Raw genomic sequence first — 72089 nt, forward strand, 5'->3', positions numbered from 1 at the left:
ATGGGGTATCGGACGTCATTATGGGGTATCGTGTGACGTCATTATGGGGTATCGTGACGTCATTATGGGGTATCGTGATTGTCATTATGGGGTATCGTGATGTCATTATGGGGTATCGTGATGTCATTATGGTGATGTCATTATGGGGTATCGTGATGTCATTATGGGGTATCGTGATGTCAATATGGGGTATCGTGATGGCATTATGGGGTATCGTGATGGCATTATGGGGTATCGTGATGGCATTATGGGGTATCGTGATGTCATTATGGGGTATCGTGATGTCATTATGGGGTATCGTGATGGCATTATGGGGTATCGTGATGGCATTATGGGGTATCGTGATGTCATTATGGGGTATCGTGATGTCATTATGGGGTATCGCGATGTCATTATGGGGGGGTATCGTCATTATGGGGTATCGTGACGTCATTATGGGGTATCGTGATGGCATTATGGGGTATCGTGATGGCATTATGGGGTATCGTGATGTCATTATGGGGTATCGTGATGTCATTATGGGGTATCGTGATGTCATTATGGGGTATCGTGATGTCAATATGGGGTATCGTGATGGCATTATGGGGTATCGTGATGTCATTATGGGGTATCGTGATGTCATTATGGGGTATCGTGATGTCATTATGGGGTATTGTGATGTCATTATGGGGTATCGTGATGTCATTATGGGGTATTGTGATGTCATTATGGGGTATCGTGATGTCATTATGGGGTATCGTGTGTAAATTGAGGAGGAACATTTTCGAGTACGTCTGTGATGTAGCAAAAGGGAAGGGGTCTGAAAACGGGTTAGGGTTAGGGTTTCCCTGTACATACTGTGTCCCTCCCTCCTCAGAGCTGTCCTTCAGGGTGTGGATGTGTGGTGGGAGCCTGGAGATTCTGCCCTGCAGCAGGGTGGGACACGTCTTCAGGAAACGACACCCCTACGACTTCCCAGAGGGCAATGCTCTCACATACATCAAGTAAGTGGGCTGGGCTACGCTCTGCTATGAACTTTTCAGAGTCCAGACAGAGCAGCCCTTTTCAAATTTCTCCTCGGGGTCCCCCAGCCGTTCTCCAACCTCTCCTCGGGGACCCCCAGCAGTTCTCCAACCTCACCTCGGGGAGCCCCAGCTGTTCCATGTATTTCAACTATTCCACAGCTAGAAGACTTGATTCAATTTGTCAACTAATCTTCAAGCCCTGGACTACGTGAATCAGGTGAGTAAGTTCAGGGCTACAAGAAACTATGAAATGTCTTGGGGTCCAAGAGGAGATGTTTGAAATGTATCCCAGTCCCAGAGGAGAGGTTTGGAATGTTTCCCAGTCCCAGAGGAGAGGTTTGGAATGTTTCCCAGTCCCAGAGGAGAGGTTTGGAATGTTTCCCAGTCCCAGAGGAGAGGTTTGGAATGTTTCCCAGTCCCAGAGGAGAGGTTTGGAATGTTTCCCAGTCCCAGAGGAGAGGTTTGGAATGTTTCCCAGTCCCAGAGGAGAGGTTTGGAATGTTTCCCAGTCCCAGAGGAGAGGTTTGGAATGTTTCCCAGTCCCAGAGGAGAGGTTTGGAATGTTTCCCAGTCCCAGAGGAGAGGTTTGGAATGTTTCCCAGTCCCAGAGGAGAGGTTTGGAATGTTTCCCAGTCCCAGAGGAGAGGTTTGGAATGTTTCCCAGTCCCAGAGGAGAGGTTTGGAATGTTTCCCAGTCCCAGAGGAGAGGTTTGGAATGTTTCCCAGTCCCAGAGGAGAGGTTTGGAATGTTTCCCAGTCCCAGAGGAGAGGTTTGGAATGTTTCCCAGTCCCAGAGGAGAGGTTTGGAATGTTTCCCAGTCCCAGAGGAGAGGTTTGAAAAAGGCTGGACTAGAGAGCCAGCCACGAGCCATACCTTCCTCTCTACTGTCTGCCTTCCTCTCTACTGTCTGCCTTCCTCTGTACTGTCTGCCTTCCTCTCTACTGTCTGCCTTCCTCTGTACTGTACTGTCTGCCTTCCTCTGTACTGTCTGTTATTATCCTACCTGACCAGTCGTGTGTGTGTGTGTTGGTGTGTGTTGTCCCAGTCCCAGTGGTGTGTGTTGTGTGTGTGTTTCCCAGTCCCAGTGGTGTGGTTTGTGTGTGTTTGTGTGTGTGGTTTGTGTGTGTGTGTCCCAGTGTGTGATGTCAGGAATGTTTCCCAGTCCCAGAGCAGAGGTGTGGATGGATGAGTATAAACAGCACTACTACTCAGCGAGGCCCTCAGCGCAGGGCAAGGCCTTCGGCAGCATTGCAGAGCGCCTGACTCTGAGACGCAAGCTGAACTGCAAGTCCTTCCGTTGGTATATGGAGAACGTTTACCCTGAACTAAGGTAAGAGGAGACAGTCTCTCTACTTGGTAACCAGACAGTCTCTCTACTGGGTAACCATACAGTCTCTCTACTGGGTAACCAGACAGTCTCTCTCTACTGGGTAACCAGACAGTCTCTCTCTCTGGGTAACCAGACAGTCTCTCTCTCTGGGTAACCAGACAGTCTCTCTCTCTGGGTAACCAGACAGTCTCTCTCTACTGGGTAACCAGACAGTCTCTCTCTCTGGGTAACCAGACAGTCTCTCTCTCTGGGTAACCAGACAGTCTCTCTCTACTGGGTAACCAGACAGCCTCTCTCTACTGGGTAACCAGACAGTCTCTCTCTACTGGGTAACCAGACATTCTCTCTCTGGGTAACCAGACAGTCTCTCTCTACTGGGTAACCAGACAGTCTCTCTCTCTGGGTAACCAGACAGTCTCTCTCTCTGGGTAACCAGACAGTCTCTCTCTACGGGCTAACCAGACAGTCTCTCTCTACTGGGTAACCAGACAGTCTCTCTCTACTGGGTAACCAGACAGTCTCTCTCTACTGGGTAACCAGACAGTCACTCTACTGGGTAACCAGACAGTCTCTCTCTCTGGGTAACCAGACAGTCTCTCTCTCTGGGTAACCAGACAGTCTCTCTCTACTGGGTAACCAGACAGTCTCTCTCTACTGGGTAACCAGACAGTCTCTCTCTACTGGGTAACCAGACAGTCTCTCTCTCTACTGGGTAACCAGACAGTCTCTCTCTCTGGGTAACCAGACAGTCTCTCTCTACTGGGTAACCAGACAGTCTCTCTCTACTGGGTAACCAGACAGTCTCTCTCTCTGGGTAACCAGACAGTCTCTCTCTCTGGCTAACCAGACAGTCTCTCTCTCTCTGGGTAACCAGACAGTCTCTCTCTACTGGGTAACCAGACAGTCTCTCTCTCTGGGTAACCAGACAGTCTCTCTCTCTGGGTAACCAGACAGTCTCTCTACTGGGTAACCAGACAGTCTCTCTCTCTGGGTAACCAGACAGTCTCTCTCTCTGGGTAACCAGACAGTCTCTCTCTACTGGGTAACCAGACAGTCTCTCTCTCTGGGTAACCAGACAGTCTCTCTCTCTGGGTAACCAGACAGTCTCTCTCTCTGGGTAACCAGACAGTCTCTCTCTACTGGGTAACCAGACAGTCTCTCTCTCTGGGTAACCAGACAGTCTCTCTCTACTGGGTAACCAGACAGTCTCTCTCTGGGTAACCAGACAGTCTCTCTCTCTGGGTAACCAGACAGTCTCTCTCTCTGGGTAACCAGACAGTCTCTCTACTGGGTAACCAGACAGTCTCTCTACTGGGTAACCAGACAGTCTCTCTACTGGGTAACCAGACAGTCTCTCTCTCTGGGTAACCAGACAGTCTCTCTCTCTGGGTAACCAGACAGTCTCTCTCTACTGGGTAACCAGACAGTCTCTCTCTCTGGGTAACCAGACAGTCTCTCTCTACTGGGTAACCAGACAGTCTCTCTCTACTGGGTAACCAGACAGTCTCTCTCTGGGTAACCAGACAGTCTCTCTCTGGGTAACCAGACAGTCTCTCTCTCTGGGTAACCAGACAGTCTCTCTCTCTGGGTAACCAGACAGTCTCTCTCTCTGGGTAACCAGACAGTCTCTCTCTCTGGGTAACCAGACAGTCTCTCTCTGGGTAACCAGACAGTCTCTCTCTCTGGGTAACCAGACAGTCTCTCTCTACTGGGTAACCAGACAGTCTCTCTCTGGGTAACCAGACAGTCTCTCTCTCTGGGTAACCAGACAGTCTCTCTACTGGGTAACCAGACAGTCTCTCTACTGGGTAACCAGACAGTCTCTCTACTGGGTAACCAGACAGTCTCTCTCTACTGGGTAACCAGACAGTCTCTCTCTGGGTAACCAGACAGTCTCTCTCTCTGGGTAACCAGACAGTCTCTCTCTACTGGGTAACCAGACAGTCTCTCTCTCTGGGTAACCAGACAGTCTCTCTCTCTGGGTAACCAGACAGTCTCTCTCTACTGGGTAACCAGACAGTCTCTCTCTCTGGGTAACCAGACAGTCTCTCTCTACTGGGTAACCAGACAGTCTCTCTACTGGGTAACCAGACAGTCTCTCTCTCTGGGTAACCAGACAGTCTCTCTCTCTGGGTAACCAGACAGTCTCTCTCTGGGTAACCAGACAGTCTCTCTCTCTCTCTCTGGGTAACCAGACAGTCTCTCTCTACTGGGTAACCAGACAGTCTCTCTCTGGGTAACCAGACAGTCTCTCTCTCTGGGTAACCAGACAGTCTCTCTCTCTGGGTAACCAGACAGTCTCTCTCTACTGGGTAACCAGACAGTCTCTCTCTACTGGGTAACCAGACAGTCTCTCTCTGGGTAACCAGACAGTCTCTCTCTGGGTAACCAGACAGTCTCTCTCTCTGGGTAACCAGACAGTCTCTCTCTCTGGGTAACCAGACAGTCTCTCTCTCTGGGTAACCAGACAGTCTCTTTCTCTGGGTAACCAGACAGTCTCTCTCTCTGGGTAACCAGACAGTCTCTCTCTACTGGGTAGCCAGACAGTCTCTCTCTACTGGGTAGCCAGACAGTCTCTCTCTCTGGGTAACCAGACAGTCTCTCTCTCTGGGTAACCAGACAGTCTCTCTCTCTCTCTGGGTAACCAGACAGTCTCTCTCTCTCTCTGGGTAACCAGACAGTCTCTCTCTCTGGGTAACCAGACAGTCTCTCTCTCTCTCTGGATAACCAGACAGTCTCTCTCTACTGGGTAACCAGACAGTCTCTCTCTACTGGGTAACCAGACAGTCTCTCTCTCTCTGGGTAACCAGACAGTCTCTCTCTCTGGGTAACCAGACAGTCTCTCTCTACTGGGTAACCAGACAGTCTCTCTCTACTGTGTAACCAGACAGTCTCTCTCTACTGGGTAACCAGACAGTCTCTCTCTACTGGGTAACCAGACAGTCTCTCTCTACTGGGTAACCAGACAGTCTCTCTCTCTACTGGCTAACCAGACAGTCTCTCTACTGGCTAAGCAGACAGTCTCTCTCTACTGGCTAACCAGGCAGTCTCTCTCTCTACTGGCTAACCAGGCAGTCTCTCTCTCTACTGGCTAACCAGGCAGTCTCTCTCTACTGGCTAACCAGACAGTCTCTACTGGCTAACCAGACAGTCTCTACTGGCTAACCAGACAGTCTCTCTCTACTGGCTAACCAGACAGTCTCTCTCTACTGGCTAACCAGACAGTCTCTCTCTACTGGCTAACCAGACAGTCTCTCTCTACTGGCTAACCAGACAGTCTCTCTCTACTGGCTAACCAGACAGTCTCTCTCTACTGGCTAACCAGACAGTCTCTCTCTACTGGCTAACCAGACAGTCTCTACCTACTGGCTAACCAGACAGTCTCTCTCTACTGGCTAACCAGACAGTCTCTCTCTACTGGCTAACCAGACAGTCTCTCTCTACTGGCTAACCAGACAGTCTCTCTCTACTGTCTTACTAGACAGTCTTTCTCTACTGGCTAACCAGACAGTCTCTCTCTACTGGCTAACCAGACAGTCTCTCTCTACTGGCTAACCAGACAGTAGACAGTCTCTACCTGCTAGTCTCTCACTACTGCCTAACCAGACTGTTTTCCTGTATAGCACCATTCAGATTCACGTTTATTGCCCTAAAAGAGGAAATCTTTGCACAGCTCACACATTACATACACACAGCATCTAGGAAACACAGCATCTAGGAAACACAGCATCTAGAAACACAACATCTAGGAAACACAGCATCTAGTAAACACAGCATCTAGTAAACACAGCATCTAGGAAACACAGCATCTAGGAAACACAGCATCTAGGAAACACAGCATCTAGTAAACACAGCATCTAGTAAACACAGCATCTAGTAAACACAGCATCTAGTAAACACAGCATCTAGGAAACACAGCATCTAGGAAACACAACATCTAGTAAACACAACATCTAGTAAACACAGCATCTAGGAAACACAGCATCTAGGAAACACAACATCTAGGAAACACAGCATCTAGGAAACACAGCATCTAGGAAACACAGCATCTTGGAAACACAGCATCTAGGAAACACAACATCTAGGAAACACAGCATCTAGGAAACACAACATCTAGGAAACACAGCATCTAGTAAACACAGCATCTAGTAAACACAGCATCTAGGAAACACAGCATCTAGGAAACACAACATCTAGTAAACACAGCATCTAGGAAACACAGCATCTAGTAAACACAGCATCTAGTAAACACAGCATCTAGTAAACACAGCATCTAGTAAACACAGCATCTAGGAAACACAGCATCTAGGAAACACAACATCTAGTAAACACAACATCTAGTAAACACAGCATCTAGGAAACACAGCATCTAGGAAACACAACATCTAGGAAACACAGCATCTAGGAAACACAGCATCTAGGAAACACAGCATCTTGGAAACACAGCATCTAGGAAACACAACATCTAGGAAACACAGCATCTAGGAAACACAACATCTAGGAAACACAGCATCTAGTAAACACAGCATCTAGTAAACACAGCATCTAGGAAACACAGCATCTAGGAAACACAACATCTAGTAAACACAGCATCTAGGAAACACAGCATCTAGGAAACACAGCATCTAGGAAACACGGCATCTAGGAAACACAACATCTAGGAAACACAGCATCTAGTAAACACAGCATCTAGTAAACACAGCATCTAGGAAACACAGCATCTAGGAAACACAACATCTAGGAAACACAGCATCTAGGAAACACAGCATCTAGGAAACACAACACAGCATCTAGGAAACACACCTAATTTCAATACCTCACTATGGTGTCAGCTAGGGTAATGTGTTTCAATGTCTCACTATGGTGTCAGCTAGGGTAATGTGTTTCAATACCTCACTATGGTGTCAGCTAGGGTAATGTGTTTCAATGCCTCACTATGGTGTCAGCTAGGGTAATGTGTTTCAATGCCTCACTATGGTGTCAGCTAGGGTAATGTGTTTCAATGCCTCACTATGGTGTCAGCTAGGGTAATGTGTTTCAATGCCTCACTATGGTGTCAGCTAGGGTAATGTGTTTCAATGCCTCACTATGGTGTCAGCTAGGGTAATGTGTTTCAATGCCTCACTATGGTGTCAGCTAGGGTAATGTGTTTCAATGCCTCACTATGGTGTCAGCTAGGGTAATGTGTTTCAATACCTCACTATGGTGTCAGCTAGAGTAATGTGTTTCAATGCCTCACTATGGTGTCAGCTAGGGTAATGTGTTTCAATGCCTCACTATGGTGTCAGCTAGGGTAATGTGTTTCAATACCTCACTATGGTGTCAGCTAGGGTAATGTGTTTCAATACCTCACTATGGTGTCAGCTAGGGTAATGTGTTTCAATGCCTCACTATGGTGTCAGCTAGGGTAATGTGTTTCAATGCCTCACTATGGTGTCAGCTAGGGTAATGTGTTTCAATGCCTCACTATGGTGTCAGCTAGGGTAATGTGTTTCAATGCCTCACTATGGTGTCAGCTAGGGTAATGTGTTTCAATGCCTCACTATGGTGTCAGCTAGGGTAATGTGTTTCAATGCCTCACTATGGTGTCAGCTAGGGTAATGTGTTTCAATGCCTCACTATGGTGTCAGCTAGGGTAAAGTGTTTCAATACCTCACTATGGTGTCAGCTAGGGTAATGTGTTTCAATGCCTCACTATGGTGTCAGCTAGGGTAATGTGTTTCAATGCCTCACTATGGTGTCAGCTAGGGTAATGTGTTTCAATGCCTCACTATGGTGTCAGCTAGGGTAATGTGTTTCAATGCCTCACTATGGTGTCAGCTAGGGTAACTAGAAACACGTTATCAATGAAGTGGATTAACCTTTGTTTGTTGTAGAATATTGAATCAAATATTTCACAGGTACTGGAACTTGTAAATTCAATTAGGCTTTATTACAAAAGTAACAAAGCCGAGCAATTCCATGGAAGAACCTGGGAGAACAGTCTCGATACTGCTGGGAGAACAGTCTCGATACTGCTGGGAGAACAGTCTCGATACTGCTGGGAGAACAGTCTCGATACTGCTGGGAGAACAGTCTCGTTACTGCTGGGAGAACAGTCTCGTTACTGCTGGGAGAACAGTCTCGATACTGCTGGGAGAACAGTCTCGTTACTGCTGGGAGAACAGTCTCGATACTGCTGGGAGAACAGTCTCGATACTGCTGGGAGAACAGTCTCGTTACTGCTGGGAGAACAGTCTCGATACTGCTGGGAGAACAGTCTCGTTACTGCTAGGAGAACAGTCTCGATACTGCTGGGAGAACAGTCTCGTTACTGCTGGGAGAACAGTCTCGAACAGTACTGCTGGGAGAACAGTCTCGATACTGCTGGGAGAACAGTCTCGTTACTGCTGGGAGAACAGTCTCGATACTGCTGGGAGAACAGTCTCGATACTGCTGGGAGAACAGTCTCGATACTGCTGGGAGAACAGTCTCGATACTGCTGGGAGAACAGTCTCGATACTGCTGGGAGAACAGTCTCGTTACTGATGATTTTTCACCTACATGTTTTGTCTCTCCTGGCTGGCAACTCAACGACTCTGTGTTACACTGTACAATTTGTAATACCATTGACACTTTTCTGAGCCTGTGTTGTTGTTGTTGTGTTGTTTCCCCGGCAACAGATGAAAGGACTTGATGGAGTAGCGTTAACACAGCCCATCTCTTCCATAATTTCTTCTCTCACTCTCTCTTACCCCCTGTTTCTCTGTTCACTTTCAAGTGTTATTCATGAATACATTTGGGATCAAACTCACCCAAGTAAAAACTATTAAAACAGTAAAAAAATATATACAGATATACATTTATTCAGCAATAAAATCATAAAGTTCTCTCCCTCTCCTTCTCTCTTCCTTCCTCCATTTCTCTCTCTCTCTTATTTCTCTCTCTTCCTTCCTTCCTTCCTCTCTCCCTCTCACTGACCCTCTCCCCCAGGATCCCAGAGCAGGATGCAGTGTCCAGTGTGTTGAGGCAGGGAGGACTGTGTCTGGAGAGCCTTGGTGCAGACAGCCTGGGTCTGGCAGAGTGTCGAGGCACTGGAGCGATTAGGCCGCAGTCACAGGTCAGTATCATCACCCACCACTAGGGGCAGGTCAGTATCATCACCCACCACTAGGGACAGGTCAGTATCATCACCCACCACTAGGGACAGGTCATTATCATCACCCACCACTAGGGGCAGGTCAGTATCATCACCCACCACTAGGGACAGGTCAGTATCATCACCCACCACTAGGGACAGGTCAGTATCATCACCCATCACGAGGGACAGGTCAGTATCATCACCCACCACTAGGGGCAGGTCAGTATCATCACCCACCACTAGGGACAGGTCAGTATCATCACCCACCACTAGGGACAGGTCAGTATCATCACCCACCACTAGGGACAAGTCAGTATCATCACCCACCACTAGGGACAGGTCAGTATCATCACCCACCACTAGGGACAGGTCAGTATCATCACCCACCACTAGGGACAGGTCAGTATCATCAACCACCACTAGGGACAGGTCAGTATCATCACCCACCACTAGGGACAGGTCAGTATCATCAACCACCACTAGGGGCAGGTCAGTATCATCACCCACCACTAGGGACAGGTCAGTATCATCACCCACCACTAGGGACAAGTCATTATCATCACCCATCACGAGGGACAGGTCAGTATCATCACCCACCACTAGGGGCAGGTCAGTATCATCACCCACCTCTAGGGGCAGGTCAGTATCATCACCCACCACTAGGGACAGGTCAGTATCATCACCCACCACTAGGGACAGGTCAGTATCATCACCCACCACTAGGGGTAGGTCAGTATCATCACCCACCACTAGGTCAGTATCATCACCCACCACTAGGGACAGGTCAGTATCATCACCCACCACTAGGGGCAGGTCAGTATCATCACCCACCACTAGGGACAGGTCAGTATCATCACCCACCACTAGGGACAGGTCAGTATCATCACCCACCACTAGGGACAAGTCATTATCATCACCCACCACTAGGGACAGGTCAGTATCATCACCCACCACTAGGTCAGTATCATCACCCACCACTAGGGACAGGTCAGTATCATCACCCACCACTAGGGACAGGTCAGTATCATCACCCACCACTAGGGACAAGTCATTATCATCACCCATCACGAGGGACAGGTCAGTATCATCACCCACCACTAGGGACAGGTCAGTATCATCACCCACCACTAGGGACAGGTCAGTATCATCACCCACCTCTAGGGACAGGTCAGTATCATCACCCACCACTAGGGACAGGTCAGTATCATCACCCACCACTAGAGACAGGTCAGTATCATCACCCACCACTAGGGACAGGTCAGTATCATCACCCACCACTAGGGACAGGTCAGTATCATCACCCACCACTAGGGACAGGTCAGTATCATCACCCACCACTAGGGACAGGTCAGTATCATCACCCACCACTAGGGACAGGTCAGTATCATCACCCACCACTAGGGACAGGTCAGTATCATCACCCACCACTAGGGACAGGTCAGTATCATCACCCACCACTAGGGCAGGTCAGTATCATCACCCACCACTAGGGAAGGTCAGTATCATCACCCACCACTAGGGACAGGTCAGTATCATCACACACCACTAGGGACAGGTCAGTATCATCACCCACCACTAGGGACAGGTCAGTATCATCACACACCACTAGGGACAGGTCAGTATCATCACCCACCACTAGGGACAGGTCAGTATCATCACCCACCACTAGGGACAGGTCAGTATCATCACCCACCACTAGGGACAGGTCAGTATCATCACCCACCACTAGGGACAGGTCAGTATCATCACCCACCTCTAGGGACAGGTCAGTATCATCAACCACCACTAGAGGCAGGTCAGTATCATCAACCACCACTAGGGGCAGGTCAGTATCATCACCCACCACTAGGGACAGGTCAGTATCATCACCCACCACTAGGGACAGGTCAGTATCATCACCCACCACTAGGGACAGGTCAGTATCATCACCCACCACTAGGGGCAGGTCAGTATCATCACCCACCACTAGGGACAGGTCAGTATCATCACCCACCACTAGGGACAGGTCATTATCATCACCCACCACTAGGGACAGGTCAGTATCATCACCCACCACTAGGGACAGGTCAGTATCATCACCCACCACTAGGTCAGTATCATCACCCACCACTAGGGGTAGGTCAGTATCATCACCCACCACTAGGGACAGGTCAGTATCATCACCCACCACTAGGGACAGGTCAGTATCATCACCCACCACTAGGGACAGGTCAGTATCATCACCCACCACTAGGGACAGGTCAGTATCATCACCCACCACTAGGGGCAGGTCAGTATCATCACCCACCACTAGGGGCAGGTCAGTATCATCACCCACCACTAGGGGCAGGTCAGTATCATCACCCACCACTAGGGACAGGTCAGTATCATCACCCACCACTAGGGGCAGGTCAGTATCATCACCCACCACTAGGGGCAGGTCAGTATCATCACCCACCACTAGGGACAGGTCAGTATCATCACCCACCACGAGGGACAGGTCAGTATCATCAACCACCACTAGGGACAGGTCAGTATCATCACCCACCACTAGGGACAGGTCAGTATCATCACCCACAACTAGAGGCAGGTCAGTATCATCACCCACCACTAGGGGCAGGTCAGTATCATCACCCACCACTAGGGACAGGTCAGTATCATCACCCACCACTAGGGACAGGTCAGTATCATCACCCACCACTAGGGACAGGTCAGTATCATCACCCACCACTAGGGACAGGTCAGTATCATCACCCACCACTAGAGACAGGTCAGTATCATCACCCACCACTAGAGACAGGTCAGTATCATCACCCACCACTAGGGACAGGTCAGTATCATCACCCACCACTAGGGACAGGTCAGTATCATCACCCACCACTAGGGACAGGTCAGTATCATCACCCACCACTAGGTCAGTATCATCACCCACCACTAGGGACAGGTCAGTATCATCACCCACCACTAGGGACAGGTCAGTATCATCACCCACCACTAGGGACAGGTCAGTATCATCACCCACCACTAGGGACAGGTCAGTATCATCACCCACCACGAGGGACAGGTCAGTATCATCACCCACCACTAGGGACAGGTCAGTATCATCACCCACCACTAGGGACAGGTCAGTATCATCACCCACCACGAGGTCAGTATCATCACCCACCACTAGGGACAGGTCAGTATCATCACCCACCACTAGGGACAGGTCAGTATCATCACCCACCACTAGGGGCAGGTCAGTATCATCACCCACCACTAGGGACAGGTCAGTATCATCACCCACCACTAGGGGCAGGTCAGTATCATCACCCACCACTAGGGGCAGGTCAGTATCATCACCCACCACTAGGGACAGGTCAGTATCATCACCCACCACTAGGTCATTATCATCACCCACCACTAGGGGCAGGTCAGTATCATCACCCACCACTAGGGGCAGGTCAGTATCATCACCCACCACTAGAGACAGGTCAGTATCATCAACCACCACTAGGGGCAGGTCAGTATCATCACCCACCACTAGGGGCAGGTCAGTATCATCACCCACCACTAGGTCATTATCATCACCCACCACTAGGGGCAGGTCAGTATCATCACCCACCACTAGGGACAGGTCAGTATCATCACCCACCACTAGGGGCAGGTCAGTATCATCACCCACCACTAGGGGCAGGTCAGTATCATCACCCACCACTAGGGGCAGGTCAGTATCATCACCCACCACTAGGGACAGGTCAGTATCATCACCCACCACTAGGGACAGGTCAGTATCATCACCCACCACTAGGGACAGGTCAGTATCATCACCCACCACTAGGGACAGGTCAGTATCATCACCCACCACTAGAGACAGGTCAGTATCATCACCCACCACTAGGGACAGGTCAGTATCATCACCCACCACTAGGGACAGGTCAGTATCATCACCCACTACTAGGGACAGGTCAGTATCATCACCCACCACTAGAGACAGGTCAGTATCATCACCCACCACTAGAGACAGGTCAGTATCATCACCCACCACTAGGGGCAGGTCAGTATCATCACCCACCACTAGAGACAGGTCAGTATCATCACCCACCACTAGGGACAGGTCAGTATCATCACCCACCACTAGGGACAGGTCAGTATCATCACCCACCACTAGAGACAGGTCAGTATCATCACCCACCACTAGGGACAGGTCAGTATCATCACCCACCACTAGGGACAGGTCAGTATCATCACCCACCACTAGGGGCAGGTCAATATCATCACCCACTACTAGGGGCAGGTCATTATCATCACCCACCACTAGGTCAGTATCATCACCCACCACTAGGGGCAGGTCAGTATCATCACCCACCACTAGGGGCAGGTCATTATCATCACCCACCACTAGGTCAGTATCATCACCCACCACTAGGGACAGGTCAGTATCATCACCCACCACTAGAGACAGGTCAATATCATCACCCACTACTAGGGACAGGTCAGTATCATCACCCACCACTAGAGACAGGTCATTATCATCACCCACCACTAGGGACAGGTCAGTATCATCACCCACCACTAGGGACAGGTCATTATCATCACCCACCACTAGGGACAGGTCAGTATCATCACCCACCACTAGGGACAGGTCAGTATCATCACCCACCACTAGGGACAGGTCAGTATCATCACCCACCACTAGGGACAGGTCAATATCATCACCCACTACTAGGGACAGGTCAGTATCATCACCCACCACTAGAGACAGGTCAGTATTGTCACCCACCACTAGAGACAGGTCAGTATCATCACCCACCACTAGGGACAGGTCATTATCATCACCCACCACTAGAGACAGGTCAGTATCATCACCCACCACTAGGGACAGGTCAGTATCATCACCCACCACTAGGGACAGGTCAGTATTGTCACCCACCACTAGGGACAGGTCATTATCATCACCCACCACTAGGGGCAGGTCAGTATCATCACCCACCACTAGGGACAGGTCAGTATCATCACCCACCACTAGGGACAGGTCAGTATCATCACCCACCACTAGGGACAGGTCAGTATCATCACCCACCACTAGGGACAGGTCAGTATCATCACCCACCACTAGGGACAGGTCAGTATCATCACCCACCACTAGGGACAGGTCAGTATCATCACCCACCACTAGGGACAGGTCAGTATCATCACCCACCACTAGGGACAGGTCAGTATCATCACCCACCACTAGAGACAGGTCAGTATCATCACCCACCACTAGAGACAGGTCAGTATCATCACCCACCACTAGGGACAGGTCAGTATCATCACCCACCACTAGGGACAGGTCAGTATCATCACCCACCACTAGAGACAGGTCAGTATCATCACCCACCACTAGAGACAGGTCAGTATCATCACCCACCACTAGGGACAGGTCAGTATCATCACCCACCACTAGGTCAGTATCATCACCCACCACTAGGGACAGGTCAGTATCATCACCCACCACTAGGGACAGGTCAGTATCATCACCCACCACTAGGGACAGGTCAGTATCATCAACCACCACTAGGGACAGGTCAGTATCATCACCCACCACTAGGGACAGGTCAGTATCATCACCCACCACTAGGGACAGGTCAGTATCATCACCCACCACTAGGGGCAGGTCAGTATCATCACCCACCACTAGAGACAGGTCAGTATCATCAACCACCACTAGGGGCAGGTCAGTATCATCACCCACTACTAGGGACAGGTCAGTATCATCACCCACCACTAGGGGCAGGTCAGTATCATCACCCACCACTAGGGACAGGTCAGTATCATCAACCACCACTAGGGACAGGTCAGTATCATCACCCACCACTAGGGGCAGGTCAGTATCATCACCCACCACTAGGGACAGGTCATTATCATCACCCACCACTAGAGACAGGTCAGTATCATCACCCACCACTAGGGACAGGTCAGTATCATCACCCACCACTAGAGACAGGTCAGTATCATCACCCACCACTAGGGACAGGTCAGTATCATCACCCACCACTAGGGACAGGTCAGTATCATCACCCACCACTAGGGACAGGTCATTATCATCACCCACCACTAGGTCAGTATCATCACCCACCACTAGGGACAGGTCAGTATCATCACCCACCACTAGAGACAGGTCAGTATCATCACCCACCACTAGGTCAGTATCATCACCCACCACTAGGGACAGGTCAGTATCATCACCCACCACTAGGGACAGGTCAGTATCATCACCCACCACTAGGGACAGGTCAGTATCATCACCCACCACTAGGGACAGGTCAGTATCATCACCCACCACTAGGGACAGGTCAGTATCATCACCCACCACTAGGGACAGGTCAGTATCATCACCCACCACTAGGGACAGGTCAGTATCATCACCCACCACTAGGGGACAGGTCAGTATCATCACCCACCACTAGGGGCAGGTCAGTATCATCACCCACCACTAGGGACAGGTCAGTATCATCACCCACCACTAGGGACAGGTCAGTATCATCACCCACCACTAGAGACAGGTCAGTATCATCACCCACCACTAGGGACAGGTCAGTATCATCACCCACCACTAGGGACAGGTCAGTATCATCACCCACCACTAGGGGCAGGTCAGTATCATCACCCACCACTAGGGACAGGTCAGTATCATCACCCACCACTAGGGACAGGTCAGTATCATCACCCACCACTAGGGACAGGTCAGTATCATCACCCACCACTAGGGACAGGTCATTATCATCACCCACCACTAGGGACAGGTCAGTATCATCACCCACCACTAGGGACAGGTCAGTATCATCACCCACCACTAGAGACAGGTCAGTATCATCACCCACCACTAGGGACAGGTCAGTATCATCACCCACCACTAGGGACAGGTCAGTATCATCACCCACCACTAGAGACAGGTCAGTATCATCACCCACCACTAGGGGCAGGTCAGTATCATCACCCACCACTAGGGACAGGTCAGTATCATCACCCACCACTAGGGGCAGGTCAGTATCATCACCCACCACTAGGGACAGGTCAGTATCATCACCCACCACTAGGGACAGGTCATTATCATCACCCACCACTAGGGACAGGTCAGTATCATCACCCACCACTAGGTCAGTATCATCACCCACCACTAGGGACAGGTCAGTATCATCACCCACAACTAGGGACAGGTCAGTATCATCACCCACCACTAGGTCAGTATCATCACCCACCACTAGAGACAGGTCAGTATCATCACCCACCACTAGGGGCAGGTCAGTATCATCACCCACCACTAGGGACAGGTCAGTATCATCACCCACCACTAGGGACAGGTCATTATCATCACCCACCACTAGGGACAGGTCAGTATCATCACCCACCACTAGGTCAGTATCATCACCCACCACTAGGGACAGGTCAGTATCATCACCCACAACTAGGGGCAGGTCAATATCATCACCCACCACTAGGGACAAGTCATTATCATCACCCACCACTAGAGACAGGTCATTATCATCACCCACCACTAGAGACAGGTCAGTATCATCACCCACCACTAGGGACAGGTCAGTATCATCACCCACCACTAGGGACTGGTCAGTATCATCACCCACCACTAGGGACAGGTCAGTATCATCACCCACCACTAGGGACAGGTCAGTATCATCACCCACCACTAGGGACAGGTCAGTATCATCACCCACCACTAGGGACAGGTCAGTATCATCACCCACCACTAGGGGCAGGTCAGTATCATCACCCACCACTAGGGACAGGTCAGTATCATCACCCACCACTAGGGACAGGTCAGTATCATCACCCACCACTAGGGACAGGTCATTATCATCACCCACCACTAGGGACAGGTCATTATCATCACCCACCACTAGGGACAGGTCAGTATCATCACCCACCACTAGGGACAGGTCAGTATCATCACCCACCACTAGGGACAGGTCAGTATCATCACCCACCACTAGGGACAGGTCAGTATCATCACCCACCACTAGGGACAGGTCAGTATCATCACCCACCACTAGGGACAGGTCAGTATCATCACCCACCACTAGGGACAGGTCAGTATCATCACCCACCACTAGGACAGGTCAGTATCATCACCCACCACTAGGGACAGGTCAGTATCATCACCCACCACTAGGGACAGGTCAGTATCATCACCCACCACTAGGGACAGGTCAGTATCATCACCCACCACTAGGGGCAGGTCAGTATCATCACCCACCACTAGGGACAGGTCAGTATCATCACCCACCACTAGAGACAGGTCAGTATCATCACCCACCACTAGGGACAGGTCAGTATCATCACCCACCACTAGGGACAGGTCAGTATCATCACCCACCACTAGGGACAGGTCAGTATCATCACCCACCACTAGAGACAGGTCAGTATCATCACCCACCACTAGGGACAGGTCAGTATCATCACCCACCACTAGGGACAGGTCAGTATCATCACCCACCACTAGGGACAGGTCAGTATCATCACCCACCACTAGGGACAGGTCAGTATCATCACCCACCACTAGGGACAGGTCAGAATCATCACCCACCACTAGGGGCAGGTCATTATCATCACCCACCACTAGGGGCAGGTCATTATCATCACCCACCACTAGAGACAGGTCATTATCATCACCCACCACTAGGGGCAGGTCATTATCATCACCCACCACTAGGGGCAGGTCAGAATCATCACCCACCACTAGGGGCAGGTCATTATCATCACCCACCACTAGGGGCAGGTCATTATCATCACCCACCACTAGAGACAGGTCATTATCATCACCCACCACTAGGGGTAGGTCAGTATCATCACCCACCACTAGGGGCAGGTCAGTATCATCACCCACCACTAGGGACAGGTCAGTATCATCACCCACCACTAGGGACAGGTCAGTATCATCACCCACCACTAGGGACAGGTCATTATCATCACCCACCACTAGGGACAGGTCAGTATCATCACCCACCACTAGAGACAGGTCAGTATCATCACCCACCACTAGGGACAGGTCAGTATCATCACCCACCACTAGGGGCAGGTCAGTATCATCACCCACCACTAGGGACAGGTCAGTATCATCACCCACCACTAGGGACAGGTCAGTATCATCACCCACCACTAGGGACAGGTCAGTATCATCACCCACCACTAGGGACAGGTCAGTATCATCACCCACCACTAGGGACAGGTCAGTATCATCACCCACCACTAGGGGCAGGTCAGTATCATCACCCACCACTAGGGACAGGTCAGTATCATCACCCACCACTAGGGACAGGTCAGTATCATCACCCACCACTAGGGACAGGTCAGTATCATCACCCACCACTAGGGACAGGTCAGTATCATCACCCACCACTAGGGACAGGTCAGTATCATCACCCACCACTAGGGACAGGTCAGTATCATCACCCACCACTAGGGACAGGTCAGTATCATCACCCACCACTAGGGACAGGTCAGTATCATCACCCACCACTAGGGGCAGGTCAGTATCATCACCCACCACTAGGGACAGGTCAGTATCATCACCCACCACTAGGGACAGGTCAGTATCATCACCCACCACTAGGGACAGGTCAGTATCATCACCACTAGGGGCAGGTCAGTATCATCACCCACCACTAGGGACAGGTCAGTATCATCACCCACCACTAGGGACAGGTCAGTATCATCACCCACCACTAGGGACAGGTCAGTATCATCACCCACCACTAGGGACAGGTCAGTATCATCACCCACCACTAGGGACAGGTCAGTATCATCACCCACCACTAGGGACAGGTCATTATCATCACCCACCACTAGGGGCAGGTCAGTATCATCACCCACCACTAGGGACAGGTCAGTATCATCACCCACCACTAGGGACAGGTCAGTATCATCACCCACCACTAGGGACAGGTCAGTATCATCACCCACCACTAGGGACAGGTCAGTATCATCACCCACCACTAGGGACAGGTCAGTATCATCACCCACCACTAGGGACAGGTCAGTATCATCACCCACCACTAGGGACAGGTCAGTATCATCACCCACCACTAGGGACAGGTCAGTATCATCACCCACCACTAGGGACAGGTCAGTATCACCCACCACTACAGGTCAGTATCATCACCCACCACTAGGTCAGTATCATCACCCACCACTAGGGACAGGTCAGTATCATCACCCACCACTAGGGACAGGTCAGTATCATCACCCACCACTAGGGACAGGTCAGTATCATCACCCACCACTAGGGACAGGTCAGTATCATCACCCACCACTAGGGACAGGTCAGTATCATCACCCACCACTAGGGACAGGTCAGTATCATCACCCACCACTAGGGACAGGTCAGTATCATCACCCACCACTAGGGACAGGTCAGTATCATCACCCACCACTAGAGACAGGTCAGTATCATCACCCACCACTAGGGACAGGTCAGTATCATCACCCACCACTAGGGACAGGTCAGTATCATCACCCACCACTAGGGACAGGTCAGTATCATCACCCACCACTAGGGGCAGGTCAGTATCATCACCCACACACTAGGTCAGTATCATCACCCACCACTAGGGACAGGTCAGTATCATCACCCACCACTAGGGACAGGTCCGTATCATCACCCACCACTAGAGACAGGTCAGTATCATCACCCACCACTAGGGACAGGTCATTATCATCACCCACCACTAGGGACAGGTCAGTATCATCACCCACCACTAGGGACAGGTCAGTATCATCACCCACCACTAGGGACAGGTCAGTATCATCACCCACCACTAGGGGCAGGTCAGTATCATCACCCTGCCCTGCCTCATCCGACGAGCATCCGTGCCGGTGTAGTACAATTGGATCTTAGTCCTGTATTGACACTTTTCCTGTTTGATGGTTCGTCGGAGGGCAGAGCAGGATTTCTTATAAGCTTCCGGGTTAGAATCCTGCACCTTGAAAGCTGGAGCTCTAGCCTTTAGCTCAGTGCTGAAGCAGTGCGGATGTTGCCTGTAATCAATGGCTTCCAGTTGGGGTATGTACGTACTGTCACCTTACTGATCAAATCAAATTTATTTATATAGCCCTTTGTACATCAGCTGATATCTCAAAGTGCTGTACAGAAACCCAGCCTTAAACCCCAAACAGCAAGCAATACAGGTGTAGAAGCACGGTGGCTAGGAAAAACTCCCTAGAAAGGCCAAAACCTAGGAAGAAACCTAGAGAGGAACCAGGCTATGTGGGGTGGCCAGTCCTCTTCTGGCTGTGCCGGGTGGAGATTATAACAGAACATGGCCAAGATGTTCAAATGTTCGTAAATGACCAGCATGGTCTAATAATAAGGCAGAACAGTTGAAACTGGAGCAGCAGCACGGCCAGGTGGACTGGGGACAGCAAGGAGTCATCATGTCAGGTAGTCCTGGAGCATGGTCCTAGGGCTCAGGTCCTCCGAGAGAAAGAAAGACAGAAAGAGAGAATTAGAGAGAGCACACTTAAATTCACACAGGACACCGAATAGGACAGGAGAAGTACTCCAGATATAACAAACTGACCCTAGCCCCCCGACACATAAACTACTGCAGCATAAATACTGGAGGCTGAGACAGGAGGGGTCAGGAGACACTGTAGCCCCATCCGAGGACACCCCCGGACAGGGCCAAACAGGAAGGATATAACCCCACCCACTTTGCCAAAGCACAGCCCCCACACCACTGGAGGGTTACTTCAACCACCAACTTACCATCCTGAGACAAGGCTGAGTATTGCCCACAAAGATCTCCGCCACGGCACAACCCAAGGGGGGGCGCCAACGCAGACAAGATGATCACATCAGTGACTCTCTAGGTAGATAGTGTGGTCTACAGCTTATCATGAGATACTCTACCTCAGGCGAAGAAAACCTCGAGACTTTCTTTGATATCGTGCACCAGCTGTTGTTTACATATATGATGACCTAGAATATGTGGACATTTATAAGTACCTAGGTGTCTGGCTCGACTGTAAATTAGACTGTAAACTCTCCTTCCAGACTCATATCAAACATCTCCAATCTAAAATCAAATCTAGAGTCGGCTTTCTATTCCGCAACAAAGCCTCCTTCACTCACGCCGCCAAACTTACCCTAGTAAAACTGACTATCCTACCGATCCTCAACTTCGGCGATGTCATCTACAAAATAGCTTCCAACACTCTACTCAGCAAACTGGATGCAGTTTATCACAGTGCCATCCGTTTTGTTACTAAAGCACCTTATACCACCCACCACTGCGACCTGTATGCTCTAGTCGGCTGGCCCTCGCTACATATTCATCGCCAGACCCACTGGCTCCAGGTCATCTACAAGTCCATGCTAGGTAAAGCTCCGCCTTATCTCAGTTCACTGGTCACGATGGCAACACCCACATGTAGCACGCGCTCCAGCAGGTGTATCTCACTGATCATCCCTAAAGCCAACACCTCATTTGGCCGCCTTTCCTTCCAGTTCTCTGCTGCCTGTGACTGGAACGAATTGCAAAAATTGCTCAAGTTGGAGACTTTTATCTCCCTCACCAATTTCAAACATGTGCTATCTGAGCAGCTAACCGATCGCTGCAGCTGTACATAGTCTATCGGTAAATAGCCCACCCAATTATACCTACCTCATCTCCATACTGTTTTTATTTATTTACTTTTCTGCTCTTTTGCACACCAGTATCTCTACCTGTACATGACCATCTGATCATTTATCACTCCAGTGTTAATCTGCAAAATTGTAATTATTCGCCTACCTCCTCATGCCTTTTGCACACAATGTATATAGACTCTCTTTCTACTGTGTTATTGACTTGTTAATTGTTTACTCCATGTGTAACTCTGTGTTGTCTGTTCACACTGCTATGCTTTATCTTGGCCAGGTCGCAGTTGCAAATGAGAACTTGTTCTCAACTAGCCTACCTGGTTAAATAAAGGTGAAATAAAATAAAAATAAAATATATGCACAGTCCACCTCCGCTTGTCTTACCAGATGCCCCTGTTCTATCCTACAGCGTATATCGGATAACCAGCCAGCTGTATGTTGATAATGTCGTCGTTCAGCAACGACTCCGTGAAGCACAAGATATTACTGTTTTTAATGTCCCGATGGTAGTTTAATATTCCTCGTAGCTCGTTGATTCTATTTTCCAATGATTGCATGTTAGCTAGTAGAACCGCGGGGGCGGGGGGGTTATTCGATCGCCGACGAATCCTCAGAAGGCAGTCAGACCTCCGTCCTTTTCTTCTCTGTCGTCGTGAAGAGCTGTGTGTGTTGGGTAATATAATGGCTTTGCTCACGGCCTTAATGCTGGGATGCACTGTTATGTGTTGATATTGGTCCAAGAAAACTACCAAACCCATATCTCTCTCTCTCTGTCTCTCTCTCTGCCTCTCCCTCTCCCTGTCTCTCTCTGTCTCTCTCTCCCTGTCTCTCTCTCGCCTGCCTCCCTGCCTCTCCCTGCCTCTCTCTCTCTCTCTCTCTCTCTCCTGCCTCTCCTGCCTCTCCCTGCCTCTCTCTGTCTCTCTCTGTCTCTCTCTCCCTGCCTCTTTCTCTCTCTCTCTCTCTCTCTCTCTCTCTCTCTCTCTCTCTCTCTCTCTCTCTCTCTCTCTCTCTCTCTCTCTCTCTCTCTCTCTCTCTCTCTCTCTCTCAATTCAATTCAATTCAATTCAATTCAAGGGGCTTTATTGGCATGGGTAATGTGTTAACATTGCCAAAGCAAGTAAGGTAGATAATATATAAAGTGAAATAAACAATAAAAATTAACAGTAGACATCACACATATAGAAGTATGTAGCAAGGATATGCTCGCTGAGTCTGTACATAGTCAAAGCTTTCCTTTCTCTCTCTCTCTTCCTCTCTCTCTCTGCCTCTCTCTCTCTGCCTCTCTCTCTCGCTCTCTCAGAGATGGCAGCTGGTGGAGCCTCTCCTACGCCAGCAGGACCTGTGTCTCGCCATCACAGCTTTTACTGCCGGGTCAAAGGTCAAGATGGAACCCTGCAGCAACAAGGAGCCCCGACAGGTGAGACAGTCAGACAGACAGAAAGGCAGGCAGGCAGGCAGGCAGGCAGGGTTAGTTTAAAACAACCTGCCATATAATATAGTCACTGTTGCTCTGAGTGAGTGTTGTCCTCCCCATCTCTCCACCCCTCTATCTCTCCATCTCTCCACCCCTCTATCTCTCCATCTCTCCACCCCCTATCTCTCCATCCCTCCCACCCCTCCATCTCTCCATCTCTCCACCCCTCCATCCCCCCATCTCTCCACCCCTCCATCTCTCCACCCCTCCATCCCCCCATCTCTCCACCCCTCTATCTCTCCATCCCCCCCATCTCTCCACCCCTCCATCCCCCATCTCTCCATCCTCTCCATCCCTCCATCCCCCCATCTCTCCACCCCTCTATCTCTCCACCTCTCCACCCCTCCATCTCCCCCTCTCCAACCCTCCATCCCCCATCCCTCCATCCCCCATCCCCCATCTCTCCATCCCCCCATCTCTCCACCCCTCCATCCCCCCATCTCTCCACCCCTCCATCCTCTATCTCTCACCCCCTCCATCCATCCCCCATCCCCCATCTCTCCACCCCTCTATCTCTCCACCCTCTCCATCCCTCCATCCCCCCATCTCTCCACCCCTCCATCCCCCCATCTTCCATCCCCCCATCTCTCCATCCCTCCATCCCCCATCTCTCCACCCCTCTATCTCTCCATCCCTCCATCCCTCCATCCCCCCATCTCTCCACCCCCATCCTCCCCCCTCCATCCCACCCCTCTATATCTCTCCATCCCTCCATCCCCCTCTCTCCACCCCCTCCATCCCTCTATCCCTCCATCCCTCCACCCCCCATCTCTCCATCCCTCCATCCCCCCATCTCTCCACCCCCCCATCCCCCATCTCTCCACCCCTCTATCTCTCCACCCCTCCACCCCTCCATCCCCCCATCTCTCCACCCCTCCATCCCCCCATCTCTCCACCCCTCTATCTCTCCACCCCTCCATCCCCCCATCTCTCCACCCCTCCATCCCCCCATCTCTCCACCCCTCCACCCTCCATCCCCCATCTCTCCACCCCCTCCATCCCCCCATCTCTCCACCCCCCCATCTCTCCACCCCTCCATCCCTCCACCCCTCTATCCCTCCATCCCTCCACCCCCTATCCCTCCATCCCTCCACCCCTCTATCCCTCCATCCCTCCATCCCCCCCCCTCCATCCCCCCATCTCTCCACCCCTCCATCCCCCCATCTCTCCACCCCTCCATCCCTCCATCCCTCCATCCCCCCATCTCTCCACCCCTCCATCCCTCTATCTCTCCACCCCTCCACCCCTCCATCCCCCATCTCTCCACCCCCTCCATCCCCCCATCTCTCCACCCCTCCATCTCTCCACCCCTCCTATCCCTCCATCCCTCCACCCCTCTATCCCTCCATCCCCCCACCTCTCCATCCCTCCATCCCTCTATCCCTCCATCCCTCTATCCCTCCATCCCTCTATCCCTCCATCCCTCTATCCCTCCATCCCTCTATCCCCCATCCCTCCACCCCTCTATCCCTCCATCCCTCCATCTCTCCATCCCTCTATCCCTCTATCCCTCCATCCCTCCACCCCTCCATCCCTCCATCCCTCCACCCCTCTATCCCTCCATCCCTCCACCCCTCTATCCCTCCATCCCTCCACCCCTCCATCCCTCCATCCCTCCACCCCTCTATCCCTCCATCCCTCCATCCCTCCATCCCTCCACCCCCTATCCCTCCATCCCTCCATCCCTCCACCCCCCATCCCTCCTCCACCCCTCTATCCCTCCATCCCTCCACCCCTCCATCCCTCCATCCCTCCACCCCTCCATCCCTCCATCCCTCCACCCCTCCATCCCTCCATCCCTCCACCCTCTATCCCTCCATCCCTCCATCCCTCCACCCCTCTATCCCTCCATCCCTCCATCCCTCCATCCCTCCACCCCTCTATCCCTCCATCCCTCCATCCCTCCACCCCTCTATCCCTCCATCCCTCTATCCCTCCATCCCTCCACCCCTCCATCCCCCCTCTCCACCCCTCTATCCCTCCATCCCTCCACCCCTCTATCTCTCCATCCCTCCACCCCCCATCTCTCCACCCCTCTATCCCTCCATCCCTCTATCCCTCTACCCCTCCATCCCTCCACCCCTCTATCCCTCCATCCCTCCACCCCCTCCATCCCTCCACCCCCTCCATCCCTCCACCCTCTATCCCTCCATCCCTCCATCCCTCTATCCCTCCATCCCTCCACCCCTGCTGCAGTGAGCCAGCTCCCCTGTTGATCTATAGCATGTAGGCGGGAGCTCTAACCCGAACCATGTGTTAGGAACTGGGCCAGCCTATCCTCTCATCTCCCAGAAGTCCCATCTCTCTAGAGTTCCTCGGGAGTCAGTCGGTGTTCCCATGATTCACTGCTGCTCTGCTCTGGGCCATGAAAGGCCTCTCCAGGCCAAAGCTCAGTCTACGTCCCAAAATGGCACCCTGTTCCCTATATAGTGCACTACTTTTGACCAGAGCCCTATATAGGGAACAGGGTGCCGTTATGGATCTAGCCCTGGTCTGAGGTTAGTCCCCACAGTAACAGAATGGATATAGCCCTGGTCTGAGGTTAGTCCCCACAGTAACAGAATGGATATAGCCCTGGTCTGAGGTTAGTCCATACGGTAACAGAATGGATATAGCCCTGGTCTGAGGTTAGTCCCCACAGTAACAGAATGGATCTAGCCCTGGTCTGAGGTTAGTCCATACAGTAACAGAATGGATATAGCCCTGGTCTGAGGTTAGTCCCCACAGTAACAGAATGGATATAGCCCTGGTCTGAGGTTAGTCCCCACAGTAACAGAATGGATATAGCCCTGGTCTGAGGTTAGTCCCCACAGTAACAGAATGGATATAGCCCTGGTCTGAGGTTAGTCCCCACAGTAACAGAATGGATCTAGCCCTGGTCTGAGGTTAGTCCCCATGGTAACAGAATGGATATAGCCCTGGTCTGAGGTTAGTCCCCACAGTAACAGAATGGATATAGCCCTGGTCTGAGGTTAGTCCATACAGTAACAGAATGGATATAGCCCTGGTCTGAGGTTAGTCCCCACAGTAACAGAATGGATATAGCCCTGGTCTGAGGTTAGTCCCCACAGTAACAGAATGGATATAGCCCTGGTCTGAGGTTAGTCCCCACAGTAACAGAATGGATATAGCCCTGGTCTGAGGTTAGTCCCCACAGTAACAGAATGGATATAGCCCTGGTCTGAGGTTAGTCCCCACAGTAACAGAATGGATATAGCCCTGGTCTGAGGTTAGCCCCACAGTAACAGAATGGATATAGCCCTGGTCTGAGGTTAGTCCCCACAGTAACAGAATGGATATAGCCCTGGTCTGAGGTTAGTCCCCACAGTAACAGAATGGATATAGCCCTGGTCTGAGGTTAGTCCCCACGGTAACAGAATGGATATAGCCCTGGTCTGAGGTTAGTCCCCACGGTAACAGAATGGATATAGCCCTGGTCTGAGGTTAGTCCCCACAGTAACAGAATGGATATAGCCCTGGTCTGAGGTTAGTCCCCACAGTAACAGAATGGATATAGCCCTGGTCTGAGGTTAGTCCCCACGGTAACAGAATGGATATAGCCCTGGTCTGAGGTTAGTCCCCACGGTAACAGAATGGATATAGCCCTGGTCTGAGGTTAGTCCCCACAGTAACAGAATGGATATAGCCCTGGTCTGAGGTTAGTCCATACAGTAACAGAATGGATATAGCCCTGGTCTGAGGTTAGTCCCCACAGTAACAGAATGGATATAGCCCTGGTCTGAGGTTAGTCCATACAGTAACAGAATGGATCTAAGCCCTGGTTTGAGGTTAGTCCATACAGTAACATAGAATGGATTCAGGGACCCTGGTGTACGGTTAGTCCCCCCAGTAACAGAATGGATATAGCCCTGGTCTGAGGTTAGTCCCCACAGTAACAGAATGGATATAGCCCTGGTCTGAGGTTAGTCCCCACGGTAACAGAATGGATATAGCCCTGGTCTGAGGTTAGTCCCCACAGTAACAGAATGGATATAGCCCTGGTCTGAGGTTAGTCCCCACGGTAACAGAATGGATATAGCCCTGGTCTGAGGTTAGTCCCTCACCCCGGTAACAGAATGGATCTAGCCCTGGTCTGAGGTTAGTCCCCACGGTAACAGAATGGATATAGCCCTGGTCTGAGGTTAGTCCCACAGTAACAGAATGGATATAGCCCTGGTCTACATAGTCCCCACGGTAACAGAATGGATATAGCCCTGGTCTGAGGTTAGTCCCCACGGTAACAGAATGGATATAGCCCTGGTCTGAAAGTTAGTCCCCACGGTAACAGAATGGATCTAGCCCTGGTCTGAGTTAAAGTCCCCACGGTAGGGAAATGGGTAGCCCCTGAGGTTAGTCCCCACGGCAGAATGGATATAGCCCTGGTCTGAGGTTAGTCCCCTACAGTAACTAGAATGGATATAGGGTGCCATGGTCTGGTTAAAGTCCATACAGTAACAGAATGGATATAGCCCTGGTCTGAGTAGTGTAGGGAATAGGGTCCCCAGTCTAAAGTAGTGCACAGAATGGATATAGCCCTGGTCTAAAGTTAGTCCCCACGGTAACAGAATGGATATAGCCCTGGTTATCTAATTTGACTGGATAGAGCTTACCCACACTTGTAACAGAATGGTTTGATAGAGTTTACCTCCTCATCCGTGACTTTATTGAGGAATGTTATTCACAAACCTTAGAGTTTCCATAGAAATGTGATTCAGTCTTTGTTGAGCTTGTATCTGGTCAAACGGTATCTACAGCAATATGTAACTAGTGATTCAGGGACGAGTGGTGTGAGATATGGGCCAGGTTGCGTCATCTCTCTTTGTCCAGCTCTCTGGCCTTTCCTCCTGTGTCTTTCCAAAGAGAACAGCTCAATCCACTCTGATTCCCTAATCCCCCCATTACTCAGCTCTAACTCCCTTCTGGTCAGATCCCGATCTGTATAAACACAAGTCAAATATCGTGGGTCTCAACTAGGGGATGTGGCGGTCCAACAGTTCCCATCAGTAGTCCCGAATGTCCAAACAACTGTCCGTCTCGCCTCTAACTGACCTGTTAATTAACATAAACACATTTAGCATCTTCTGGATTCCCCTAGCCTACAAGCCACTGATGCAGAACTTTCCCTCGTTATCCCTAATAAATCCATGTAATATAGTCTACACCTTCACAATAAATCCATGTAATATAGTCTACACCTTCACAATAAATCCATGTAATATAGTCTACACCATCACAATAAATCCATGTAATATAGTCTCCCATCACAATAAATCCATGTAATATAGTCTACCTACACCATCACAATAAATCCACGTAATATAGTCTACCTACACCATCACAATAAATCCATGTAATATAGTCTACCTACACCATCACAACAAATCCATGTAATATAGTCTACACCATCACAATCCCCCATGTAATATAGTCTACACCATCACAATAAATCCATGTAATATAGTCTACCCATCACAATAAATCCCTGTAATATAGTCTACACCATCACAATCCCCCTCGCTAATATAGTCTACACCATCACAATAAATCCATGTCCCCCTAGTCTACACCATCACAATAAATCCATGTAATATCCCTCCCCCTCACAATAAATCCATGTAATATAGCCTACATATTCACAATAAATACATGTAATATAGTCTACATCTTCACAATCTCCCCATGTAATATAGTCTACACCATCCCTGTAATATCTCCCCCTCACTCTCCCCATCCCCCTCTCCCTCACCATCCACAAGGTAATCCTTGCTAACCTCAGGCTGGTTGTAATTATCTGTATTTTGGCCCTGTAATAGAGACTCACAATAAATGATGTTTATGTGTCACCATCACAATAAATCCTTTCTCTACACCCAAGTGATTAATAACCTACACCAACACAATAAATCCAGTAATAGCCACACTGTATCAACTCCCATATGGCACCCTATTCTAAATAGTGCACTTACTTTTGACCATGTTCTATTGGGCCAACAAATCCATGTAATATAGTCTACACCATCACAATAAATCCATGTAATATAGTCTACCTACACCATCACAATATAGGTAATAGGGTGCCATGGGTTCTGGTCATAAAGTAGTGAACTATATAGGGAATATAGTGCCATAGGGCTCTGGTCACAATAAAGTAGTGCACTATATAGGGAATAGGGTGCCATAGGGCTCTGGTCTAAAGTAGTCACAACTATATCCAGGGAATAGGGTGCCATAGGGCTCTAGTCTAAAGTAGTGCACTATATAGGGAATAGGGTCATAGGGCTCTAGTCTAAAGTAGTGCACTATAGGGAATAAAGGGTGCCATTTGGGTCTCCTCTAAATCTGGTCTGTTCTACACCATCCTCGTGTTCCCAGTAGAGTTATCTAACCATCACAATAAATCCATGTAATATAGTCTACACCATCACAATGGGATGTAATATACTTACCTACACCTGGGAGGGAGCACTTGCTTTCGATGGTTTGATAGTCTACACCATCACAATAAATCCATGTAATATAGTGACTTTATTGAGGAATGTTATTACACCATCACAATAAATCCATGTAATATAGTCTACAAAGACCATGAATAACTGTTCCATCAGAAATCATGTTTCAGTCTTCATCAGAATAAATCACAGAGACTTAAAGCTCTCTGGTCAAATGGATTATGCATATACCATCACAATAGGGTGCCATGTTGGACGGTCCATCACAATAAATCCGGTGTTTATTGTGAGATATGGGCCAGGTAGTCTACTGGTCACAATAAATCCATGTAATATAGTCTGCAGCTGGGCTGATGTCTGGCCTTTTCTCCTGTGTCTTTCCAAAGATGTAATATAGTCTACACCACAGCATGTAATATAGTCAATCACTCTGATTACTGTAGCCTACACCATCACAATAAATCCATGTAATATAGTCTACACCATCCCCATTACTCAGCTCTAACTCAAACCTTCTGGTCAGATACCAAAACGATCTGTATAAACACAAGTCAAATATGTGGGTCTCAACTAGGGGATGTGGCGGTCACAACAGTTCCCATCAGTAGTCCGCGAATGTCAAGCAAACAACTGTCCGTCTAACTGACCTGTTAATTAACATAAACACATTTAGCATCTTCTGGATTCACAATAAAGCCATGATGCAGTCTACCTACGTTACCATCACAACAAATCCATGTAATATAGTCTACACCATCACAATAAATCCATGTAATATAGTCTAATAAACCTTCACAATAAATCCATGTAATATAGTCTACACCATCACAATAAATCCATGTAATATAGTCTACACCATCACAATAAATCCATGTAATATAGTCATCACAATAAATCCATGTAATATATCTACACCATCACAATAAATCCATGTAATATAGTCTACACCAACACAATAAATCCATGTAATATAGTCTACACCATCACAATAAATCCATGTAATATAGTCTACACCATCACAATAAATCCATGTAATATAGTCTACCTACACCATCACAATAAATCCATGTAATATAGTCTACATCTTCACAATAAATCCATTATTTATTTTAGACAGGTCTAAAGAAACATGATATGTAGAAAATGCAGTCTATTTCAGAAGAACAGAATAACATAATCCTGAGTTGTATTATGTCAGGGTCCTGGTGTGGCTGTGTCCATTTAACAGACAAGATTTGCTTCCGTGGCATTATGTTATATTATTCTATAGTATGAAGAATATAATTGATCAAAGCTGAATAAAATATATTGTAGTCGGCTCAAGGGTGTGGGGTCTCCACATCACCAAGTTCAATAACCAAAAACGCACAGGGAATACAACCAGAATGCAAATGGATAATTTATTAGGGAGATTTTCACACGGTGGGAAGGGGGGTGGGGGGGACTTAGCAACCACAATCCGTTCTCGTTGTCCGTTCCATTCTCCTAAAACTTGGGTCCTCAGTCATACCGTTTCGGTACACAGTGGAGGTAATCAGACAGCCCAGCTCACAAGTAATTACACAGATAATTGTCTCTCTCCCTCTTCTCACACGCTCCAGAACACACGTTTCCCTCTCGGTCCTCTCCCTCTCTTCTCACACGCTCCAGAACACACGTTTCCCTCTCGGTCCTCCCTCTCTTCTCACACGCTCCATAACACACGTTTCCCTCTCGGTCCTCCCTCTCTTCTCACACGCTCCATAACACACGTTTCCCTCTCGGTCCTCTCCCTCTCTTCTCACACGCTCCATAACACACGTTTCCCTCTCGGTCCTCTCCCTCTCTTCTCACACGCTCCATAACACACGTTTCCCTCTCGGTCCTCTCCCTGTTTGTGCCACTTCCTCTTTTATTCCCCAAGCACTCCATGTCTTAATGGTCCACAGCCTCGCCTGGTTGGGGCAGGAAGTCCATATAAGGCTCAGGGGTGGAGCCAGCGGGCTACAAGATTACGCCCTTCCCACTCCCTTCACCTCTCACCTCTTCCTGCCGTCTGCCACAATATCTTCTCCAAACGATTTGAGGGATGCGGATATTCTGTGTTGAGTGGTTAACAAAGAAATAGATACTTCTATTCTCATCAAATCAAATGTATTTCTAAAGCCCTTCTTACATCAGCTGATATCTCAAAGTGCTGTACAGAAACCCAGCATAAAACCCCAAACAGCAAGCAATGCAGGTGTAGAAGCACGGTGGCTAGGAAAAACTCCCTAGAAAGACCAAGCAGCACAGGCAGGTGGACTGGGGACAGCAAGGTGGATATTATAGTCCTGAGGAACATGGTCCAAGGGCTCAGTTCATAAAGACCAGAGAGAGTCAGAAGAGCATACTTAATTCACACAGGGTTGACAGGGAAGTACTCTCAGATATAACAAACTGACCCCAGCCCCGACACATAAACTACTGCAGCATAAATACTGGAGGCTGAGACAGGAGGGTCAGGAGACACTGTGGCCCCATGCGAGGACACCCTGGACAGGGCCAAACAGGAAGGATATAGTCCTGAGGCATGGTCCACTTTGCCAAAGCACAGAGACACCACTAGTGGGAGATCTTCAACCACCAACTTCAACCACCAGGAACTCTCCCAGTGGAGAGAGGACAGGAGAAGTACTCCAGTTGCTAACAGACTGACCCCACACCCCCGACACATAAACTACAGCAGCATAAATACTACTTGAAGAGAGGAGGGTCAGTAAAGAGACTGTGGCCCAAATCCGTTGACCTATTCCAAACAGGAAGGATATAAATATTGCCAAAGCACAGTCCCCACACCACTAGTGGGATAATCTTCAACCACCATTATAAGGCAGCAATCTCCCAGTGGGAGAGGGGAACCGCTTAGGCAGAGACCGCAATGTTCGTAAACTCCAGTACCTTTCTTCACACTCCTGGGCCAGACTGCACTCAATCATATGACCTTGAAGAGATGAGTCTTCAGTAAAGACTTAAAATGTGAGACCATAATCTCTGACATGTGAGGCTTAACCATTCCAAACATGGAGTCTAAGACAGCCCTGGGAGGCCAGTCCGCAAATGTGTCCTTCTCCCTGACGTGTAGCATAAAACGTTGAAGCACTCCATAATTTCTTCACGTATATCGGGCTTTAAGCACTACATAAAGACGTTAACATTGTCCATGCAACTGTGCTTTAAGCTGTCCAATTAGCGTGCAAGCAGTCCAAATGACGTTAAGCTGTCCATAATGACGTTAAGCTGTCCATAATGACGTTAAGCTGTCCAAATGACGTTAAGCAGTCCATAAGCGTTAAGCAGTCCATAATCTACGTTAAGCTGTCCAAATGTTGAGTCCATAATCTAAGCTGTCCAAATGAAATAGTCCAAAATAGTCGTTAAGCAGTCCATAATGCGTTAAGCTGTCCAAATGACGTTAAGCTGTCCAAATGAGTTAAGCTGTCCATAATGATTAGTATATTTCTGTCCAAATGATTAAGCTGTCCATAATGATTAAGCTAGTCCATAATGATGTATGCCATCAAATGATTTTAAGCTGTCCAAATGATGGCCTTCCATCAATGATTAAGCTGTCCAAATGACGTTAAGCTGTCCAAATGACGTTAAGCTGTCCAAATAAGCGTTAAGCTGTCCAAATGATGTTAAGCTGTCCAAATGGCGTTAAGCTGTCCATAATGATTAAGCTGTCCAAATGATGTTAAGCTGTCCAAATGACGTTAAGCTGTCCATAATGATTAAGCTGTCCAAATGATGTTAAGCTGTCCATAATGATTAAGCTGTCCATAATGATTAAGCTGTCCATAATGATTAAGCTGTCCAAATGATGTTAAGCTGTCCATAATGATTAAGCTGTCCATAATGATTAAGCTGTCCATAATGATTAAGCTGTCCATAATGATTAAGCTGTCCAAATGATGTTAAGCTGTCCAAATGATGTTAAGCTGTCCATAATGATTAAGCTGTCCATAATGATTAAGCTGTCCAAATGATGTTAAGCTGTCCATAATGATTAAGCTGTCCATAATGATTAAGCTGTCCATAATGATTAAGCTGTCCAAATGACGTTAAGCTGTCCAAACGACGTTAAGCTGTCCAAGGTCAATATACTTGTTTTTTGCATGTGTCCTTAACGTATTCCCTCTCCCTCCCCCTCTCTCTGTCTCTCCCTCTTCCCCCTCTCTCTTTATCCCCCTCTCTCCCTCTTCCCCCTCTCTCTTTATCCCCCTCCCTCTTCTCTCTATCTCTCCCTCTTCCCCTCTCTCTCCCCCTCTCCCTCTTCCCCCCTCTTTATCCCCCCTGTCTCTCCCTCTTCCCCCTCTCTCTTTATCCCCCTCTCTCCTTTATCCCCCCTGTCTCTCCCTCTTCCCCCTCTCTCTTTATCCCCCCTCTCTCCCTCTTCCCCCTCTCTCTTTATCCCCCCTCTATCTCTCCCTCTTCCCCCTCTCTCTTTATCCCCCCTGTCTCTCCCTCTTCCCCCTCTCTCTTTATCCCCCCCTCCCTCTTCTCCCTCTTCCCCCTCTCTCTTATCCCCCCCTCTCCTCTCCCTCTTCCCCCTCTCTTTATCCCCCCTCCTTTCTTCCCCCCTTTATGTCTCTCCCTCTTCCCCCTCTCTCTTTATCCCCCCCTGTCTCTCCCTCTTCCCCCTCTCTCTTTATCCCCCCTCTCTCCCTCTTCCCCTCTCTCTTTATCCCCCTTCCCCCTCTTCCCTCTCTCTTTATCCCCCCTGTCTCTCCCTCTTCCCCCTCTCTCTTTATCCCCCCCCTCTCTCCCTCTTCCCCTCTCTCTTTATCCCCCCTCTCTCTCCCTCTTCCCCCTCTCTCTTTATCCCCCCCTCCCTCTTCTCCCTCTATCCCCCCCCTCTCTCTTATCCCCCTCTCTTTATCCCCCTCTCTCCCTCTTCCCCCCCCTCTCTCTTTATCCCCTCTCCCTCTTTTCTCTCTCTTTATCCCCCTCTCTCTCCCTTATCCCCCTCTCTCTTTATCTCCCCTCTCTTTCTCCCTCTCCCCCTCTCTCTTTATCTCCCTCTCTCCCCCTCTCTCCCCTCTCTCTTTATCCCCCTCTCTCTGTCTCTCCCTCTCCCCCCCCCTCTGTTTATCCCCTCTCTCTCTCTCTCCCTTTCCCCCTCTCTGTTTCTGCTTCACCTACCATAGAAGTGGAAGCCGAAGGGACCAGCCCTGCAGCACATGGTCAGTGGTCTGTGTCTGGACAGTCAGCCTCCGGCTGGCCCTCCAACCATCACTCAATGTCGCTCCCAGCTGGCCAGTCAGGTCTGGGAGCCACAACTCATCACCTGATTATCTGAACCCTGGTGGATGGGGAGAGGAGGAGGAGGAAGAGGAGGAGGAGGAGGGAGGAGGAAGAGATACACTGGTGGCTGGGGAGAGGAGGAGGAGGAGGAGGAGGAGGAAGAGATATACTGGTGGCTGGGGAGAGTAGGAGGAGGAGGAGGTTAGGAGGGAGGAGGAGGGAGGAGGAGGAACACTGGTGGCTGGTCAGAGGAAGAGGAGGGAGGAGGAGGAGGAGGAGGAACACTGATGGCAGGGGGGGAGGAGGAGGAACACTGGTGGCTGGGGGAGGAGGAGGAGGAGGAACACTGGTGGCTGGTCAGAGGAAGAGGAGGGAGGAGGAGGAACACTGGTGGCTGGTCAGAGGAAGAGGAGGGAGGAGGGGAGGAGGAGGAACACTGGTGGCTGGGGAGAGGGAGGAGGAGGAGGAACACTGGTGGCTGGGGAGAGGAGGAGGAGGAGGAACACTGGTGGCTGGGGAGAGGAGGAGGAGGAGGAACACTGGTGGCTGGGAGAGGGGGAGGAGGAGGACTGGAGGCTGGGGGAGGAGGAGGAGGAGGAGGAACACTGGTGGCTGGGGAGAGGAGGAGGAGGAGGAACACTGGTGGCTGGGGAGAGGAGGAGGAGGAGGAACACTGGTGGCTGGGGAGAGGAGGAGGAGGAGGAACACTGGTGGCTGGGGAGAGGAGGAGGAGGAGGAACACTGGTGGCTGGGGGAGGAGGAGGAGGAGGAGGGAACACTGGTGGCTGGGGAGAGGAGGAGGAGGAGGGACACTGGTGGCTGGGGAGAGGGGAGGAGGAGGAGGAGGAGGAGGAAGGAACACTGGTGGCTGGGGGGAGGAGGAGGAGGAGGAGGAGGAGGAGGAACACTGGTGGCTGGGGGAGGAGGAGGACACTGGTGGCTGGGGGGAGGAGGAGGGGAGGAGGAGGAACACTGGTGGCTGGGGAGAGGAGGAGGAGGAGGAACACTGGTGGCTGGGGGGGGGAGGAGGAGGGGAGGAACACTGGTGGCTGGGGAGAGGAGGAGGAGGAGGAGGAACACTGGTGGCTGGGGGGGGAGGGAGGAACACTGGTGGCTGGGGAGGAGGAGGAGGAGGAGGGAGGAGGAGGAACACTGGTGGCTGGGGAGAGGAAGGAGGAACACTGGTGGCTGGGGAGGGAGAGGAGGAGGAGGAGGAACACTGGTGGCTGGGGAGAGGAGGAGGAGGAACACTGGTGGCTGGGGAGAGGAGGAGGAGGAGGAGGAACACTGGTGGCTGGGGTGAGGAAGAGGAGGAGGAGGAGGAGGAAACTGGTGGCTGGGGAGAGGAGGAGGAGGAGGAGGAGGAGGAGGAGGAACATTGGTGGCTGGGACGAGGAAGAGGAGGAGGAACACTGGTGGCTGGGGAGAGGAGGAGGAGGAACACTGCTGGCTGGGGGAGATGAGGAAGAGGAGGAGGAACACTGGTGGCTGGGGAGAGGAGGAGGAGGAGGAGGAACACTGGTGGCTGGGGAGAGGAGGAGGAGGAGGAGGAACACTGGTGGCTGGGGAGAGGAAGAGGAGGAGGAGGGAAAACACTGGTGGGCTGGGGAGAGGAACACTGGTGGGGAGAGGAGGAGGAGGAGGAGGAACACTGGTGGCTGGGGAGAGGAGGAGGGAGGAGGAACACTGGTGGCTGGGGGAGAGGAGGAGGAGGAGGAGGAGGAACACTGGTGGCTGGGGAGAGGAAGAGGGAGGAGGAGGAAACTGGTGGCTGGGGAGAGGAAGAGGAGGAGGAGGAAAACTGGTGGCTGGGGAGAGGAGGAGGAGGAGGAGGAGGAACACTGGTGGCTGGGGGAGAGGATGAGGAGGAGGAACACTGGTGGCTGGGGGAGGAGGAGAGAAGGAGAAGCTGGTACAGGGCTTGACCCAGAGGATCACGTCTGTCTGCTCACTGCCCCCCCCCACCCCGGGGGGGAGAGGCGAGGAGAAGAATGTGACAAACTACTATGTTGATGTTTACCAGATGTTTCTGTCCTGAGTGTCAGACTGACAAGAGCCCCACCAAGGAGTCTGAGATCAACCAACCCTGTTAGAGGTCTCACCTGTACAGTATCAGAGGTCAGAGGTCGTACCTGTACAGTATCAGAGGTCTGGGCCCATATTCATTAAGAGGCTCAGAGTATGAAAGAGCAGGAGCGCTGATCAGTTTGCTTTGTCAGTTTAGCCTCTTAGATCAGAATGAATAAGAGGACATAGACGTGGGGGGACCTGAATACGGGGCCCAGGTCAAACCCGTACACTATCAGAGGTCAGAGGTCGTACCTGTACAGCACAGGAGATTGGTTGGTGGCACTTTAATTGGGGAGAACGAGCTTGCGGTAATAACTGGAGCGGAATGAACGGAATGGAATCAAACACATGGTTTCCATGGTTTCCAGATGTTTGACGTCATTCCATCTGCTCTGTCATGACTCTTCTTACTGTTCTCCTCTCAGCAGCCTCCCGTGCTGGACTGTACCTCCGTCCTCTAAGATGGCGTGAGTTCTCCTGCTGTAGAATATCCAAGCTTTTCACTCAAATCTCAACTTTATATTTTTCTGCCAACGAATCCTTGACAACAAATTGCTAAAGTAGGAATGATGCTCTTTTTTCTTTTTTTTTCCTCTTGGAAGAAAAAGGTGTGGATATTGTATAAAAAATGACCCCTGAATACACCTACTACTAACACTCTGACCCCAAGTCAGTTCTGAATGTGTCTCCTGGCGTCGGTCTGAGACAGATGTGCAGATCGTAGACCACGGAAGTCCAACGCCAACTGATTTCAACCGAGTTTATTTCACTGAATAGCTGTTTTTTTAAGTGCCATGCAAAGCATTTTCAGGAACATTATTTATTGTTTTGCATGGTTGGTCAAGCCCCATGGTCAAGCCCCATGGTCAAGCCCCATGGTCAAGCCCCATGGTCAAGCCCCATGGTCAAGCCCCATGGTCAAACCCCATGGTCAAGCCCCATGGTCAAGCCCCATGGTCAAGCCCCATGGTCAAGCCCCATGGTCAAACCCCATGGTCAAACCCCCATGGTCAAGCCCCATGGTCAAGCCCCATGGTCAAGCCCCATGGTCAAGCCCCATGGTCAAACCCCATGGTCAAACCCCATGGTCAAACCCCATGGTCAACCCCCCATGGTCAAGCCCCATGGTCAAACCCCATGGTCAAACCCCATGGTCAAGCCCCATGGTCAAGCCCCATGGTCAAACCCCATGGTCAAGCCCCATGGTCAAGCCCCATGGTCAAACCCCATGGTCAAGCCCCATGGTCAAGCCCCATGGTCAAGCCCCATGGTCAAACCCCATGGTCAAGCCCCATGGTCAAGCCCCATGGTCAAGCCCCATGGTCAAGCCCCATGGTCAAGCCCCATGGAATGTTATGTTTTTTTTTTTTATGTAAATATTCTAAGCTAAAATGTGCTTGTATTTTGTGTAAAGTTAAAGTAGCATCTATATGTTGTTTGAGAAATAAATCATGATGCCACTATGGTGTGTTGTCTGTTCTTCGTGCATTATCATAGCCCGGGTACCAGTCTGTTTGTGCCTTCATGCCACTCCTTGTCCTGGGCACAAACAGACTGGTACCCAGGCTAGCATAATCAGTTGACATGCTGCAATGCATTTTCACCCAAATGGTCAGTGATGGAAAAAAGTACCCAATTGTCATACCTGAGTAAAAGTAAAGATCTGTCACAATGCCTGTTAGCCCGCCACACTCTGTGACAAAGCAACCGTCTCACGTGACATAGAGAGAACAAGGGATACGGCCTGTTGTATAGAGGAGGGAGAGGAGTCTAGTCAGCCTGGAGAGAAGGCATTAAAATCACCTCAAAAAGATGTGAGCTCCATCAGGGCCTGTTGAATAGAGGAGGGATGAGGAGTCTATAAAATCACCTCAAAAAGATGTGAGCTCCATCAGGGCCTGTTGTATAGAGGAGGGATGAGGAGTCTATAAAATCACCTCAAAAAGATGTGAGCTCCATCAGGGACTGTTGAATAGAGGAGGGATGAGGAGTCTAGGCTATAAAATCACCTCAAAAAGATGTGAGCTCCATCAGGGCCTGTTGTATAGAGGAGGGAGAGGAGTCTATAAAATCACCTCAAAAGATGTGAGCTCCATCAGGGCCTGTTGTATAGAGGAGGGAGAGGAGTCTATAAAATCACCTCAAAAAGATGTGAGCTCCATCAGGGCCTGTTGTATAGAGGAGGGAGAGGAGTCTATAAAATCACCTCAAAAAGATGTGAGCTCCATCAGGGACTGTTGTATAGAGGAGTGGATGAGGAGTCTATAAAATCACCTAATAAAATGATGTGAGCTCCATCAGGGACTGTTGTGGTAACGGAGACTGAGACATGTTATAAAGCAGTGGAGGAAAAAGTACCTAATTGTCTTACTTGAGTAAACACTAAAGATCCCTTAATAGACAATGACTCAAGTAAAAATGAAAGTGACCGAGTAAAATACTACTTGAGTAAAAGTCTAAAAGTATTTTGGTTTTCAGTAACAAAAGCACATAAATTTATATTAAGCAAATCAGACGGCACCATGTTCTAGTTTGTTCTCTGTTTAGTGAGTCCTCCAGATCAGAAGCAGTAGGGATGACCAGGGATGTTCTCTGTTTAGTGAGTCCTCCAGATCAGAGACAGTAGGGATGACCAGGGATGTTCTCTGTTTAGTGAGTCTTCCAGATCAGAGGCAGTAGGGATGACCAGGAATGTTCTCTGTTTAGTGAGTCCTCCAGATCAGAGGCAGTAGGGATGACCAGGGATGTTCTCTGTTTAGTGAGTCTCCAGATCAGAGACAGTAGGGATGACCAGGGATGTTCTCTGTTTAGTGAGTCCTCCAGATCAGAGGCAGTAGGGATGACCAGGGATGTTCTCTGTTTAGTGAGTCCTCCAGATCAGAGACAGTAGGGATGACCAGGGATGTTCTCTGTTTAGTGAGTCCTCCAGATCAGAGGCAGTAGGGATGACCAGGGATGTTCTCTGTTTAGTGAGTCCTCCAGATGAGAGGCAGTAGGGATGGGATGTTCTCTGTTTAGTGAGTCTTCCAGATCAGAGGCAGTAGGGATGACCAGGGATGTTCTCTGTTTAGTGAGTCCTCCAGATCAGAGGCAGTAGGGATGACCAGGGATGTTCTCTGTTTAGTGAGTCCTCCAGATGAGAGGCATTAGGGATGACCAGGGCTATTCTCTGTTTAGTGAGTCCTCCAGATCAGAGGCAGTAGGGCTGACCAGGGATGTTCTCTGTTTAGTGAGTCTTCCAGGTCAGAGGCAGTAGGGATGACCAGGGATGTTCTCTGTTTAGTGAGTCCTCCAGATCAGAGGCAGTAGGGAAGACCAGGGATGTTCTCTGTTTAGTGAGTCCTCCAGATCAGAGACAGTAGGGTTGACCAGGGATGTTCTCTGTTTAGTGAGTCCTCCAGATCAGAGACAGTAGGGTTGACCAGGGATGTTCTCTGTTTAGTGAGTCCTCCAGATCAGGGAGAGTCCTCCAGATCAGAGGGTTGACCAGGGATGTTCTCTGTTTAGTGAGTCCTCCAGATCAGAGGCTAGAAGGGATGTTCTCTGTTTAGTGAGTCCTCCAGATCAGAAGCAGTAGGGATGCCCAGGGATGTTCTCTGTTCAGTGAGTCCTCCAGATCAGAGGCAGTAGGGATGACCAGGGATGTTCTCTGTTTAGTGAGTCCTCCAGATCAGAGGCAGTAGGGATGACCAGGGATGTTCTCTGTTTAGTGAGTCCTCCAGATCAGAGACAGTAGGGTTGACCAGGGATGTTCTCTGTTTAGTGAGTCCTCCAGATCAGAGGCTAGAAGGGATGTTCTCTGTTTAGTGAGTCCTCCAGATCAGAAGCAGTAGGGATGCCCAGGGATGTTCTCTGTTCAGTGAGTCCTCCAGATCAGAGACAGTAGGGATGACCAGGGATGTTCTCTGTTTAGTGAGTCCTCCAGATCAGAGGCAGTAGGGATGACCAGGGATGTTCTCTGTTTAGTGAGTCCTCCAGATCAGAGGCAGTAGGGATGACCAGGGATGTTCTCTGTTAGTGAACTAGATAGGGAATAGGGATGACCAGGGATGTTCTCTGTTTAAAGTAGTGAACTATATAGGGAATAGGGATGACCAGGGATTTAAAGTTTAGTGCACTATATAGGGAATAGTGTACCATTTAAAGTAGTGCACTATATAGGGAATAGGTACCATTTAAAGTAGTGCACTATACAGGGAATAGGGTACCATTTAAAGTAGTGCACTATACAGGGAATAGGGTACCATTTAAAGTAGTGCACTATACAGGGAATAGTGTACCATTTAAAGTAGTGCACTATATAGGGAATAAGGTACCATTTAAAGTAGTGCACTATATAGGGAATAAGGTACCATTTAAAGTAGTGCACTATATAGGGAATAGGGTACCATTTAAAGTAATGCACTATATAGGGAATAGGGTACCATTTAAAGTAGTGCACTATATATAGGGAATAGGGTACCATTTAACGTAATGCACTATATAGGGAATAGGGTACCATTTAAAGTAGTGCACTATATAGGGAATAGGGTACCATTTAAAGTAGTGCACTATATAGGCAATAGGGTACCATTTAAAGTAGTACACTATATAGGGAATAGGGTACCATTTAAAGTAGTGCACTACACAGAGAATAGTGTACCATTTAAAGTAGTGCACTACACAGGGAATAGGGTACCATTTAAAGTAGTGCACTACACAGGGAATAGGGTACCATTTGGAAGGCATTAATACATGTACTTTATGTCAGAGATACTATATGTGTCCAAGAGGAGCATTCACTGTGAAATTTTTCAGACCGTGAGAACCTGTCGACTGTAGCACAACGTGACACCACTAGAGGGCAGGCTAACCACATAAATAGATCAACTGGGCACCATATCGCCCTTCACGTATGGCCTGTGTCTGAGGTGGGTTGGTTTGTGTCTCTGTGATCTTTCAGGAATAGAAGGACCAGTGTAGTGTAATGCTGCAGCGTTCGGCACATGTCTACGCTGTTATTTAGAATCTGACCTAGTTGACCCTTTGACATGACCTCTCTCTCTCTCTTTTACTGTCATCCTCTCTCTACTGTCATCCTCTCTCTCGTTTACTGTCATCCTCTCTCTACTGTCATCCTCTCTCTCGTTTACTGTCATCCTCTCTCTTTTACTGTCATCTCTCTCTCTCTTACTGTCATCCTCTCTCTCTCTCTCTCTTACTGTCATCCTCTCTCTCTCGCTCTCTTACTGTCATCCTCTCTCTCATTTACTGTCATCCTCTCTCTCTCACTGTCATCCTCTCTCTCTCTCTCTCTCGTTTACTGTCATCCCCTCTCTCGTTTACTGTCATCCTCTCTCTTTTACTGTCATCCTCTCTCTCTCTTTTACTGTCATCCTCTCTCTCTCTCTCTCTTTTACTGTCATCCTCTCTCTCTCTTTTACTGTCATCCTCTCTCTCTTTTACTGTCATCCCCTCTCTCTTTTACTGTCATCTCTCTCTCTCTCTCTCTCTCTCTCTCTCTCTCTCTCTCTCTCTCTCTTACTGTCATCCTCTCTTTCTCTCTTACTGTCATCCTCTCTCTCTTTTACTGTCATCCTCTCTCTCTTTTACTGTCATCCCCTCTCTCGTTTACTGTCATCCTCTCTCTCATTTACTGTCATCCTCTCTCTCTCTTTTACTGTCATCTCTTTTACTGTCATCCTCTCTCTTTTACTGTCATCCTCTCTCTCTCTTTTACTGTCATCCTCTCTCTCTCTTTTACTGTCATCCCTCTCTCATTTACTGTCATCCTCTCTCTCTCTTTTACTGTCATCCTCTCTCTTTTACTGTCATCCTCTCTCTCTTTTACTGTCATCCTCTCTCTCTCTTTTACTGTCATCCTCTCTCTACTCTCTCTCTCTCTCTCTCGTTTACTGTCATCCCCTCTCTCATTTACTGTCATCCTCTCTCTCTCTTTTACTGTCATCCTCTCTCTCTCTTTTACTGTCATCCTCTCTCTCTCTTTTACTGTCATCCTCTCTCTCTCTTTTACTGTCATCCACTCTCTCTCTTTTACTGTCATCCTCTCTCTCGTTTACTGTCATCCTCTCTCTATCAGTTCAATAAAGTCGGAACAAGACAGTAAATGTATGTATATTTTTTAAAGTCTAGACGGGCTTCCCTCTACTTCCTCAAACCTGTGTCATGGATGAGGAAATGACCATTCTCTGGCCTCAAGAGACGGGCTCGTAGTAATGACTGGAGCGGAATCAGTGGAATGGGATCTAATACGTGATTTCCATGGTTTCCAGGTGTTTGATGCCATTCCATTCGCTCCGTTCCGGACGTTATCATGAGCTCGTCCTTCAGCAGAGTGCCTCTGTTTGTGTAGAGTGTGTCGCAGCCTTAGCAGCCATTGGTTGAACAAGCTGAGCAACAACGAGAGGTCCGGTCCCTGTGGAGAGCCTGGTCAATAGGTTGAGAGGTAGAAACACGCCCAAGATGGAAGACGGTTAAGAGTTGACATCATTCACTGCTTTGTTTCACTGACAGTTGGAAAGTACCAGTGGTAATCAGAAATCTTCTTTCCTGAGCCAGACAGGAAGACAGGTAGACAGGTAGGCAGGTAGACAGGTAGACAGGTAGACAGGTAGAGGTAGACAGGATGGCTTGTTGTTGTTTGTGTACGTGCACACCAGTAAGTGTGTGTTTGTTTCCTGCAAGTATGAAGACAGGTAGACAGGTAGACAGGTAGACAGGTAGACAGGTAGACAGGTAGAGGTAGACAGGATGGCTTGTTGTTGTTTGTGTACGTGCACACCAGTAAGTGTGTGTTTGTTTCCTGCAAGTATGAAGACAGGTAGACAGGTAGACAGTTAGACAGGTAGACAGGTAGACAGGTAGACAGGTAGACAGGTAGGCAGGTAGACAGTTAGACAGGTAGACAGGTAGTTGTTTGGTAGACAGGTAGACAGGTAGACAGGTAGACAGGTAGAGGTAGACAGGATGGCTTGTTGTTGTTTGTGTACGTGCACACCAGTAAGTGTGTGTTTGTTTCCTGCAAGTATGAAGACAGGTAGACAGGTAGACAGGTAGAGTAGACAGGATGGCTTGTTGTTGTTTGTGTACGTGCACACCAGTAAGTGTGTGTTTGTTTCCTGCAAGTATGAAGACAGGTAGACAGGTAGACAGGTAGAGGTAGACAGGATTGTTGTTTGTGTACGTGCACACCAGTAAGTGTGTGTTTGTTTCCTGCAAGTATGAAGACAGGTAGACAGGTAGACAGTTAGACAGGTGACAGGTAGACAGGTAGACAGGTAGACAGGTAGAGGTAGACAGGATGGCTTGTTGTTGTTTGTGTACGTTCACCAGTAAGACAGGTAGACAGGTAGACAGGTAGACAGGTAGACAGGTAGACAGGTAGACAGTTAGACAGGTAGAGGTAGACAGGATGGCTTGTTGTTGTTTGTGACAGGCACACCAGTAAGACAGGTAGACAGGTAGACAGGTAGACAGGTAGACAGGTAGACAGGTAGAGGTAGACAGGATGGCTTGTTGTTGTTTGTGTACGTGCAGTAAGACAGGTAGACAGGTAGACAGGTAGACAGGTAGAGGTAGACAGGTAGACAGGTAGAGGTAGACAGGATGGCTTGTTGTTGTTTGTGTACGTGCACACCAGTAAGACAGGTAGACAGGTAGACAGGTAGACAGGTAGACAGGTAGACAGGTAGAGGTAGACAGGATGGCTTGTTGTTGTTTGTGTACGTGCACACCAGTAAGTGTGTGTTTGTTTCCTGCAAGTATGAAGACAGGTAGACAGGTAGACAGGTAGACAGGTAGACAGGTAGAGGTAGACAGGATGGCTTGTTGTTGTTTGTGTACGTGCACACCAGTAAGTGTGTGTTTGTTTCCTGCAAGTATGAAGACAGGTAGACAGGTAGACAGTTAGACAGGTAGGCAGGTAGACAGTTAGACAGGTAGACAGGTACACAGGTAGACAGGTAGACAGGTAGACAGGTAGACAGGTAGACAGTTAGACAGGTAGGCAGGTAGACAGGTAGACAGGTAGACAGGTAGACAGGTAGACAGGTAGAGGTAGACAGGATGGCTTGTTGTTGTTTGTGTACGTGCACACCAGTAAGTGTGTGTTTGTTTCCTGCAAGTATGAAGACAGGTAGACAGGTAGACAGGTAGAGGTAGACAGGATGGCTTGTTGTTGTTTGTGTACGTGCACACCAGTAAGTGTGTGTTTGTTTCCTGCAAGTATGAAGACAGGTAGACAGGTAGACAGGTAGAGGTAGACAGGATGGCTTGTTGTTGTTTGTGTACGTGCACACCAGTAAGTGTGTGTTTGTTTCCTGCAAGTATGAAGACAGGTAGACAGGTAGACAGTTAGACAGGTAGACAGGTAGACAGGTAGACAGGTAGACAGGTAGACAGGTAGAGGTAGACAGGATGGCTTGTTGTTGTTTGTGTACGTGCACACCAGTAAGACAGGTAGACAGGTAGACAGGTAGACAGGTAGACAGGTAGACAGTTAGACAGGTAGAGGTAGACAGGATGGCTTGTTGTTGTTTGTGTACGTGCACACCAGTAAGACAGGTAGACAGGTAGACAGGTAGACAGGTAGACAGGTAGACAGGTAGAGGTAGACAGGATGGCTTGTTGTTGTTTGTGTACGTGCACACCAGTAAGACAGGTAGACAGGTAGACAGGTAGACAGGTAGACAGGTAGACAGGTAGAGGTAGACAGGATGGCTTGTTGTTGTTTGTGTACGTGCACACCAGTAAGTGTGTGTTTGTTTCCTGCAAGTATGAAGACAGGTAGACAGGTAGAGGTAGACAGGATGGCTTGTTGTTGTTTGTGTACGTGCACACCAGTAAGTGTGTGTTTGTTTCCTGCAAGTATGAAGACAGGTAGACAGGTAGACAGGTAGACAGGTAGGCAGGTAGACAGGTAGACAGGTAGAGGTAGACAGGATGGCTTGTTGTTGTTTGTGTACGTGCACACCAGTAAGTGTGTGTTTGTTTCCTGCAAGTATGAAGACAGGTAGACAGGTAGACAGGTAGACAGTTAGACAGGTAGAGGTAGACAGGATGGCTTGTTGTTGTTTGTGTACGTGCACACCAGTAAGTGTGTGTTTGTTTCCTGCAAGTATGAAGACAGGTAGACAGGTAGACAGTTAGACAGGTAGGCAGGTAGACAGGTAGACAGGTAGAGGTAGACAGGATGGCTTGTTGTTGTTTGTGTACGTGCACACCAGTAAGTGTGTGTTTGTTTCCTGCAAGTATGAAGACAGGTAGACAGGTAGACAGTTAGACAGGTAGAGGTAGACAGGATGGCTTGTTGTTGTTTGTGTACGTGCACACCAGTAAGTGTGTGTTTGTTTCCTGCAAGTATGAAGACAGGTAGACAGGTAGAGGTAGACAGGATGGCTTGTTGTTGTTTGTGTACGTGCACACCAGTAAGTGTGTGTTTGTTTCCTGCAAGTATGAAGACAGGTAGACAGGTAGACAGTTAGACAGGTAGGCAGGTAGACAGGTAGACAGGTAGAGGTAGACAGGATGGCTTGTTGTTGTTTGTGTACGTGCACACCAGTAAGTGTGTGTTTGTTTCCTGCAAGTATGAAGACAGGTAGACAGGTAGACAGTTAGACAGGTAGACAGGTAGGCAGGTAGACAGTTAGACAGGTAGACAGGTAGAGGTAGACAGGATGGCTTGTTGTTGTTTGTGTACGTGCACACCAGTAAGTGTGTGTTTGTTTCCTGCAAGTATGAAGACAGGTAGACAGGTAGACAGTTAGACAGGTAGACAGGTAGACAGGTAGACGGGTAGAGGTAGACAGGATGGCTTGTTGTTGTTTGTGTACGTGCACACCAGTAAGTGTGTGTTTGTTTCCTGCAAGTATGAAGACAGGTAGACAGGTAGACAGTTAGACAGGTAGACAGGTAGGCAGGTAGACAGTTAGACAGGTAGACAGGTAGACAGTTAGACAGGTAGACAGGTAGACAGTTAGACAGGTAGACAGGTAGGCAGGTAGACAGTTAGACAGGTAGACAGGTAGACAGGTAGGCAGGTAGACAGTTAGACAGGTAGACAGGTAGACAGTTAGACAGGTAGACAGGTAGGCAGGTAGACAGTTAGACAGGTAGACAGGTAGAGGTAGACAGGATGGCTTGTTGTTGTTTGTGTACGTGCACACCAGTAAGTGTGTGTTTGTTTCCTGCAAGTATGAAGACAGGTAGACAGGTAGACAGTTAGACAGGTAGACAGGTAGAGGTAGACAGGATGGCTTGTTGTTGTTTGTGTACGTGCACACCAGTAAGTGTGTGTTTGTTTCCTGCAAGTATGAAGACAGGTAGACAGGTAGACAGGTAGGCAGGTAGACAGGTAGAGGTAGACAGGATGGCTTGTTGTTGTTTGTGTACGTGCACACCAGTAAGTGTGTGTTTGTTTCCTGCAAGTATGAAGACAGGTAGACAGGTAGACAGTTAGACAGGTAGAGGTAGACAGGGTGGCTTGTTGTTGTTTGTGTACGTGCACACCAGTAAGTGTGTGTTTGTTTCCTGCAAGTATGAAGACAGGTAGACAGGTAGACAGTTAGACAGGTAGAGGTAGACAGGATGGCTTGTTGTTGTTTGTGTACGTGCACACCAGTAAGTGTGTGTTTGTTTCCTGCAAGTATGAAGACAGGTAGACAGGTAGACAGTTAGACAGGTAGACAGGTAGAGGTAGACAGGATGGCTTGTTGTTGTTTGTGTACGTGCACACCAGTAAGTGTGTGTTTGTTTCCTGCAAGTATGAAGACAGGTAGACAGGTAGACAGTTAGACAGGTAGGCAGGTAGACAGGTAGACAGGTAGAGGTAGACAGGATGGCTTGTTGTTGTTTGTGTACGTGCACACCAGTAAGTGTGTGTTTGTTTCCTGCAAGTATGAAGACAGGTAGACAGGTAGACAGTTAGACAGGTAGACAGGTAGACAGTTAGACAGGTAGAGGTAGACAGGATGGCTTGTTGTTGTTTGTGTACGTGCACACCAGTAAGTGTGTGTTTGTTTCCTGCAAGTATGAAGACAGGTAGACAGGTAGACAGTTAGACAGGTAGACAGGTAGAGGTAGACAGGATGGCTTGTTGTTGTTTGTGTACGTGCACACCAGTAAGTGTGTGTTTGTTTCCTGCAAGTATGAAGACAGGTAGACAGGTAGACAGTTAGACAGGTAGGCAGGTAGACAGGTAGACAGGTAGAGGTAGACAGGATGGCTTGTTGTTGTTTGTGTACGTGCACACCAGTAAGTGTGTGTTTGTTTCCTGCAAGTATGAAGACAGGTAGACAGGTAGACAGTTAGACAGGTAGACAGGTAGACAGTTAGACAGGTAGAGGTAGACAGGATGGCTTGTTGTTGTTTGTGTACGTGCACACCAGTAAGTGTGTGTTTGTTTCCTGCAAGTATGAAGACAGGTAGACAGGTAGACAGGTAGACAGGTAGACAGGTAGACAGGTAGAGGTAGACAGGATGGCTTGTTGTTGTTTGTGTACGTGCACACCAGTAAGTGTGTGTTTGTTTCCTGCAAGTATGAAGACAGGTAGACAGGTAGACAGTTAGACAGGTAGGCAGGTAGACAGGTAGACAGGTAGACAGGTAGACAGGTAGACAGTTAGACAGGTAGACAGGTAGGCAGGTAGACAGGTAGACAGGTAGACAGGTAGACAGGTAGAGGTAGACAGGATGGCTTGTTGTTGTTTGTGTACGTGCACACCAGTAAGTGTGTGTTTGTTTCCTGCAAGTATGAAGACAGGTAGACAGGTAGACAGGTAGACAGTTAGACAGGTAGAGGTAGACAGGATGGCTTGTTGTTGTTTGTGTACGTGCACACCAGTAAGTGTGTGTTTGTTTCCTGCAAGTATGAAGACAGGTAGACAGGTAGACAGGTAGAGGTAGACAGGATGGCTTGTTGTTGTTTGTGTACGTGCACACCAGTAAGTGTGTGTTTGTTTCCTGCAAGTATGAAGACAGGTAGACAGGTAGACAGTTAGACAGGTAGACAGGTAGACAGGTAGACAGGTAGAGGTAGACAGGATGGCTTGTTGTTGTTTGTGTACGTGCACACCAGTAAGACAGGTAGACAGGTAGACAGGTAGACAGGTAGACAGGTAGACAGGTAGACAGGTAGACAGGTAGAGGTAGACAGGATGGCTTGTTGTTGTTTGTGTACGTGCACACCAGTAAGACAGGTAGACAGGTAGACAGGTAGACAGGTAGACAGGTAGAGGTAGACAGGATGGCTTGTTGTTGTTTGTGTACGTGCACACCAGTAAGACAGGTAGACAGGTAGACAGGTAGACAGGTAGACAGGTAGACAGGTAGACAGGTAGAGGTAGACAGGATGGCTTGTTGTTGTTTGTGTACGTGCACACCAGTAAGACAGGTTTGACAGGTAGACAGGTAGACAGGTAGACAGGTAGACAGGTAGAGGTAGACAGGATGGCTTGTTGTTGTTTGTGTACGTGCACACCAGTAAGTGTGTGTTTGTTTCCTGCAAGTATGAAGACAGGTAGACAGGTAGACAGGTAGACAGGTAGACAGGTAGAGGTAGACAGGATGGCTTGTTGTTGTTTGTGTACGTGCACACCAGTAAGTGTGTGTTTGTTTCCTGCAAGTATGAAGACAGGTAGACAGGTAGACAGTTAGACAGGTAGGCAGGTAGACAGTTAGACAGGTAGACAGGTACACAGGTAGACAGGTAGACAGGTAGACAGGTAGACAGGTAGACAGTTAGACAGGTAGACAGGTAGGCAGGTAGACAGGTAGACAGGTAGACAGGTAGACAGGTAGACAGGTAGAGGTAGACAGGATGGCTTGTTGTTGTTTGTGTACGTGCACACCAGTAAGTGTGTGTTTGTTTCCTGCAAGTATGAAGACAGGTAGACAGGTAGACAGGTAGAGGTAGACAGGATGGCTTGTTGTTGTTTGTGTACGTGCACACCAGTAAGTGTGTGTTTGTTTCCTGCAAGTATGAAGACAGGTAGACAGGTAGACAGGTAGAGGTAGACAGGATGGCTTGTTGTTGTTTGTGTACGTGCACACCAGTAAGTGTGTGTTTGTTTCCTGCAAGTATGAAGACAGGTAGACAGGTAGACAGTTAGACAGGTAGACAGGTAGACAGGTAGACAGGTAGAGGTAGACAGGATGGCTTGTTGTTGTTTGTGTACGTGCACACCAGTAAGACAGGTAGACAGGTAGACAGGTAGACAGGTAGACAGGTAGACAGTTAGACAGGTAGAGGTAGACAGGATGGCTTGTTGTTGTTTGTGTACGTGCACACCAGTAAGACAGGTAGACAGGTAGACAGGTAGAGGTAGACAGGTAGACAGGTAGAGGTAGACAGGATGGCTTGTTGTTGTTTGTGTACGTGCACACCAGTAAGACAGGTAGACAGGTAGACAGGTAGACAGGTAGACAGGTAGAGGTAGACAGGATGGCTTGTTGTTGTTTGTGTACGTGCACACCAGTAAGTGTGTGTTTGTTTCCTGCAAGTATGAAGACAGGTAGACAGGTAGAGGTAGACAGGGTGGCTTGTTGTTGTTTGTGTACGTGCACACCAGTAAGTGTGTGTTTGTTTCCTGCAAGTATGAAGACAGGTAGACAGGTAGACAGTTAGACAGGTAGGCAGGTAGACAGGTAGACAGGTAGAGGTAGACAGGATGGCTTGTTGTTGTTTGTGTACGTGCACACCAGTAAGTGTGTGTTTGTTTCCTGCAAGTATGAAGACAGGTAGACAGGTAGAGGTAGACAGGATGGCTTGTTGTTGTTTGTGTACGTGCACACCAGTAAGTGTGTGTTTGTTTCCTGCAAGTATGAAGACAGGTAGACAGGTAGACAGGTAGACAGGTAGGCAGATAGACAGGTAGACAGGTAGAGGTAGACAGGATGGCTTGTTGTTGTTTGTGTACGTGCACACCAGTAAGTGTGTGTTTGTTTCCTGCAAGTATGAAGACAGGTAGACAGGTAGAGGTAGACAGGATGGCTTGTTGTTGTTTGTGTACGTGCACACCAGTAAGTGTGTGTTTGTTTCCTGCAAGTATGAAGACAGGTAGACAGGTAGACAGTTAGACAGGTAGACAGGTAGACAGGTAGACAGGTAGAGGTAGACAGGATGGCTTGTTGTTGTTTGTGTACGTGCACACCAGTAAGTGTGTGTTTGTTTCCTGCAAGTATGAAGACAGGTAGACAGGTAGACAGTTAGACAGGTAGAGGTAGACAGGATGGCTTGTTGTTGTTTGTGTACGTGCACACCAGTAAGTGTGTGTTTGTTTCCTGCAAGTATGAAGACAGGTAGACAGGTAGAGGTAGACAGGATGGCTTGTTGTTGTTTGTGTACGTGCACACCAGTAAGTGTGTGTTTGTTTCCTGCAAGTATGAAGACAGGTAGACAGGTAGACAGTTAGACAGGTAGGCAGGTAGACAGGTAGACAGGTAGAGGTAGACAGGATGGCTTGTTGTTGTTTGTGTACGTGCACACCAGTAAGTGTGTGTTTGTTTCCTGCAAGTATGAAGACAGGTAGACAGGTAGACAGTTAGACAGGTAGACAGGTAGGCAGGTAGACAGTTAGACAGGTAGACAGGTAGAGGTAGACAGGATGGCTTGTTGTTGTTTGTGTACGTGCACACCAGTAAGTGTGTGTTTGTTTCCTGCAAGTATGAAGACAGGTAGACAGGTAGACAGTTAGACAGGTAGACAGGTAGACAGGTAGACGGGTAGAGGTAGACAGGATGGCTTGTTGTTGTTTGTGTACGTGCACACCAGTAAGTGTGTGTTTGTTTCCTGCAAGTATGAAGACAGGTAGACAGGTAGACAGTTAGACAGGTAGACAGGTAGGCAGGTAGACAGTTAGACAGGTAGACAGGTAGACAGTTAGACAGGTAGACAGGTAGACAGTTAGACAGGTAGACAGGTAGGCAGGTAGACAGTTAGACAGGTAGACAGGTAGACAGGTAGGCAGGTAGACAGTTAGACAGGTAGACAGGTAGACAGTTAGACAGGTAGACAGGTAGGCAGGTAGACAGTTAGACAGGTAGACAGGTAGAGGTAGACAGGATGGCTTGTTGTTGTTTGTGTACGTGCACACCAGTAAGTGTGTGTTTGTTTCCTGCAAGTATGAAGACAGGTAGACAGGTAGACAGTTAGACAGGTAGACAGGTAGACAGGTAGACGGGTAGAGGTAGACAGGATGGCTTGTTGTTGTTTGTGTACGTGCACACCAGTAAGTGTGTGTTTGTTTCCTGCAAGTATGAAGACAGGTAGACAGGTAGACAGGTAGGCAGGTAGACAGGTAGAGGTAGACAGGATGGCTTGTTGTTGTTTGTGTACGTGCACACCAGTAAGTGTGTGTTTGTTTCCTGCAAGTATGAAGACAGGTAGACAGGTAGACAGGTAGGCAGGTAGACAGGTAGAGGTAGACAGGATGGCTTGTTGTTGTTTGTGTACGTGCACACCAGTAAGTGTGTGTTTGTTTCCTGCAAGTATGAAGACAGGTAGACAGGTAGACAGGTAGGCAGGTAGACAGGTAGAGGTAGACAGGATGGCTTGTTGTTGTTTGTGTACGTGCACACCAGTAAGTGTGTGTTTGTTTCCTGCAAGTATGAAGACAGGTAGACAGGTAGACAGGTAGGCAGGTAGACAGGTAGAGGTAGACAGGATGGCTTGTTGTTGTTTGTGTACGTGCACACCAGTAAGTGTGTGTTTGTTTCCTGCAAGTATGAAGACAGGTAGACAGGTAGACAGTTAGACAGGTAGAGGTAGACAGGGTGGCTTGTTGTTGTTTGTGTACGTGACACCAGTAAGTGTGTTTGTTTCCTGCAAGTATGAAGACAGGTAGACAGGTAGACAGTTAGACAGGTAGAGGTAGACAGGATGGCTTGTTGTTGTTTGTGTACGTGCACACCAGTAAGTGTGTGTTTGTTTCCTGCAAGTATGAAGACAGGTAGACAGGTAGACAGTTAGACAGGTAGACAGGTAGAGGTAGACAGGATGGCTTGTTGTTGTTTGTGTACGTGCACACCAGTAAGTGTGTGTTTGTTTCCTGCAAGTATGAAGACAGGTAGACAGGTAGACAGTTAGACAGGTAGGCAGGTAGACAGGTAGACAGGTAGAGGTAGACAGGATGGCTTGTTGTTGTTTGTGTACGTGCACACCAGTAAGTGTGTGTTTGTTTCCTGCAAGTATGAAGACAGGTAGACAGGTAGACAGTTAGACAGGTAGACAGGTAGACAGTTAGACAGGTAGAGGTAGACAGGATGGCTTGTTGTTGTTTGTGTACGTGCACACCAGTAAGTGTGTGTTTGTTTCCTGCAAGTATGAAGACAGGTAGACAGGTAGACAGTTAGACAGGTAGAGGTAGACAGGATGGCTTGTTGTTGTTTGTGTACGTGCACACCAGTAAGTGTGTGTTTGTTTCCTGCAAGTATGAAGACAGGTAGACAGGTAGACAGTTAGACAGGTAGGCAGGTAGACAGGTAGACAGGTAGAGGTAGACAGGATGGCTTGTTGTTGTTTGTGTACGTGCACACCAGTAAGTGTGTGTTTGTTTCCTGCAAGTATGAAGACAGGTAGACAGGTAGACAGTTAGACAGGTAGACAGGTAGACAGTTAGACAGGTAGACAGGTAGACAGGTAGACAGGTAGAGGTAGACAGGATGGCTTGTTGTTGTTTGTGTACGTGCACACCAGTAAGTGTGTGTTTGTTTCCTGCAAGTATGAAGACAGGTAGACAGGTAGACAGTTAGACAGGTAGACAGGTAGACAGGTAGACGGGTAGAGGTAGACAGGATGGCTTGTTGTTGTTTGTGTACGTGCACACCAGTAAGTGTGTGTTTGTTTCCTGCAAGTATGAAGACAGGTAGACAGGTAGGCAGGTAGACAGGTAGAGGTAGACAGGATGGCTTGTTGTTGTTTGTGTACGTGCACACCAGTAAGTGTGTGTTTGTTTCCTGCAAGTATGAAGACAGGTAGACAGGTAGACAGGTAGGCAGGTAGACAGGTAGAGGTAGACAGGATGGCTTGTTGTTGTTTGTGTACGTGCACACCAGTAAGTGTGTGTTTGTTTCCTGCAAGTATGAAGACAGGTAGACAGGTAGACAGTTAGACAGGTAGACAGGTAGAGGTAGACAGGATGGCTTGTTGTTGTTTGTGTACGTGCACACCAGTAAGTGTGTGTTTGTTTCCTGCAAGTATGAAGACAGGTAGACAGGTAGACAGGTAGGCAGGTAGACAGGTAGAGGTAGACAGGATGGCTTGTTGTTGTTTGTGTACGTGCACACCAGTAAGTGTGTGTTTGTTTCCTGCAAGTATGAAGACAGGTAGACAGGTAGACAGTTAGACAGGTAGAGGTAGACAGGATGGCTTGTTGTTGTTTGTGTACGTGCACACCAGTAAGTGTGTGTTTGTTTCCTGCAAGTATGAAGACAGGTAGACAGGTAGACAGTTAGACAGGTAGAGGTAGACAGGATGGCTTGTTGTTGTTTGTGTACGTGCACACCAGTAAGTGTGTGTTTGTTTCCTGCAAGTATGAAGACAGGTAGACAGGTAGACAGTTAGACAGATAGACAGGTAGAGGTAGACAGGATGGCTTGTTGTTGTTTGTGTACGTGCACACCAGTAAGTGTGTGTTTGTTTCCTGCAAGTATGAAGACAGGTAGACAGGTAGACAGTTAGACAGGTAGACAGTTAGACAGGTAGACAGGTAGACAGGTAGACAGGTAGAGGTAGACAGGATGGCTTGTTGTTGTTTGTGTACGTGCACACCAGTAAGTGTGTGTTTGTTTCCTGCAAGTATGAAGACAGGTAGACAGGTAGACAGTTAGACAGGTAGACAGGTAGACAGTTAGACAGGTAGAGGTAGACAGGATGGCTTGTTGTTGTTTGTGTACGTGCACACCAGTAAGTGTGTGTTTGTTTCCTGCAAGTATGAAGACAGGTAGACAGGTAGACAGTTAGACAGGTAGAGGTAGACAGGATGGCTTGTTGTTGTTTGTGTACGTGCACACCAGTAAGTGTGTGTTTGTTTCCTGCAAGTATGAAGACAGGTAGACAGGTAGACAGGTTAGACAGGTAGACAGGTAGAGGTAGACAGGATGGCTTGTTGTTGTTTGTGTACGTGCACACCAGTAAGTGTGTGTTTGTTTCCTGCAAGTATGAAGACAGGTAGACAGGTAGACAGTTAGACAGGTAGACAGGTAGAGGTAGACAGGATGGCTTGTTGTTGTTTGTGTACGTGCACACCAGTAAGTGTGTGTTTGTTTCCTGCAAGTATGAAGACAGGTAGACAGGTAGACAGTTAGACAGGTAGGCAGGTAGACAGGTAGACAGGTAGAGGTAGACAGGATGGCTTGTTGTTGTTTGTGTACGTGCACACCAGTAAGTGTGTGTTTGTTTCCTGCAAGTATGAAGACAGGTAGACAGGTAGACAGTTAGACAGGTAGAGGTAGACAGGATGGCTTGTTGTTGTTTGTGTACGTGCACACCAGTAAGTGTGTGTTTGTTTCCTGCAAGTATGAAGACAGGTAGACAGGTAGACAGGTAGACAGTTAGACAGGTAGAGGTAGACAGGATGGCTTGTTGTTGTTTGTGTACGTGCACACCAGTAAGTGTGTGTTTGTTTCCTGCAAGTATGAAGACAGGTAGACAGGTAGACAGTTAGACAGGTAGACAGGTAGAGGTAGACAGGATGGCTTGTTGTTGTTTGTGTACGTGCACACCAGTAAGTGTGTGTTTGTTTCCTGCAAGTATGAAGACAGGTAGACAGGTAGACAGTTAGACAGGTAGGCAGGTAGACAGGTAGACAGGTAGAGGTAGACAGGATGGCTTGTTGTTGTTTGTGTACGTGCACACCAGTAAGTGTGTGTTTGTTTCCTGCAAGTATGAAGACAGGTAGACAGGTGAAGACAGGTAGACAGTTAGACAGGTAGACGGATAGACAGGTAGACAGTTAGAGGTAGACAGGATGGCTTGTTGTTGTTTGTGTACGTGCACACCAGTAAGTGTGTGTTTGTTTCCTGCAAGTATGAAGACAGGTAGACAGGTAGACAGTTAGACAGGTAGACAGGTAGACAGGTAGACAGGTAGACAGGATGGCTTGTTGTTGTTTGTGTACGTGCACACCAGTAAGTGTGTGTTTGTTTCCTGCAAGTATGAAGACAGTTAGACAGGTAGACAGGTAGACAGGTAGACGGGTAGAGGTAGACAGGATGGCTTGTTGTTGTTTGTGTACGTGCACACCAGTAAGTGTGTGTTTGTTTCCTGCAAGTATGAAGACAGGTAGACAGGTAGACAGGTAGGCAGGTAGACGGGTAGAGGTAGACAGGATGGCTTGTTGTTGTTTGTGTACGTGCACACCAGTAAGTGTGTGTTTGTTTCCTGCAAGTATGAAGACAGGTAGACAGGTAGACAGTTAGACAGGTAGACAGGTAGAGGTAGACAGGATGGCTTGTTGTTGTTTGTGTACGTGCACACCAGTAAGTGTGTGTTTGTTTCCTGCAAGTATGAAGACAGGTAGACAGGTAGACAGTTAGACAGGTAGGCAGGTAGACAGGTAGACAGGTAGAGGTAGACAGGATGGCTTGTTGTTGTTTGTGTACGTGCACACCAGTAAGTGTGTGTTTGTTTCCTGCAAGTATGAAGACAGGTAGACAGGTAGACAGTTAGACAGGTAGACAGGTAGACAGTTAGACAGGTAGAGGTAGACAGGATGGCTTGTTGTTGTTTGTGTACGTGCACACCAGTAAGTGTGTGTTTGTTTCCTGCAAGTATGAAGACAGGTAGACAGGTAGACAGTTAGACAGGTAGAGGTAGACAGGATGGCTTGTTGTTGTTTGTGTACGTGCACACCAGTAAGTGTGTGTTTGTTTCCTGCAAGTATGAAGACAGGTAGACAGGTAGACAGTTAGACAGGTAGACAGGTAGAGGTAGACAGGATGGCTTGTTGTTGTTTGTGTACGTGCACACCAGTAAGTGTGTGTTTGTTTGTTTCCTGCAAGTATGAAGACAGGTAGACAGGTAGACAGTTAGACAGGTAGGCAGGTAGACAGGTAGACAGGTAGAGGTAGACAGGATGGCTTGTTGTTGTTTGTGTACGTGCACACCAGTAAGTGTGTGTTTGTTTCCTGCAAGTATGAAGACAGGTAGACAGGTAGACAGTTAGACAGGTAGACAGGTAGACAGTTAGACAGGTAGACAGGTAGACAGGTAGACAGGTAGAGGTAGACAGGATGGCTTGTTGTTGTTTGTGTACGTGCACACCAGTAAGTGTGTGTTTGTTTCCTGCAAGTATGAAGACAGGTAGACAGGTAGACAGTTAGACAGGTAGACAGGTAGACAGGTAGACGGGTAGAGGTAGACAGGATGGCTTGTTGTTGTTTGTGTACGTGCACACCAGTAAGTGTGTGTTTGTTTCCTGCAAGTATGAAGACAGATAGACAGGTAGACAGGTAGGCAGGTAGACAGGTAGAGGTAGACAGGATGGCTTGTTGTTGTTTGTGTACGTGCACACCAGTAAGTGTGTGTTTGTTTCCTGCAAGTATGAAGACAGATTGACAGGTAGACAGGTAGGCAGGTAGACGGGTAGAGGTAGACAGGATGGCTTGTTGTTGTTTGTGTACGTGCACACCAGTAAGTGTGTGTTTGTTTCCTGCAAGTATGAAGACAGATTGACAGGTAGACAGGTAGGCAGGTAGACAGGTAGAGGTAGACAGGATGGCTTGTTGTTGTTTGTGTACGTGCACACCAGTAAGTGTGTGTTTGTTTCCTGCAAGTATGAAGACAGGTAGACAGGTAGACAGTTAGACAGGTAGACAGGTTAGACAGGTAGACAGGTAGACAGGTAGACAGTTAGACAGGTAGACAGGATAGGCAGGTAGACAGGTGCACAGGTAGACAGTTAGACAGGTAGACAGGTAGACAGTTTAGACAGGTTAGACAGGTTCACAGATTGACAGGTAGACAGGTTAGACAGTTAGACAGGTAGACAGGTAGACAGGTAGACAGGTTGCAGGTAGACAGGTACAGGTAGACAGGATAGACAGGTAGACAGACAGTAGACAGGTAGACAGGTAGACAGTTGCACACCTAAGTGTGTGTTTGTTTCCTGCAAGTATGAAGACAGGTAGACAGGTAGACAGGTAGGCAGGTAGACAGGGTGACAGGTAGACAGGATGGCTTGTTGTTGTTTGTAGACGTGCACACCAGTGAAGGTGTGTGTTTGTTTCCTGCAAGTATGAAGACAGGTAGACAGGTAGACAGTTAGACAGGTAGACAGGTAGACAGGTAGATGGCTTGTTGTTGTTTGTGTACGTGCACAGTAAGTGTTTGACAGGTAGACAGTTAGACAGGTAGACAGTGTAGTAAGTTTGTCCTGAAGTATGAAGACAGGTAGACAGGTAGACAGTTAGACAGGTAGACAGGTAGAGGTAGACCAGTTGACAGTGTAGACGTAGACAGGTAGCAGGTAGACAGTTGTTTGTTTCCTGCAGGTAGACAGGTAGAGGTAGACAGGTAGACAGGTAGACAGTTAGACAGGTAGACAGGTAGACAGGTAGACAGGTAGAGGTAGACAGGATGGCTTGTTGTTGTTTGTGTACGTGCACACCAGTAAGTGTGTGTTTGTTTCCTGCAAGTATGAAGACAGGTAGACAGGTAGACAGTTAGACAGGTAGGCAGGTAGACAGGTAGACAGGTAGAGGTAGACAGGATGGCTTGTTGTTGTTTGTGTACGTGCACACCAGTAAGTGTGTGTTTGTTTCCTGCAAGTATGAAGACAGGTAGACAGGTAGGCAGTTAGACAGGTAGACAGGTAGGCAGTTAGACAGTTAGACAGGTAGACAGGTAGAGGTAGACAGGATGGCTTGTTGTTGTTTGTGTACGTGCACACCAGTAAGTGTGTGTTTGTTTCCTGCAAGTATGAAGACAGGTAGACAGGTAGACAGTTAGACAGGTAGACAGGTAGACAGGTAGAGGTAGAGGTAGACAGGATGGCTTGTTGTTGTTTGTGTACGTGCACACCAGTAAGTGTGTGTTTGTTTCCTGCAAGTATGAAGACAGGTAGACAGGTAGACAGTTAGACAGGTAGACAGGTAGACAGGTAGGTAGACAGGTAGAGGTAGACAGGATGGCAGTTAGACAGGTAGACAGGTAGACAGTTAGACAGGTAGACAGGTAGTAGACAGGAGTGTGTGTTTGTTTTTCAGGTAGACAGGTATGACAGGACAGGTAGACAGTTAGACAGGTAGACAGGTAGACAGTTAGACAGGTAGACAGGTAGACAGGTAGACAGGTAGACAGGTAGACAGGTAGAGGTAGACAGGATGGCTTGTTGTTGTTTGTGTACGTGCACACCAGTAAGTGTGTGTTTGTTTCCTGCAAGTATGAAGACAGGTAGACAGGTAGACAGTTAGACAGGTAGACAGGTAGACAGGTAGACGGGTAGAGGTAGACAGGATGGCTTGTTGTTGTTTGTGTACGTGCACACCAGTAAGTGTGTGTTTGTTTCCTGCAAGTATGAAGACAGGTAGACAGGTAGACAGGTAGGCAGGTAGACAGGTAGAGGTAGACAGGATGGCTTGTTGTTGTTTGTGTACGTGCACACCAGTAAGTGTGTGTTTGTTTCCTGCAAGTATGAAGACAGGTAGACAGGTAGACAGGTAGGCAGGTAGACAGGTAGAGGTAGACAGGATGGCTTGTTGTTGTTTGTGTACGTGCACACCAGTAAGTGTGTGTTTGTTTCCTGCAAGTATGAAGACAGGTAGACAGGTAGACAGGTAGGCAGGTAGACAGGTAGAGGTAGACAGGATGGCTTGTTGTTGTTTGTGTACGTGCACACCAGTAAGTGTGTGTTTGTTTCCTGCAAGTATGAAGACAGGTAGACAGGTAGACAGTTAGACAGGTAGACAGGTAGAGGTAGACAGGATGGCTTGTTGTTTGTTTTGTATGAAGACAGGTAGACAGGTAGACAGTTAGACACAGTAAGTGTGTGTTTGTTTCCTGCAAGTATGAAGACAGGTAGACAGGTAGACAGTTAGACAGGTAGACAGGTAGAGGTAGACAGGATGGCTTGTTGTTGTTTGTGTAGCACACCAGTAAGTGTGTGTTTGTTTCCTGGTAGACAGGTAGACAGGTAGACAGTTAGACAGGTAGACAGGTAGAGGTAGACAGGATGGCTTGTTGTTGTTTGTGTACGTGCACACCAGTAAGTGTGTGTTTGTTTCCTGCAAGTATGAAGACAGGTAGACAGGTAGACAGTTTAGACAGGTAGACAGGAGAGGTAGACAGGATGGCTTGTTGTTGTTTGTGTACGTGCACACCAGTAAGTGTGTGTTTGTTTCCTGCAAGTATGTAGACAGGTAGACAGGTAGGTAGACAGTGTGTGTTTGTTTCCTGCAAGTAGACAGGTAGAGGTAGACAGGATGGCTTGTTGTTGTTTGTGTACGTGCACACCAGTAGACAGGATGGCTTGTTTGTTTTTCGTGCACAGTATGAAGACAGGTAGACAGGTAGACAGTTAGACAGGTAGACAGGTAGACAGGTAGACAGGTAGAGGTAGACAGGATGGCTTGTTGTTGTTTGTGTACGTGCACCAGTAAGTGTGTGTTTGTTTCCTGCAAGTATGAAGACAGGTAGACAGGTAGACAGTAGACAGGTAGACAGTAGACAGGTAGACAGGTAGACAGGATGGCTTGTTGTTGTTTGTGTACGTGCACACCAGAAGACAGGTAGACAGGTAGACAGGTAGACGGGTAGAGGTAGACAGGATGGCTTGTTGTTGTTTGGTAGTGCACACCAGGTATGAAGACAGGTAGACAGGTAGACAGGTAGACAGTGTACGTGCACACAGTAAGTGTGTGTTTGTTTCCTGCAAGTATGAAGACAGGTAGACAGGTAGACAGTTAGACAGGTAGACAGGTAGACAGATGGCTTGTTGTTGTTTGTTACGTGCACACAGTAAGGTAGACAGGTAGACAGGTAGACAGGTAGTAGGTAGACAGGATGGCTTGTTGTTGTTTGTGTACGTGCACACCAGTAAGTGTGTTTGACAGGTAGACAGGTAGTAGACAGGTAGACAGGTAGGTAGACAGGTTTCCTGCAAGTATGAAGACATGGCTTAGACACAGTTGTTGTTTGTGTACGTGCACACCAGTAAGTGTGTTTGTTTGTTTCAAGTATGAAGACAGGTATGACAGACAGGTAGACAGGTAGACAGGTAGACAGGTAGACAGGTTCCACAGATTGACAGGTAGACAGGTAGACAGTTAGACAGGTAGACAGGTAGGCAGGTAGACAGGATGGCTTGTTGTTGCACAGGTTTGACAGTATGAAGACAGGTAGACAGGTAGACAGTTAGACAGGTAGACAGGTTAGACAGGTAGAGGTAGACAGGTTCACAGTGTACGACAGGTGACAGTTTAGACAGGTTAGGACAGGTAGACAGGTATGGACAGGTAGACAGGTAGACAGGTAGACAGTTTTGTACGTGCACACCAGTAAGTGTGTGTTTGTTTCCTGCAAGTATGAAGACAGGTAGACAGGTAGACAGTTAGACAGGTAGACAGGTAGACAGTTAGACAGGTAGACAGGAGGTACGTGCACACCAGTAAGTGTGTGTTTGTTTAGACAGGTTCAGGTAGACAGATTGACAGGTAGACAGGTACAGGTAGACAGGTAGGTGTACGTGCACAGGTAAGTGTGTGTTTGTTCAGATTGACAGATTGACAGGTAGACAGGTAGACAGGTAGAGAGTAGACAGGTACGTGACAGGTTGACACAGACAGTTGACAGGTAGACAGGTAGACAGGTAGACAGGTAGAGGTAGACAGTTAGACAGATTGACAGGTAGACAGGTAGACAGGTTTTAGACAGGTAGACAGGTAGACAGTAGACAGGTAGACAGGTAGACAGGTAGACAGGTTGACAGGTAGACAGGTAGACAGGTAGAGGTAGACAGTTAGACAGGTAGACAGGTAGACAGTTAGACAGGTAGACAGGTAGACAGGTAGACAGGTAGACAGTTAGACAGGTAGACAGGTAGCAGGTAGACAGGTAGACAGTTCACAGATTGACAGGTAGACAGGTAGACAGGTAGAGGTAGACAGTTAGACAGGTAGACAGGTACAGGTAGACAGTTTGACAGGTAGACAGGTACAGGTAGACAGGTAGACAGGTTGAAAGAGGGTGAGGGAGATTAAGATGCATTTACTAAAGAACAACAGGCTTGACAACATTGCCAAGAAGCAGAGCCTCGTTTCTCCAAGAAGTCTGTCTGCACTGCAGTCCAACATACAGCTTCCTGCTGTCCAAAACCCTGTTTCATCCCCAGGACCTACAGCTATGTCGTCTGACCTTTCACCCCCAGGACCTACAGCTATGTCGTCTGACCTTTCATCCCCAGGACCTACAGCTATGTCGTCTGACCTTTCACCCCCAGGACCTACAGCTATGTCGTCTGACCTTTCACCCCCAGCTATGTCGTCTGACCTTTCATCCCCAGGACCTACAGCTATGTCTGACCTTTCTGACCTTTCATCCCCAGGACCTACAGCTATGTCGTCTGACCTTTCACCCCCAGGACCTACAGCTATGTCGTCTGACCTTTCACCCCCAGGACCTACAGCTATGTCGTCTGACCTTTCACCCCCAGGACCTACAGCTATGTCGTCTGACCTTTCACCCCCAGGACCTACAGCTATGTGTGGAATTCAGCTGATACTGATAAACTACTGGTCTTTAAAGGGCCAATCGGCTGTTTGAAAAATAACAATAAGGGTCATCTCACCACTGTTTTGGTAAACAGCCAAGGGATCCGGCTGTAGGAATAAAACCATTCTTAACTTAATTAACAGAGCTGTGGATACAAGGACTGACCCATCCCTTATATCTCAATTATAGTTGTAACCATGTTTTGAGGCTATGCAGTGTTTGTTTATGATTACATTGTTTACAAACAAAGGAGTAAATCAAACGTATATTTGGGGTTCTGAGGCTAAGCTAATGAGACTAAGTTATATTCTTTAATAATCAATGGGTACAGTATATATTGTTAACTTAAAAAGTCCAAAAACGGATGTAGAAATCGCAGATTTCCCCTTTACAGGAGTAAGTTCTCATCAGAATGAACGGGGCTGGGGGGAGGAGCCACAGGACAGAATGGATACATCAGGGGAGGAGCCACAGGACAGAATGGATACATCAGGGGAGGAGCCACAGGACAGAATGGATACATCAGGGGAGGAGCCACAGGACAGAATGGATACATCAGGGGAGGAGCCACAGGACAGAATGGATACATCAGGGGAGGAGCCACAGGACAGAATGGATACATCAGGGGAGGAGCCACAGGACAGAATGGATACATCAGGGGAGGAGCCACAGGACAGAATGGATACATCAGGGGAGGAGCCACAGGACAGAATGGATACCTCAGGGGAGGAGCCACAGGACAGAATGGATACATCAGAATGGGAGGAGCCACAGGACAGAATGGATACATCAGGGGAGGAGCCACAGGACAGAATGGATACATCAGGGGAGGAGCCACAGGACAGAATGGATACATCAGGGGAGGAGCCACAGGACAGAATGGATACATCAGGGGAGGAGCCACAGGACAGAATGGATACATCAGGGGAGGAGCCACAGGACAGAATGGATACATCAGGGGAGGAGCCACAGGACAGAATGGATACATCAGGGAGGAGCCACAGGACAGAATGGATACATCAGGGGAGGAGCCACAGGACAGAATGGATACATCAGGGGAGGAGCCACAGGACAGAATGGATACATCAGGGGAGGAGCCACAGGACAGAATGGATACATCAGGGGAGGAGCCACAGGACAGAATGGATACATCAGGGGAGGAGCCACAGGACAGAATGGATACATCAGGGGAGGAGCCACAGGACAGAATGGATACATCAGGGGAGGAGCCACAACAAAGGGTCCACAGTTGTACTCTCCCTCTTCTTCTGGACTTAGTATCATTTTAGCCCAAGACCAAGGACTGACATGCTATTGTTGTTGACCACGCATACGCCTCTTCAGAATTCTGTTGAAATACAGTTCCTAAATCCAAAAACTACAATATATTGAATAGGACTGTCTGAATGGGGCAGTAAGAGCAACCAGTTAGGAGATGGATGAATGGGACAGTAAGATCAACCAGTTAGGAGATGGATGAATGGGGCAGTAAGAGCAACCAGTTAGGAGATGGATGAATGGGGCAGTAAGAGCAACCAGTTAGGAGATGGTTGAATGGGACAGTAAGATCAACCAGTTAGGAGATGGATGAATGGGACAGTAAGAGCAACCAGTTAGGAGATGGATGAATGGGACAGTAAGAGCAACCAGTTAGGAGATGGATGAATGGGACAGTAAGATCAACCAGTTAGGAGATGGATGAATGGGACAGTAAGAGCAACCAGTTAGGCGATGGATGAATGGGGCAGTAAGAGCAACCAGTTAGGAGATGGATAAATGGGGCAGTAAGAGCAACCAGTTAGGAGATGGATGAATGGGGCAGTAAGAGCAACCAGTTAGGAGATGGATGAATGGGGCAGTAAGAGCAACCAGTTAGGCGATGGATGAATGGGGCAGTAAGAGCAAAACCAGTTAGTAGATGGATAGATGGCTGACTAGACAGGAAGTGGAAACTCTGGCTACGTCCTGCTTGCCTTTTGTTGACATTGTTCAGGATCCCCAACCTGTTAATCCAGGTGTTCCTTGTCCATCATGAAGAGATAGTGTGTCCCAAAATGGCACCCTACTTCCCTTACATAGTGCACTCCTTTTTGACCAGAGTAGTGCACTATAACTGGAATAGGCTGGCCTATTGATAGATCCGGAGTTATTGAGGGATATTTGGCTTTATGCTTCCCTGTATTGACAAGTGAATGATTGCATAGGTAAAGGACCCCTCTATGCTCGTCTCGGTATATCCCAGACCCATGTCAGAACATTGTTGTTGTGGGAGACCACCCGTCTGCCTATGGATATTACACTTGTCCTATTCCATTCAGTTCAAACTCAAATTCCCTGACCAGGTGACAGAGGACTCGTGAGTCGGTCTATGAAGCTTTAATCTATTGAAAATCCTATTGGATACAGATTTGATAGACATTTTTCAAAGTGCACACCACAAAAGTAACCGGTTGTTAAGTCCCTCCTCTTTTCATCTGTCTATCATTTTATTTTGATTTGAAATCAATCAATCACCTTGAATTTCACTGGAAACTTGCAGAGCATTACCCAATGGAGAAGGCCAAAAAGAGCTGAAAGAGCGAGTGGAGATGAGATGGGAGATGAGATGGGAGTGGAGTGGAGGTCCCACAGTCGGCACTGAATGCCATGGATCCCAACACGCCAGCAGCGGAGAAGGTGGACGATGTTGCGTTTTATAGCGCAAGTAATACATTGCACTCGTCAAACTAATAAAATATCTAAGATGCTTGACATCATGGTAAAGGCTGCAAAAATATTTCTGGATCTCCAGGGCAGCCGAAATGTTACAGCGAGTATTGAATGAAGAGGTTCCCCCTTCCAGCCTGTGTTGGGATCTGAATAGACATTTCAATTCGACTGAAGGTGTACAGTTTTTTTGTTCGTTTTTGTTTGAAATTTAGGATAGTAGCGTGAATTTGGTTAGTGTTTTTTGTTTTTGGTAATTAGCATGAATTTGTTCATCCAAAACATTTTTTTTTTTGGTGGTAATTTTCACTACCCCGTACAGTAGGTGGTGGCAAAATACACCTTATGAGTGTCGTCTGCCAATAAACCTCAAAGAAGAACAAGAAGCATAGATAAGGACAGGGGCGGTCAGTTACCAGGGGTGGTTGAATCAGGGATTCAGGGAGAGGCAGGTGAAACTAATAGAGTTCTCACAGTATGAGTCATAATACCCATGGAACCTTGCGGTCAAACAGGGAAATGGTTCCAATGGTTTTTCCACCATTCATTTTTTCCCCATTGTGGATTTTAGAAACACTTAAAATATGGGCTTTGAGATGTTGTGATAACCGTGTAAATCACTCTAGGACAAGGTGACTTTTATCAGTATATTTGCTGTAATGTTAATTAATTAGCACTTTTGAATCCGACTATATTGATAAAAGTCACCTTGTCCAAGACATATTGACATGTTTTGTCAAAACGTCACCCAGCCTACACTAAACACAGATCTTATTTTAAGTGTTTTAAAAAAAAAAAATCCCAATGGGGAAAAACGATTGGAACCATTTCCTTGTTTGATCGCTATGTTTCATGGGTATTTATGACGCCTCCACGGTAGAGCTCTACGAGTTATTCTGCTCTCTGGTAAACGAGAGCACTATGGAATCCGAGTAGATAGCACAGAGAGTGAAAACATTTTTTTTTTTTTTCAACCTTAATAAACTTTTAGGTTATGAATTTGTCCCTGACCAAGATGGCTACCATTTTCAACCGATAAACAGAACTTTGAATAGTTGATGACATAGCCGACCCGTATGGTGAAAGTCTTTAGCCGGATAGGCTGCATTACCAATAAACAATTCACCTGGAATTTACATTTATATCGACCAGCTGAGAGAAAGAAAGATAAAAAGGTGATCAAATTTGACTGACTTCTGGATCGGGTCGCTGGTCACAGGTAAGGTGACACGTTTGCTATTTTAAAGCAAATTCTAATTAATGTTTGTCATTTAATAAATAAAATATGTTTTAGCTGTGGTGTTTCCACAGCTCTCGACGTTGGCTAACCAGCCAATGCTAACTAGCTAGCTGACAACATTAAGACCCGAATGAACTGTACTGTAGCTGAAACTAATACACTATATGAGCATACAGTCAACGAACTATAAATACATTTAAAAAAAATGTTTACCAGTGAATAAGACATTTTAAACAGCTTCTTAAGAAGTGTTTTGTTTTGGGGTATTTTTGACGGCTAGCTGCTAGCTAACCAGCTAGCTAACTTTGCTACTGGGTTGACAGCGCTAGCTAGTTGGCTACTGAATATAGCTAACGTTATCACTAGTAGGTGGATTCACATCGTTAGACTAATATACCATTTGATTTACATGATATCTAGTAGAGATAACTAGATAGCTAACTAGCTAACGAGGTAGTTTTTAAATGTGAAATGCGTAACATATGGACTGAAAACCCCACTTCCTTACTGCGTAACGTTGTCTCAAAAGCCAGTGGCGACTTAACGTTAACTATTTAGTTAGTTGGTTGGTTACTGTTAACTCTCTCAATGAACTAACTAGCGAGACAACTAGCTCACATGCTTGAAGTCTGTTTTACAACCATGGCTGTCTGTTCTTCATGGTTGTGGTTCTGCTTTAACCTAGTTCTGTTAACCCTCCTTAACATGATACATGGCCAGGATCCTTCCTTTTTTGGGTTGGCTTTTTTTTTTGTTTTTACGTTGATTGTCAAATATGTAAGAATGATCAATCTTAGGATGAAACTGAATGTGTGAGTAAAGACCTTGTTCTGACATGAAATCCTGCAAGTTTACACAGATGTCACCTTACATTTCCACTCATGTGTAGGAACTGACTACTCTGATTCTGTTTTTCCAACTCCATGATGATCATGACACCCACCTGCCTCGAAGCCAGGTAGGGTTGGCAGGGCGGGCAGAGAGTGAAACTCAACAAGTTGCCTGGCATGTGCAATTAGTCATCGTCGCATAGATTCTCTGTTGCAATTCCAACAGCTCCTCGATTAAAAAAATCTGGCCTCGTTGAGATACTCAGTGGTATTCCCGTCAAATACAATAGCGAAGAATGTGATCCGACTGACACGGCCACAACACCTCTATCCATCTCCTGACTCACACACCTCCCCCTGAATCATTTCCCACAGAGATTTAGATTTGTGATGGTGGCGTATCTGCATGACTTACACCAGAAGTCTTGCTAGTAGCAACCGCCTTCTCCCTCGTCTGATAGGTACACCGCCTTCTCCCTCGTCTGATAGGTACACCGCCTTCTCCCTCGTCTGATAGGTACACCGCCTTCTCCCTCGTCTGATAGGTACACCGCCTTCTCCCTCGTCTGATAGGTACACCGCCTTCTCCCTCGTCTGATAGGTACACCGCCTTCTCCCTCGTCTGATAGGTACACCGCCTTCTCCCTCGTCTGATAGGTACACCGCCTTCTCCCTCGTCTGATAGGTACACCGCCTTCTCCCTCGTCTGATAGGTACACCGCCTTCTCCCTCGTCTGATAGGTACACCGCCTTCTCCCTCGTCTGATAGGTACACCGCCTTCTCCCTGATAGGTACACCGTCTGATAGGTACACCGCCTTCTCCCTCGTCTGATAGGTACACCGCCTTCTCCCTCGTCTGATAGGTACACCGCCTTCTCCCTCGTCTGATAGGTACACCGCCTTCTCCCTCGTCTGATAGGTACACCGCCTTCTCCCTCGTCTGATAGGTACACCGCCTTCTCCCTCGTCTGATAGGTACACCGCCTTCTCCCTCGTCTGATAGGTACACCGCCTTCTCCCTCGTCTGATAGGTACACCGCCTTCTCCCTCGTCTGATAGGTACACCGCCTTCTCCCTCGTCTGATAGGTACACCGCCTTCTCCCTCGTCTGATAGGTACACCGCCTTCTCCCTCGTCTGATAGGTACACCGCCTTCTCCCTCGTCTGATAGGTACACCGCCTTTTCCCCTCGTCTGATAGGTACACCGCCTTTTCCCCTCGTCTGATAGGTACACCGCCTTTTCCCTCGTCTGATAGGTACACCGCCTTTTCCCTCGTCTGATAGGTACACCGCCTTCTCCTCGTCTGATAGGTACACCGCCTTCTCCTCGTCTGATAGGTACACCGCCTTTTCCCTCGTCTGATAGGTACACCGCCTTCTCCCTCGTCTGATAGGTACACCGCCTTCTCCCTCGTCTGATAGGTACACCGCCTTCTCCCTCGTCTGATAGGTACACCGCCTTCTCCCCCCCGTCTGATAGGTACACCGCCTGTTAACCAGTCCTTTTAGCTCATATTCCAGTCCTGTCATTTGCCAAAGACAGGAGTGGAATGTTAGCCGTTCCTTATTGTTTACATTTTAGTCATTTAGCACATGCTCTTGTCTTTACAGGAGCAATTTAGTGCCTTGTTCAACGGTAGACAGGTTTTTCTCAGGGCCAAACAGCCTTAACCGCTCAGCTACACCTGTTATGAAGTGATTCAACGGTCACCCCAAACAGATCTATTGAAGCTTGTTACTGTGATGCGATTTGATTGCCCATTAGAAAACTAAACTTAGGTTATTGATTGGTTTGTGGGTTGCCGTGAGGGGAAGAAAATGTTGAACCGGTTTGGTCACTGTGATGCCCTAGTTAGCAGTGAGGCCCTCTTCTCTCTCGGCTTTCTCTTTTTGGTGCTACTTAAAACGACCAGTTTGTTTCGTTGGTCAGTGTGATGCTCTAGTTAGCAGTGAGGCCCTCTGCTCTCCTGGCTCTCTCTTTTTGGCTTTTCTTGTTCAGAGCAATGACAAACTCTGCTCTTTGAGCAGGTGTTGAGCTGATATCTGTTCAGGAGAATAAATGTTAATTCCTTGTGCCAAAGCCTTGGTTCTGACCGGCAGCAGTATGACAGAGGAGCGGGACTCCGTCTATGGCTGCTCCAAACGGCACATGATTCCCTATTTAGTGCACTACTTTTGGCCAGGCTCCCGAGTGGCTCAGCGGTCTAAGGCACTGCATCTCAGTGCTAGAGGCGTCACTACGGTCCCTGGTTTTCGAATCCAGGCTGTGTCACATCCGGCCGTGATTGCGAGTCCAATAGGGCGGCGTACAATCGGCCCAGCGTCGTCCGGGTTTAGCCGCGGTAGGTTGTCCGGGTTTAGCCGCGGTAGGTTGTCCGGGTTTAGCCGCGGTAGGTTGTCCGGGTTTAGCCGCGGTAGGCCGTCATTGTAAATAAGAATTTGTTCTTTAACTGACATGCCTAAAATATATTAAAACAATTTGGGTCCTGGTTTATGTCTGTGATGTGTGGATAGCTTAGTGAGACTAAACTGCTGCTGGGTTGCTCTGTGTGTTCTGTGTTCCATCTGTGGAGATCTTTTCCTGGTGACCGTTCATCCACGTGACTGATCAGTGACAACGTTTAGAGGAGGCAGGGTAGCCTAGTGGTTAGAGTGTAGAGGAGCGGCAGGGTAGCCTACTGGTTAGAGTAGAGGAGGCAGGGTAGCCTAGTGGTTAGAGTGTAGGGGCGGCAGGTAGCCTAGTGGTTAGTGTGGAGGAGGCAGGGTAGCCTAGTGGTTAGAGTGTAGAGGCGGCAGGGTAGCCTAGTGGTTAGAGTGTAGAGGAGCGGCAGGGTAGCCTACTGGTTAGAGTAGAGGAGGCAGGGTAGCCTAGTGGTTAGAGTGTGGGGGCGGCAGGTAGCCTAGTGGTTAGTGTGGAGGAGGCAGGTAGCCTAGTGGTTAGTGTGGAGGAGGCAGGTAGCCTAGTGGTTAGTGTGGAGGAGGCAGGTAGCCTAGTGGTTAGTGTGGAGGAGGCAGGTAGCCTAGTGGTTAGAGTGTGGAGGAGGCAGGGTAGCCTAGTGGTTAGAGTGTAGGGTGGTTAGTGGAGTGTGGAGGAGGCAGGTAGCTAGTGGTTAGAGTGTGGAGGAGGCAGGTAGCCTAGTGGTTAGAGTGTGGAGGGCAGGGCTAGGGGTTAGAGCCTAGGTGCCTTTAGAGTGTTGGACAAGTAACCGAAAGGTTGCAAGTTCAACTCCCCGAGCTGACAAGGTACAAAATCTGTCGTTCTGCCCCTGAACAGGCAGTTTAACCCACTGTTCCTCGGGCGTCATTGAAAATAAGAATTTGTTCTTAACTGACTTGCCTAGTTAAATAAAGGTAAAATAAAATAATTACAATTACAAATTACAATAAACCCCATTTGGGAAAGCTTGTGTCCCGGTTATTTGATAAGATCTCTGGGATAAGCTGATCTTAGACGGGAGACTGTGACATCCGTTCGCTTCCAATCGTTTTTTTCCCCACTATTCGTTTTTCCCATTTGGAATTTCAGGAACTCTTCAAAACAGGGCCGTGTTTTGACTTGGTGCTCTATTCATGGATCACTACGGAGGAGTGTCACTTTCTGACTGGGAGCACTGTGGCATCTCCCTCCAAGCATTACAACTCATGGCGTCTGATTCCGTGCTCTCGCCTGCATTAAAAACAAATATCGATCCAGGTTTGGACGTGACAGGAGAGAGAAGAGGTGCTCACACTGTCGTCCCGCGCCCCCCCCCGACTTTGAGAAGCTCTGACGTGACATGCATTTAGAGAGATTATGTCAGACTAATTTGCAATTGACTGTCTTTAGTATATGACGGTGAGTTGAGAATCCAATCAGAAATACTGTTAGAATGTTTTACAATTCACTGCCGTAGCCACAATGTTGGGGTTCGTGATAATTTTTTTTTTGGGGGGGGGGGGGAGTTTTGGGAACACCTGTACTATTCAATTGAACCCATATGAACTTAGATGAGGAATATTCTGCTTTTTCGTGGATACAGGGGATACTGGTGTGTATATCAAAGGTGCATGTCGACAAGTTACCCACTTAATGAGACCTTAGGTGGGATATGAGCTACTGTCTGTGTGCATTTACAGTGTCAGTTCGAGACTGACAGTACGGCCAAGCTCATCTGTGTCGGTCCATGTTTCCTCGTTCAGAAATGGGTCTTTTTTTTGATTAGAATATTTGTTCACTCCAATATGCTCGTTCCCGACAAACAAGATCTGGCCTGCTTGTTTCCTTTCAGGTTGGTCATGTGGGAAGGAAGATCAGT

The 72089-nt window shown here is 48.4% G+C and overlaps 1 protein-coding gene across 1 annotated transcript; it reads left to right on the forward strand.

Annotated features, from left to right (window-relative positions):
- Positions 1-856: 856 nt before the first annotated feature.
- LOC135532235 (polypeptide N-acetylgalactosaminyltransferase 16-like) lies at positions 857-35431 on the forward strand (the record flags this gene model as incomplete). The annotated part of the gene is made up of 5 exons (XM_064959826.1): positions 857-983; positions 2174-2335; positions 9308-9434; positions 23357-23473; positions 35148-35431. Coding segments are annotated over 5 exons (677 nt in total), but the record flags the coding sequence as incomplete, so codon positions are not given.
- Between the last annotated feature and the right edge of the window lie 36658 nt (positions 35432-72089).

The sequence above is a fragment of the Oncorhynchus masou genome, unplaced genomic scaffold (genome assembly GCF_036934945.1).
Source record: "Oncorhynchus masou masou isolate Uvic2021 unplaced genomic scaffold, UVic_Omas_1.1 unplaced_scaffold_1778, whole genome shotgun sequence".
NCBI lineage: Eukaryota > Metazoa > Chordata > Actinopteri > Salmoniformes > Salmonidae > Oncorhynchus > Oncorhynchus masou.